The sequence below is a fragment of the Podarcis filfolensis genome, assembly GCF_964270895.1.
Source record: "Podarcis filfolensis genome assembly, chromosome: 2".
Classification (NCBI taxonomy): Eukaryota; Metazoa; Chordata; class Lepidosauria; order Squamata; family Lacertidae; genus Podarcis; species Podarcis filfolensis.
Window position 1 is genome coordinate 118,775,521 of NC_139605.1, and position 71,782 is coordinate 118,847,302.

The following is a 71,782-nucleotide window of genomic DNA, read 5'->3' on the forward strand; positions in this document are numbered from 1 at the left end:
GACCAGTGGTCAGGGATGATGGGGATTGTAGTCCAAAACATCTGGAGGGCCAAAAGTTGGGAATGCCTGCTCTATTCCAAAACCAGCCTCTTCCTGTCAGGAAACATTTAAGGGCCAGTGAGCAGCAAGCGGTTCTTTAAGCGGCTACTATTGTTTCATTTTGAAAAGGAATGCTTAATTTATTTAGATTGCTCTCCCCTAGGACATATTCACAACCAGCATTAGAAACACCTCTTAGTCTCACCTGTGACACTTGTGAACTAATGTAATGAAGCATGCTGTGAACCAGAGATTGTTTTAACTGCAATGACAGGCTAGAAGATGGATTCCTATCCTTGGGTCAATGCTTGATAGTATTGTTTCTGACACTCTGAGCTTTTAGTTGGATTGTGTTCTTAAATCATGAATTATATTGCTTAATTTTAAGAAACAAAAGTATTAATTGGCCAGACTAAATCCCTGTGTAACCCAAACATCACCCGCCTTTCTGAATGCTGGAGAAAGGAACTGACTTGAAGCTGCAATCCTATAAACGCTTGTTCGGGTTTGTCCCATGAAACTTAATGGGCCTTAATTCCTAAGTAAACATGGACAGGATTTCATTGCAAGAGTTTTTTGAAAACTAATTCAGCTTCAGAGATGCCATATGACAGCAATCTCCAGCCTTTTCTGGCCGGGAACCCATCTTATAATTTGCATTTGGAGACTCTTTTCTTAACTTCTTGCCATATATTTGTATAGTGGCAGTGCTGTTTTTTGCAACCCACTTTAGATCAGGCCATGACCACCAAGCTGTGGCCCCAATCTACTAGCTGAAAACTGGCAGTGTACAAGATCCCTCCAAAGTTGTTTTAGCCTTAAATTAAATTAAATCTACCAATAAGTAAATAATAAGAATCAAGACCACATATGACTTGACTGCAGTTTATTGAAAATGGCCACCTCCCAACAACTTGGGAAGCAAACCATGGGAAATAAAGACAGGTGCAATGTAATTCACAAAACTGACACAAGAATGTACTTTTGATAATGTGATAGCTTTTCCAATGACACCATTATAGTAAATGATTGTTTTCTCAGTGTTGTACAGGACCTTGTTGCTCTGGAGCCACAATCAGGCCGCCTGATCATTGATTAAATCATGACTTTGATTCAAGGGAGGAAATGCTCTATTTTCCTTTCTCTTTCTAGGCAGATAAGAGCAATTGTGACTTCGCATTATCAATGTTGGCTGGTCCAACATCAGCACATTGTCAAATACAGTGGGGACAAATTATGTCTTTTGGGAAGCAAGGAACTACAACAACACCTGGAGAGAACAACCAAGTGGAAGAAGCCGCAAGAAAGAGAAGGAAAGGCCACTTCAATACAGAATGCCATGAACTGGCAGCCACCATAAAAAGCCAAAAAATGTACAGCATACTCTGAAAGAAACACACTCCTCCCCTTCCCCCATCCAGCTCCTCTCTGCTAACTGATATCCTAAAATGCAACACCATCAGCATATTTCATTAGCATTCTCTACCAGCTATCTTCCACCATTGTACAACTAAGCAACAGGTGACAGAAGCAAGATGGAAGATGGTAAGGTTAATGGTGCTTTCTTGGGGAGCAAACTAGATACAACATTGTGTTTTAAAGGACACAGTTTGTTCTTTTCTGTATTACCAGGGTGGGGTTGAAGGTGTTGCGCTGATGCCACAAGAAGCTAGAAGATGTTTCTTTCCTTTTAGGAACCAGCTGGGACATTTAATGCCTTCCGCCTTTGATGGATGAGCTGCTTGTGGTGGTTCTCCTAATGATCGTGCTAGAGCCGGAACCGGAACCTTGAGAGTATCCACCACCGCCTATGCAGGAGCCTCCAGAGCCTCCTCCTCCTATGATTCCACCTCCGTAGCCCCCGCTTCCACCGCCATAACCTCCGCTTCCACCGCCATAGCCACAACTTCCACCGCCCATTCCTCCCCCTACGATGCTGCCGCCGCTAATGCCGCCGCCCATGCTACCAACACTAATGCCACCGCCGCTCATGCTGCCACCGCCGCCAATTCCGCCCATGCCGCCGCCCATGCCGCCGCCAATTCCGCCCATGCCGCCGCCCATGCCGCCGCCAATTCCGCCCATGCCGCCGCCGCCAATTCCTCCCATGCCGCCGCCATATTGGGAACTCCTCACAGCTGCAAAGGAAACACAGGTTCAGTACATACACTTTCATGTTGAAAATAATTCATGTTTGAAACAGTGAAGGTGAACATGGAAACTACTTACAGACATGGACTTGGGATCCTTGGCCACACAGCCTGTTTAGGAATAAGAAAAACTGGTCACAAAATGAAACGAAACCTTCTTTTCGCTACAAGTATGATCACTTAATCCAGGCTTCCTCAACCTTGGCCCTCTGGATATTTTGAGACTACAATTCCCATCATCCCTGACCTCTGGTCCTGCTAGCGAAGGATCATGGGAAGGATCACAGGCCAAAAACATCTGGAGGGCCAAGTTTGAGGAAGCCTGACTTAATAGGCAGAGTGGTTTCTGCAGATAATAGTAGTCCTGTCTAGTAGGCCCGACTTACAAGTGACCCAAAAAGCCATGTAGTCCTACGCCTATTTTACAAGGCTAGACCTTCCATCCTCCAACCCCCCCCAAAAAAATTCCCTCCTGCAAATCAATCCATATAATCTGGACCAATGAGAAACAAGCAGAGAAGGCAGAGTGCTACACAACGTCATCAAAATAAGTAAAGGAAAGCACACAATACACCAAGGAGGCATAACAGATTAACAAAACAAAACAAACAATAAAACCACCAAGGACATTCCTTCTGGAGCCATAACAAATTTGCTCTCCATAATTTGGATGTCCAATATGCCACTAAGCATTCTATGAATATTCAAATATTTGCAGAATCCTTCCTGAACCCACAATATTTGAAATCAAGGCAGATGCTGCTTGCAGACACTTGGTCCAGTTAATCTACAAAGGGAAAAAAAATCCCTCTGTGGAAGGTTGCAATGATCACCCACCTGCTCTCTTCTCCTTCCAGCAGTTTCCTGTACATGGCAATCTCAATGTCCAGAGCAAGCTTGATGTTCAGCAGGTCTTGGTACTCTTTCAATAGACGAGCCAACTCTTCCTTGTCCTTTGTCAGGGCACATTCCAATTCTTCAAGTTTCTGCCTAGCATCCCGGAGGGCCAACTCGCCACGCTCCTCAGCTTCAGCAATGGCTGACTGCAGCTGAGCACACTGCAAGACAAGAAGAAGGGAAAGATAAAAAACTTTTCTGTTTCCACTACGACTGAGACCTTGGGATGGACTTTTTGGAATCCCAGCCTTCCTTGTTGCTATGTTTACCTACCCAGCTGTTTAACAAGCCTCCCAGGCAGGGATTGCATCAGAAGCCCAGGTTTTTCTGACAGCTGTTCAGTCCAATCTCTGAATATCTGTCTCATTATTCCTGTCTAGCACCTGAAACCCTGAATTTAGGAACAAAGGCTGGGAACAGACTGGTCCATCCCTGATCTGAGCACCCATCAGGGATAATTGTTTCCAGGTCAAAGATGGGATTTATAGGCCAGCCTGGACCCATAGTGCCAAGGGATATGGCCACGTTCATGATCTTAGAAAAAGAAAGATGCTGAGGCTCAAAACTGCATAGCAGCCTTCGTGGTTGCCCTGAAAGATGTATTCAAGATACCATGAGCATCCTTTCCCAACCTGTTGCCCACCAGATGTTGCTGGACTGGCCATTGGCCATGCTGAATGAAACTGATGAGAGTTGGAGCCTAATGACATCTGAAGGAGAGACTTCTTGTGAGTGCTCAGCAGTGGTGGGGACCAACACTTTGCCTGAACTGAGCCATCTCTTTCAAGTCTGAATCCTGATGTTCCAAAGAGGTTCAGAGGCTGAGTCCAGGTAAGCCTGGGATCAAGTTCAGTTCTCCCAACACATGTCTTTTCTACTTATTAGTATGTTAGATGTCATTATTTAATGGAGAAAATTAAGCAATATTTGGGGTCTTTTGGTAAGTCCTGTGGCGTAGCGTGGGTTGTCAGCACCCGGGGCAAGGCAAGTAATTTGCACCCCCTAACCCATGGATTTGCGCCCCCTAACCCTAACCCCCAGATGTTGTGCCCGGTGCGGCCGGGCCCCCCTGCACCCCCCACACTACGCCACTGGGTAAGTCTACCTCCAGGTGCTTTTTCCAGTCTTCCTGTACTAAGATATCTCAGCTGACACTTGCCACCTTAGCACATTTCCACAGAAGAGTGGCAGCTTCTAGCAACAGTTGATGTGTGAGAGACTGAGAACTCTCTGTAGAATATGGAGCAACACTTCTGACATTATACTGCACATTAAGGCAGCAGCTTGAAGAGGGCACCACACAGAGGCTATTCCATGTGGCCTCCATGTGGCCAAGATGAATGTGCTGATCCCTCATTGCCAACATCCATGCATCTTGAATTAGAGTATCACGAGTCCATTGCTGAGCAACAGTTGTAAGCCAAGGTCCTCCCCGGAAAGGAGCTCTTCCTCTCCAAGGCATGTGTACGGGTGCAGTGGAACAGAGTTTCTGCCGGATTCCTTTTAGGCAGGAGACAAGACTCAGAACAGAACGACTACTGCTGCCTGCACAATCCACTAAGTGATGAGTCAGCATCCTTTCTCGCTCAGATTTTAAAAGCTGACGAACATAGGAAACTCCCTTATACAGACTAAGATCATTTGATCATCTAGGTCAGTATTGTTTAAACAAGCCTTCCCTAACATGGTTTAGACTACAGTTCCCATTATCCACAACTATTAGCTATGCTGACTGGGGTTTATGGGAATTGTAGTCCAGAATATCTCACGGGTGCCAGGCTGGTCCAAATTGACTGACTGCAGCTCCCCAAGATTTACAGATAAGACTTGGTTTAAAGCCAAAACGTTTCCACCCTAAAAGCCTCCCATGTTCAAATTGCAACATGATGTCCCTTGAACCACCCAGGCTTCTCAGGGAAATGTAACTTCAATCACTGTCACGCCTGAATTTACATACAGGCAATGCAATTTGCATTGTGTGCTTGCCTGATCTGATGCAACGGTTGAACAAAGCCACCGCCATCCTTAATAGATTGCAGAGTGTTGAGAGATTGGAAGGGCAATTCGAAAAGAGAATAATGGGCATCAGGCATCTTCCAGAGATAAATGTATGAAGTTGCTGAGTCAGAATACCATTGATTTCAAGAGAGGCATTTGATCTCTTCCAAGGTCTAAGACAACAATATAATACTTGGACCTGGAATTATCAAGGATTAGACTAGGAGCTTCCGCAAGCTATCATTGAGCTAAAGCCCATCTGATAGCTAAGATGAACTTTACACCCATGTGGTGTGATGTGGACCTCCTGAAAAAGAAGACACTTTTCAGCCTTTGCCCAAATGGAATGTTTAAGTGCCATACCTGCTTCTTGACACGGTCAATCTCCCCACGCAGTCTCTGAATGTTCCTAGTCAGCTCTTGAATCTCATGTCTGGTGTTAGTCAGGCTGTCCCCATGTCTTCCAGCTGTGTTTTGCAGAGCTTCATACTGTTGGGCAGAAACAGTGTTGTGTTTAAGAAACAAAGCAAAAGTTCCTGCAGCAATGTTCTAATCATGGATACCATCCAAAGGTCCCTCTGCCACAACACATTAGCTTCAAGCACAGGGGTCATGCAGGGGCAGATTTGGGTACTATGGTGCCCTGTGCGAGGCCAATATTTGGTGCCCCCTTCAGTCTTTGCAGTTCCTTTCCAAAGGCAGGTGAGAAGGTGCCCATCCAAAGGTCCCTCTGCCACAACACATTAGCCCCAAGCACAGGGAGGATCGTGCAGAGGCAGATTTGGGTACTATGGTGCCCTGTGCGAGGCCAGAATTTGGTGCCCCCTTCATTCCTTGAAGTGCCTTTCCAAAGGTAGGCAAGGAGGTGCCCTGCTTTGGGAAGGAAGTGTGAGGGCTCTGGCAGGATCCCAGGGTCCTCATACCTCCTTCCCAAAATCATGAAGGTGCTAACTAGATGAACTCTATGACCCTGTCAGAGCCTTGTGATTCCTTCCTAAAGCCCAGTACCCCTTTGTCTCAGCACTCAGTGCAGGCACACTGCTCACACAGCCCTAAATCCATCCCTGGTTCATGATGGAAGCAGCAAACTACAGAGAACTTCTCACTATGCTACAATCCTATGTTGATATCATTACACCAGTTTGACTATCATGGCTTCACCAAAGGACTAGGAATTGTGGCTGCCATTTTAAATGTCATGGCTTCCCCCACCTCCAAATAATATTCTAGTTTGGCTAAGGAGCTAAGAATTCTCGGTTCGACATTTGCAGTGACTTTCCTTCCTTCACAGGGGTCCCATGGAAAAAGTGATCTGCCCTCAGGTCCCTTGCAATAGAAAGAAAACCCAGGAAACCACAAGGCATGTCAGGTTTCCTCTTTGCTTGATTCCTTACCTGGCTATGGTACCAACTTTCAGCCTCAGCTCTGCTGCTCCGGGCAATCTCTTCATATTGATTTCGTACTTCATCAATGATGCCTTCCAAGTTGAAGTGGCTGCTGTTATCCATACTCACCACCACAGAGGTGTCATGACCACCCATCTGGACCTGAGACAGTTCCTGTTAAAGGACCAAAAAGCCATCAATCAGCAAGACTTGCAATCTGCCTCATTTCTGCCATTTCTCCCCTGATTCACCACTCATAAAAAAATAACTAATTAATATCAATTATGTTTGAACTAATTAATATAAATTATGTCTCCACAAGCATGATTTTGATGTGTCTGGGCTGTAATTGCTTTCGTGCTTTTTCATAGCTTTCACTTTTTAAAAAAGAATGCAAGTTTCTAGATCTCAGAGAGGAAAAGGGGGGGAAACAAACCTAAAACTTTCCATGCTGTTACACTGATTAAGCTTTTTGTTTCAGGTGCAGCGCATAGAGCAATCCAATCTAAGGTGAACACAGATATCTCCATCCCAGTTTAATTGTGGTGGCTGGGAGGAAGTTCAGCACAGTCAATGGAAGTACAGAATCACCAGGATGGAGTGAGGCTTCTGGGGCTATCCATCTTAGTCCTTTAGTCCTCTGTGACTATCACATACTTTCCTCTGGTTCCTTGCATCCCTCCCTCAAAACTATGTGGAGTGGTAAGTAACATTCCCATGTATGCCTTCATCTATTTTAAGGAGAGGGAATTCAGTTCCTTTGAATGTGGGTTCAGTGGGCGATGGTAGAGGAGAGAGTATTCTTAGCTAGCAGATGGAATGGATAGATTCCTTACCTGTTGGAAGATACGTCTAAGGAATTGGATCTGCTCAGCTAGAGCACCCACTTTGGCTTCCAAGTCAGTCTTGGTCATGTAGGCACAATCCACATCCTAGAAGAGAGATTATGGGGAATGCAAACTTTAAAGTTTCACAGAGTGTTATCACTGACTGAGGCACAACATACAAGAGGTTAGGCATGTCCACATAGATAACATTTTATTCTCCATTCCTGTTGGGATGTTTAGCTGTGATGACTCAACAGGGACTCTGCTTCCCATGTGAAGACATAATTAAAGGCAGGGTGTTCCTAGCATGCACAGATTTCTTTCCCTCTTCACCAAGAAACCCCAGGGATTCCCCACACATCTGGCTGTAGGGGGAAAGGGCTTCTGGGTCAGAGGGTGGGGCTGCCAAGCAGGCTTAATCCAACAGTTCCTCTCAATTTATTAATGAAAAAATGGATTTTTAAACAAATTACCCTGGGTGCATAGGAAGCAGCAGTTTAATCTATGCTGCCATGTTTTGCAGTGTGCCCCTGCAATTTCTATGATTGCCCTTTTGAACTGCTATAGATCCAGTATAATTTGCTACTATGAGCTCTCCAGTGAGAGCTAAAGATGAGTGATAGGTGTCTTGCGGGGTTCAGCTGTTCTCCAAAAGGCCATTAAACATGCTTGCAGGCTCAAGAGAACCAGAGGTGGTGCAGTAGTTAAAGTATCAGATCAGGACCCGGGAGAAAAGGTTTCCGATCCGCACTCAACCATGAGCTTGCTGGGTGACCTTGGACCAGTCACAGATTCTCAGTCTAACCTACCTCACAGGGATACTGTGAGAATAAAATGGGGAAGGGGGAAGCTCATTTGCCAACTTGTGCTAACATGTCAGGGAGAAGCAGTGGCGTAGTGTGGGGGTGCAGGGGGGGGCGTCCGCACCGGGTGCAACATCTGGGGGGGCGCTCGCACTCACAGCTCTCTGCCCCCTGCTAAAATCCACAGGTTAGGGGGCGCAAATTACTTGCCTTGCCCCGGGTGCTGACAACCCACGCTACGCCACTGGGGAGAAGGCCTATACAGGCACTTCGGGTTACACATTTTCAGGTTATGGACGCACTGAAACCTGGAAGTACCAGAACGGGTTACTTCCTGGTTTCAGCGCTTGCGCATGTGCAGAAACACTAGATCATGATTTGTACATGTGCAGAAACGCTGGATTACGTCACGCACGTGTGCAGATGCGGCGCTGCGGGTTGAGAATGCTGCGGGTTGCGAATGTGCCTCCCGCATGGATCACGTTCGCAACCCGAGGTTCCGCTGTACTTGTAGCCTTGACTTCCCCCTGACATATGGGAGAAAACAACATTTCTGTGCAATGGCTTGAAAACATTCTGATGCCTAATTCAATTCTATCCCACCAAGATGCCTTCTCTATTTACAGTATGCTGCCAAGCGCCACTTCTCACCTTTTTCAGCACCACAAATTCATTCTCAGCAGATGTGCGCCTGCTGATCTCTTCTTCATACCTGTTTAAATCAGAAAAAAGAGGTCACAATGAGCTCACTGAGATAGACTACTGCAAGTGTATAAGATGCCAAGGTATTAAAATAAACCACACAAGCTGAACATTGCAAATCCCCCAGAGAAACACACACACACACACACACACACACACACACACACACAGCTACTCAGATTAGTGTTTCCAACCTTCTGCTGTACTGCAGAAGATTGTAGTGCAGAGTGCAACCTGCACTCATTTGGAATGCCCTGGAGCTGAGGACAATTTCATTATTCTGAACCAAAGTCACTTAATGATTAATGGCAGATCTCCCCCTGAAGCACAAATAGTGGTGACGAAGCCCCTTTCATTTTTGGTTGTTCCTTACTTGTTCTTGTAGTCTTCTACAAGGTGCTGCATGTTCTGAAGTTCTGATGCCAGCTGTGACTTCTGCATACGGATTCGTTCAATTTGGCTTCTCAGGCCGTTGATGAATTGCTGGAACTCACTATCCAGATTCTGCTGTGGGCCTCGGCCCTGGGTTTGCTGCTGTAAGATCTGCCATTTGGTTTGCAGAACCTTGTTTTGTTGCTCTAGGAACCGGACCTGAAACCCAAGAAATGGAAGATGTATAAGACATTGAAGAGGTTCAGCATCATAGCACATTGGAGATGGGTGCTAACAGCAAAGTCCATTCTTTCACAGGTTACTGGATCCACATGAAGGCAACCTGGCTAAGCCCCAAATTACACTCTGCTTCCCCTGTTTGTTGTTACTCTGAATTAATAATTGCAGAATTGGAAACACTCGCAATTTTCAGTTTCTGGGGGCCAGTGGAACCTTACCATTTCCTTAGAACTATGCTTTGTGGTTCTCATAGCAGGGCCACAGATCAGTGCCTGCTCCCCAAGTGATGACACAACATAAGAAACTGGGATGAAAGGTCATTTTTATGGTGACCGTAAAATGTAGCTGTGCAACAATAAACCAGTGTTGGCACTGTAAACTACAGTTGCTTCTATCTGGGCAACACCACCCTGGCTTGAGGTAGCAACCCACCAGAGTGGATCAGCTCTTACCACAGCCACAATGTCCTAAAGGCAGCCTGAGGAGTCCATACTTGCTCTCTGGTCTGCATTCACCAGTAAGAGGACCACCTAGACTGAGTTCTGTGTCCTCCCACATCATCTCAAACTTTCAAGAAGTAATAGCTCAGTATAGAGCCTCTGCTTTGCATGCAAAAGATCCCTGTCATCTCCAGGTAAGACTAGGTGAGACTCCTTTCTGAATACCTAGAGAGTCTCAGCCAGTCAGTGTGGACAATACTGAGTGTGATGGATCAATGGTCTGACTCAATGCAAGGCAGTTTCCTATGTTCCTTCACCCCACATGCCTCAAGGTGCTCACCAAATATTCTACACTTATGTCCACCATACCCACCCTTAAACTGACCAGAAAGCAAATCAGCCACAAGAGAAGCACACCAAAAAAGAGATATGACAGTGATGGAAAAGATGTGCATAAAGGTGGATCTTAAGCCCACCCCAGATAAATCCTATTCTGACCACACAAATAACAGGCCACCATAGCCCTGGCTATCAGCCCCAGGATGACTAGGTAGGTGAGTAGCTGCACCAAAGGGATAGAAGAGTTCCAGGCAGTGTTGCCTTATGTAGGGTCATATGAAAGGTCATTCCTGAGTCATAGTGAAGATGTAGCATGCTGCCCTCTTCATTCAATCCAGAAGCAGCGGGGAAACTCCCCCCTGATCAATGCCGGGGAAATGACATTGCATGTAAGACAGTCAAAGGTTGCCATCTGTAATTAATGTATATCAGGTAGGAGGACTGGGGAGACCCCTACTTGAGACCCTGGAGAGCCTAAGCCAATCAAAATAGACAACACTAGGCCAGATAGACCAGTGGTCTGAGTCAGCAGCAGCTTCATATGAGATATATTAGGACTGAAGTTGATGGACTGCAACTGCCACCATCCCTCGCACTAGCCATGCTAGCTGGGGCTGATAGGAGATGAAGTCTAATATCATCAGAAGGGCACCAGGTTCCCCTGACAAATATGAAAAAGCTACTTTTTAACAGCCATGCAACTCACAGCTGAAAAGTTTTGCTAGTCATACCAAAAGATTTTTTGCTTCCTTAGAATCCTTGCTTTGGGTTATATCCAGTGCTAGTCCTACTCAGAATAGGTCCATTGAATTTAATGGACCTAAGTTAGTCATATCCATTGACTTAAATGGATCTACTCTGAGCAGGAATATCATTGGATATAATCCAATGTTTCAGCAGAGGAGGTTCCCGAAATCCCATTGAATTTTGCTTGAAGCCAAGTTTCAGGCAACGTCAATTTTAAATGGCATGTTGTCCTGTGTGTCAAGCTTCAATGCATCCCATTGGGCCAATTCTGCACACTTCCTTGGGCAGCTCTTAACACTTAGTTAAACTTTTTCCATTTCATATGTCTTGTGAAACCGTATACATCCATGTACCTGTAACACACACATTTCTCCCAATAAATCTCACTTGTGTCTTAGCCAACACCAATAAAAAAGTAGCAACATACTATTACTATCCTGGAGTCTCTTGGTGAATCTGCTGGTTAATGCAAAGACTCCAGACATCTGTGTCTGCTTAATTTTCTTAATATTGGGTGGGTGGGAGGAACAGAGCAAATGTTCTTCCCTCTGTTTCATGCCACAAACATATTCAACACCCTGATCATCTGCCATTGCAAATGGCCTTAACTGACATTAATGGCTTGTAAACAGTTAACTAGGAGTCTGTTACAGATATTGCGATATATAAGTATCACTGCCCTGAGTGATACATATGCATGTAGAAGGGTAGGATATAAATGCTGGTATAAATGAATAAAGCAAAGAACTCATAATTTCAGAATTTAAGTAAAATATTCTGTGGAAATTAAATCCCATCTAATCCATAATGTAAACCTCAAAATTCAAGCTTTCATATTTTCAGACGTTACTCAACTGTTCATAGCAAAAATTAACTGCATTTTCCCAGACAACACGCATTATGTGAAATCAGTCAGACTGCATCACTTCCTTTTCTGGCAGCTTACCTTGTCAATAAAGCTAGCAAATTGATTGTTGAGACTCTTGATTTGCTCTTTCTCCTGATTTTTCACTTGCTGGATCTGGGGGTCAATATCTACACGAACTGGTCTCAGAAGACTTGGGTCTATTTGGACACTGCCAATGCCTCCACCACTAACACCAGGGCCAATTCCCCCACCGAAAGGACCACCGCCCATTCCTCCGCCACCATAACCACCACCGAAAGGACCACCGCCCATTCCTCCGCCACCATAACCACCACCCATTCCTCCACCACCATAGCCGCCACCCATTCCTCCACCACCATAGCCGCCGCCCATTCCTCCGCCACCATAACCACCGCCTATTCCTCCACCACAGATCCCACCGCCCATTCCTCCACCACAGATCCCACCACCATAGCCGCCACCCATTCCACCGCCATAGCCATAGCCTCGTCCATAGGAAATTCTTGTTCCTCTACTGCCATAGTTATGGAGGCTCCTGCTGCCATATTGGCCTCTTATGCCTCCACCATATCCCTGGCATGATGAAGAATAGCCAATTCTACTTCCTCCTCCTCCACCACCGCCGATAACAGAAGTTGAGCTGTAGCCTCTGCGGCTCACTTTGCTGGTTTTGACAGACATCACTGTGACAGAGTTGAACGAGGAGCAGAGAAAATGATCAAGCCCAGAGGTTGCAATGCAAAAAAAGGAGATGAAGAGATGTGCAGAGCCCAAGGGAAGCAAATCCCTCTGGATCCGGAGTTGGAAAGAGCCTCCCTTATATCTGCTTTAGGGAGGAGCTGGGCTTGAGTTTGCATGGGCGGGAAGAAGGATATCATTGTATTGTGCTCATGAACTTGGTGTGGTTGACAGATCTTCATCTTCAATTTTCCAAACACTGACCCTACCCATTAGCACACCCCTTCACTGCCAAAGGAAGAGAAGACGATGATGATGACCAATGATGGCACAATGTCTTTGCAGTGACTAAGATACTTTAAGCTTGATTATTTTGTCTGGGGAGTAGGCTCTTTAATTGACACAGTGCATCACTCTTTATTCTCAATGGAGGTCCTATCTATCAGTATCTTCATCTGCATTTCTAATTGCAAAGCTCCATGGCAGGCAGCCGCTTTGCAGCATGCAAAGCATTAGCACGCCTTTCACAATCCCCAAAAGCACGCCCGCAATTACACCCTAAATCTGCCTCTATGTGGAAAATTGCCTTTGGCTCCCTAAGAGCAGTTTCTCAACTTGAAGTTCACGGAGGATCTTCATCACCTTGGTAAACAAAATGCTTTGTCAGAGCAGATCTGTCTGGGCTTTTCTCGCATGGGTATCCCTAAAACTCCTTGGGACAGCAGCAGTTCCTTTACACCAAGGAGCTAGCAGCAACACTGAATGAATCTTAAGACGGGCAACACCAGCTAAAAGAGAATGGAGATCACATGCTGATGAACAAATGATGGACATCCATGGAGGACACTTCTCTTTTTACTTTGGATGGTGGGCATAAGGAAACAAAGAGGCGACTGAGGCATGCAACCCTCTGCTTTGGTGGAGATGGTAGACTGTGGATGGCAAAGCTCAAGAAGAACGGATGGGCTAAAACAGCAGAAGGGAAAGGATCAACTTTTCTGCAGGACCTTCGAGATTGACCGATTAATTGCAGCATGAACTTCCATGCAATAAGAACAAAACTGTTTCTACTTCTTCTCTCTGTCTGTCTCTGTCTCTTTCTAGGTCACATGTAGGAATCCCATAAGATACATACTGTGCTCAGCCAATTTCTAGACTTTAGAATCTGAGTTAGCTTGTTTCATAAAATTTATATACCACTTGATTGTGGGGGGAAACCAAGCAAACAAATTTTTAAAAACGTTTTTAAAAGATACATATAAATGAATGTATATGTGTCACAGAGAGAAAAAAGAAGCAGTCAAAAGTGTGAAGGTAGATTAGAAAGATTGGATGGGTCATTGATGGAGAGATGGGCAAAGAATTGTGAAACAGATTGGATGGTAAACTTCGAGCTTAAAGAAATTGCTATTCAGGCCACATAAAAATTGGACCTAGCAGTCACCTAGTTGCTTATGAAGCAAAGGCAACATTGTGAAGAAAGTCATTGTGAAATGTACTTTTTTTATTATTATGAAATGCATTCATCACGCAGCAGCTAAGCTGTAACAAGCTGAGTTATCGTTTTTCAAAGACATGAGCCATGTCTTCATCTTCTTTTTCCTTTTTACTAACCTCCATTAAATATACAAATTAAAATTTGCTGTGACTTCACCAGACATTATTTCTTAGGTAATAATGATTGAATTCACCAAATAGCAGTTTTGCTATAACTCCCCTCCCAATAATAATAATAATAATAATAATAATAATAATGCACATTTAAGAAAATAACCATTTTTAAATATTGCCCTTTTAAAAAGAAAGAAAGAATTTCTTGGCATTATTTTCTATTGAACCAATCAGACTCTTTGAAGCCTTGTTTGTACATGAATAAACAGGTCAGTGCTTCTTCTCTGTCCTTGATGATTAATACACCCATCCATTTCTTGCAGATGCACATATAATACCTTCATTTGCATTCCCTTCTTGTGTATTTCAATATCATGGGCAATGCCTCTGGAGGTGCCCTTTCCATCTGCATAGGAGCTCTATGGAACCTGGCACATATGGGGTGCTCTGCCTGGGAAGATAAATGTCACATTTCCAAGAACAGGAGAGTATTTGGAGCACTAAAAGGAGTTGAAACACCTCTCCAATTTGTGCTAAACATGCATAATATTCTGCATCTGGGCATACAGGAGCATCTTCGTGTTAGGTAGATAAGGTGTGTACATTGTTGTTGGTTTTTTGGGGGGAGGTGTAGAAATCTGAGTGAGAAGACCCGCTGAAATGAATAGACTTAACTTGATCATGTTCACTAATTTCAGTGTGTCCACTCTGCATAAAACCTAGTCAAATACTACCCACTTTGTTCAGCAATACAGTATATTTCAAGCAAGCAATAACAAACACAGTCTACATGCAATCAATCCTATTACTAAACCGTGTAAGCAATTATATGTTGTTTGATTCATTTCAGTGCTCTAAGATAGCATCCTTGTGCAACAGAGGGCTAATAAATTGTCATTTTTTTAAAAAAGGGTTATTTTGGGGGGTTGTATACCATGTTAATCCTACTCAGAGATTTTATTACAATCAAGAAGTATATACATTTCGTAAAATGAATAAATAAAATGCCTAACTCAAGGCCATTAATTTCTATAAGTCTACTATGATTGGGTTAGCATTGAGGAGTAGGAAGGGGGGGCGACCCACCCCAGGTGTCGTCTCTGAGGGGGGCGACAAAAAGGCACATTGCAGGGGGCTCACCCCCCCCCCCGGTGCACGGCATGGCCATTGCTCCAGGCGCCCATGCAGCTAACTCCGCCAGTGCATTGAGGGAAAGTCTATATTTTTAACACTTTCCCTTTCTTTTCCTCTCTCTTTCTCCAAACTAGTGCAGAGTTTTCCTCATTTTGTTCTGCCCTCTTCTCATTGGGTCCCATGCCTTTCTTTTTAGATTGCGAGTCTGCACAGAGAAATCAGAATTCCCCCTCGATTTTTTGTACCACATCAATACTTAAGCGCTTTTGAAAATACACAATAAATTGATTGTGGAAATGATGGTGATGAATCAGAAATTACAACAGAGATAATCCCGATGTCCTGACTAAGAATGACTTTCTCCGGTTTCTGTGATGAGTGTGTGTAGGTTATCTATTTCCTTTTGGATTGTAAAAATGTCTATGGCTGAATTCTTCATTCCTCTTGTGCTTCAACGTATTGCCACAAAATTGACAAACTTTCCATTTGTCTCACTCCTCTAATCCATACAACATTAGTTAATTTGATCAGGAGACCACCCACATCCCAGGCTGTACATAACCTGTCCATAATAATGATCACATATTTGCATTTTCCAATCCCAGGGCAATGGCTGTCCTTGAAGCTCTTAATAAGTGAGAAAATCTTTCCAAGTTATCTCACATCCTCAAGTATACTGTAGTCAAAAGGAAGGAAGGAAGGAAGGAAGGAAGGAAGGAAGGAAGGAAGGAAGCACACTGGGAGTAGTCCTTTTGGTATCCTGTATCCAATGATAACTTCCAGTTCAATTTCCAACAGATTATTTGTTTGGGGTCATACCCATTCCCAAAATGTGTGTACAGTGGTACCTTGGGTTAGGAACTTAATTTATTCTCGAGGTCCATTCTTAACCTGAAACTGTTCTTAACTTGAGGTACCACTTTAGCTAATGAGGCCTCCTGCTGCCACCGCGCCACCGCTGAGCAATTTCTGTTCTCATCCTGAAGCAAAGTTCTTAACCCAAGGTACTATTTCTAGGTTAGTGGAGTCTGTAACCTGAAGCATCTGTAACCTGAGGTACCACTGTATAAGATTTGCACCAAGTTGACACATTCTCATTAGAAAGCATTCCAGACCCTCCATCTCCCAGAATCTGGCGAGCCTTAAAAGTAGGAGAACAAAGAGCTCAAAGACAGAGGGAACATAGCAGCACCCGTAGAGGAGACGATGAGAATGACGAATGAGGAAGTGGGAGAGACAGGAGGTGGAGATTCACTCTGGACCTGGGTGTTTATGGAAGAGGCTGGGTTCTATAGCCTCTCTTTGTAAAGATTTGGGGGGAAAAGGACGGTAATAAATTTTTCCTTGTCTTTATACTTTCCTGGGCAACCAGCTGGGAGCCGCTGACAGCATCCTGACATCCATTGAGCCTCTCCAAGGGGGATGTAATGGGGGCATCTTTTCCTCCGTTTCCAGTGGGTGAAGAATATATATATATTTATATTGTTTTAAAATTTGACTTCAGGAAATGGGCAAAAGTTTTCTTCTACCTTCATTTCTGCCCTGACAGTTCAAGACCAGCAGGGCACAGAATGCAATGGCTGAGCCACCTCCAAATTCCCCTCCCTGACCTTAGGACTGCAGCTATATTTAGCTACCTGAACTCAACCTGAGTCTCCTGTTTTAAAAGCCATCTTGTTTTAATTGGATTGTTTTATTGTGGGCATTAATTATGGATACTTATATTTTGATATTTTAATGAGATAGTTTTATTGTGCATTTTAATTATGGATGTTTACAGTGAGTTTTAATGTCTGTATAATGGGTTTCTAGACTGACAGCCCTACCCGCAGGCTCCAGGGAACATGTGGAGGACCCTTAGCTCATATCGGCAGCAGAAGTTTTCCATGTACTTTCTTCTTTCTTTGGCGATCCCTCGTAGCCAAGTAAGATTGTCTTCCATAAACACGGTTTTAACAATGAGTCCGTAAGTGACTGTGGAGGCCAATTCCGGATCCACACGTCCTTCCACAGTGGGGACAATTGTTTCCAGGCAGGAGTTGATCATGGTGTGAATTTGCCAAGCGTGCCTTCCTCTTAGCACGTTTCTCCCTTTCGTCCTGAGTTTGAGTTTCTTCAAAACCAATGACACCTTTGGTAAAGGTACACTTAGGGCTCAGCCACACTTCTGGAAAACCTCTCAGGCCCATGATTTTGTGGTGCAGGACAAGCAGAAATATGGTTGAGCCCTTAGTTCTGCAAATGCAGCTCTTGTGTATATGAGGAGGACTGAGGGAGCCCCTGCTCCCTTAATACACATACACTTACCATTATTTTCATAGGACACCATCCTATTTTCCCCCCTAACATGTGAATGGCATTGTCCCAGTGACAATGCTGTCACACCCAACTACAGATGCAAAAAAAAACTAACAACAACCAAGAACATGTAAGTGATTCACTAATTTAAAAAAACAAACAAACAAACAGCAACACTCATTTCCCAGGCCCTGTACCTTAGAGAACACGGAAGGTGTTAAGTCAGCAAGAACCCTATATCAAAAGAAGCCAATGAATCAACTTAGAGATAATGTGTCTCTTGCATCACTGGAGGTAACTGCAGACAACTCCAGATTTTATTATGATTATCAGCCTTAAGGCTCAACCTTGATTTGGATGTTTTGTACCAACCAGTGGAAGAATTGGTAGTATACAAATGCAGATCTACAAGGAGGACATGGAAAGTAACATGCTACTTCTACAAACGAGAGAGAGAGAGAGAGAGAGAGAGAGAGAGAGAGAGAGAGAGAGAGAACTCCTTAGTATATTCCCATTCTTGCCCCCCAGCCCCTCCTTTTCTTCCTTGTTTCCTAAGAAAACTGTAATTCAGACCTTGTGAGTTCACTTAAGGACAACTCAGCCTTCAGCCTCCCTCCCCCTTCTCAATTAGAGAGGCCTTCATTAAGAGCCTCATTAAGAGCCCTGTAAATGCTGTAAATAAATCTGTTAACCTGGTAACACCTATCCTAAAAGGTAAAGGTAAAGGACCCCTGACAGTTAAGTCCAGTTGTGGCCGATTCTGGGGTTGCAGCATTCATCTTGCTTTACTGGCCGAGGGGGCCGACGTTTGTCCACAGACGGTTTTTCCAGATCATGTGGCCAGCATGACTAAGCCGCTTCTGGAGAAATCAGAGCAGCGCACGGAAACGCCGTTTACCTTTCCCGGGAGCGGTACTTATTTATCTACTTGTACTTTGATGTGCTTTCGAACTGCTAGGTTGGCAGGAGCTGGGACCGAGCAACAGGCGCTCACCCTGTCATGGGGATTTGAACCGCCGACCTTCCGATCGGCAAGCCCAGGGCTCAGTGGTTTAACCCACAGCGCATCCCTAACACCTATCCTATGTGCAGCTAAATGCAATAGATGACCTTCAAGTTCAAAAGGCCATTTAGTTTTTAGTTTAGTTTAGTTTAGTTTAGTTTTTAGTTTAGTTTAGTTTTGTTTAGTGTTTCCATAGCTCAAAGGCACTGCAAAAAGCTACACAATGTTCTGCATCCCAGCAATTAAGCTGGCTGAGAAGCCTTTCTTCTCTCTCTCATCAAACCTAGGGCTTCAAGTTGTCCAGAGACAGATAAGGCTTCTTAGAAAATGACAAAACTTCATATTTAGTACTCAAAGATATAGAATGGATTCCACCACTCTTCCCTCCCTGTGCCCCCTCTAATGCCCCCCAAACAATTTTTGGGGTCAGGAGAATCCCCAGAACAATGTGAGGGGAGGAAAGGGGGATAATTCCATCTGTCAAACTGCAATGTTTGCGCTGACACAATGTTCAGTGCAGTATGACATTGAATTCCGCATACACTGTCTTGAAAAATTTACAGATAGGTAGCCGTGTTGGTCTGCCATAGTCAAAACAAAAAAACAAAAAAAAATTGTTGGTATCTGACGAAGTGTGCATGCACACGAAAGCTCATACCAAGAACTAACTTAGTTGGTCTTTAAGGTGCTACTGGAAAGAAATTTTTTTTTGTTTTTTTGTTTTGAAAAATTTATTCAAGATTAATTAGCCATTGATTGACCTTTCCACCTGTTTTCCAAAGCCAATGTACATGTGAAAGTTGCAAATGGAGCTGTCAATTCAATCCCACTCCTCCATTGTTGCTCACGTGGGAGAAAATGAAGAAGACCCATAATCTTATCACAACTAGTGTACACTTCATGTACATAAACATATGTGCACTTACTCATGTTTGTGTAACTTTTGCTTTGCTGTTTGGCAAGAGGACATTCCCTCTGATTTCATTTACTAGGTTTTTTCCTCTATTCCATGGATTGGCAAACTAAGGCCCAGGGGCCGAATCCAGCCCAATCGCCTTCTAAATCCAGCCTGTGGATGGTCCAGAAATCAGTGTGTTTTTACATTAGTAGAATGTGTCCTTTTATTTAAAATGCATCTCTGGCTTATTTGTGGGGCATAGGAATTTGTTCATCCCCCCCAAAAAAAATATATATAGTCCAGCCCCCCACAAGGTCTGAGGGACAGTAGACCGGCCCCCTGCTGGAAAAGTTTGCTGACCCCTGTATTCCATAGTTCTGCTAAGAGAAAATCCAGTGGTTTGTCACTGTCCCATTTTTCTTGCTTCTATCTGATTATCTAACAGAGCAAGAACATTGTGTACTTGGTGTAAAAGGAAACTGAAATCTAGGTTTGCAAAGCCAGTGGGAGGAGTTCCTTGAGGGAAGCCGTACGTCTTTCATTGCTCCTTGTGGGTGGTGGTTAAGCGCTTGGTAGCATAAAGTTACAAAACTAAGGCGAGACACTAGCCGTTCATTTGGCCGTCTCAGCAAAAGGTGAATCAGCATGAGGTTTCCCACTTAAGGGAAGGTCTCCCTTGCATACGCAATCCTGTGCACATGACTCTACTTCAGTCATGCTGCTGCAATCGCAGATGTTCTACCGGGGGTGCCAACTTGAATAAAGTATGTGGGGAGCAGGTAAGCCCCACCCCATATAACTGATCACATGACATGGCACACAAACACCACTTGAATGGAAATGCCCTTCACCTTTGGGGGCCATTTACGCTACAAAGTTTTCCACAAGTTTAACTTTCATGGCTATTCTCGAAAAATCCTGGAAAATGATATTTGAGAGGGTTCTGAAAATTAGGAAGAGAGGGGCAAATTGGATTATTATTGCAATTAAATGGAAACTACCTAATTTGCCCTTTTTTTGAACAGGGTGATTAAAGGGCATTAAGGAATCTGGAGTCACAGACAGGCCAGAGTCCAATGCTTGTGGTCTGTATATGCTCCAGATTAGAAGATCCTCCCGTTGTCAAGCTCTGTGCCATTTGTCAGTCCCTTTCAGTCTATCTTGCCCCATTCCCTCCACCATCAATTCCTTGGCTGCCCTCCCAGTTTTACATCTACCTCCAATTCCCTGCCACCTCCTCCAAAGCCTCCTATTCTGCCATCCCCCTCTAAAGTCCTTTCTCCACCTCCCTCTGCCTTGCTTGGCCTGCTACTGGAAGTTTGGGCTGTGAAGTTCACACCTGCAATGGGCATGGACCCCAACCCCATATTCTGTTCCAGCACAGAATGGAGACACACACACAGAGAGAGAAACTGGCTACTACCCTGTTTCCCCGAAAATAAAACAGTGTCTTGTATTAATTTTTGCTCCCATCGATGCGCTAGGTCTTATTTTCAGGGGATGTCTTATTTTTCCATGAAGAAGAATACGGTACACATTTATTGTCTAATTGTGAGTCAGCCAGACTCCATCAGGGCAGAGCAAGCAGCAGGTGGCAGCTTGTTCTGGTGGCTGCATGGGCTCTCTGATTTAAAGAGACCTGGCACGGCCTGAACAGCTCCAGCTGCGTTGCTGCCAATCAGTGAGCTGCACGGCGGTGCCCACCGCTACTGTCCAGAGGAGTCAGATGCCTTACAGTAGCTTCAGGGGCCTTATATTCCGGGGAGGCCTTATGTTCGGGGGAGGCCTTATTATTGGGGAGGTCTTATTTTCAGGGGATGCCTTATATTACAGCGAGAGGCAAAACTGGAAGTAGGTCTTATTTTCAGGGGATGATTTACTTTCGGGGAAAGACGGTAGAAACTTATGGGAAACCCGCAAGTGCAAGAACACTTTCCTCTCTTGTAATTTGCCACTTCCTGGTATACAGAGACATACTATCTCTCACAATGGAGGCAGAAGAAGGTCATCGTGGCTAGTAGTCATTGAAAGCCTTATCCTCCATCATAAGGCTTTCATGATTACTATCCCAGCATAAAAGCTCTTGGCAAAAACCCAGAAGACACCATTGTTCTCTTCACTTAGAGTTTAATGAGCTGCAAGTGATCACACGCGAGAGGAAAGGAATCACCACCAAAACAAAAAGATTTTCAAGGCCATTACAAAAAGAAAGACAGAATGTGGAGCACAAAGCAGCTAAAGTTAAATCTGGATAAGCCGTCTTGCTTTCAATAGGAATGACTTAAGCATATGCTTAAGCTCTCTCATTGGCGTCAATGGGACTTAAAGGAGTGTAACTGGCAAGGTCACATGCCCCTACCTTTCAGCTGCAGGTATTTTGCATATTCATTTAAGTAAGTAACCATTATGACTCAGCAAAACCACAGGCAGGTAATCACAGGAGAGTAGCTGGAAAGATATTCATTTGTATCAGGGCATTTTTTTTCAGCCAGAACTCTCCAGAACCTCTCAGGTGGGCACCATTGCCATTTAAGAGAATGAGGGAGGGGCTTATGGTGAGTTCCAGCACCTCTTTTTTTCTAGAAAAATAGCACTGATTTGCATGAATGAGCAAAACATGAAGGCTGTGTTCACATAAGCTGTTTTTGATGTAATTCACATTATTTCCTCATCAGGTTTCATTCGGAGGAGTTAGAATGTAGACAAAATAGCAGTACTCTTTAAACGTTATGAGAATCAAATAACCTGACTCCTAGAATTGTTTTCTTGTGTGAACCGTACGTATCCAGCTGTTCCAGGTGTTTCAATCCACCAAAGAGATAAAAGTGTCTCCTCAGTTGAAGCACAGCCAATGAGAATTCTGGGATATCTAGGATAGAGATATTCCTCCTTGTAGAACACAGGGCAGAGTGCTGCTCTACATAAAAGATGTGTGAATGGTACAAAGGCAAGGCACACGTTGCCTAGAATAACCTCTATAGGACTACCTAATACTGTTTGCCCTTGTTCATGCAAACACAGCCTTCACATACACGTCTGTTGACTAGACCTAATTGCGTTAGGGGCATGAAATGTGTCAACAATGAGTTAAGAACAAAGGGTGGGTTACAGACTAAGTTTGGGTTGGGTTGCTTGGGTTGGATACCGACAACATTAGATGAACTAAGGTCCCACTGACATAAAGGAGACAAGTTAGCAATGACAAGTCTCACAGAACTCAATGGTACTTAAGTTCAGCTAACTCAGTCTATATCCCACCCAAACAATGCAAGACTTAAAAAATATTCTGGGAGAGCAGCCATAAGGGCCATAAGGGGCACAGTCCATTTTTCTGAAAGGCGCCAAGATTCTGTTCAGGGTGGCTTTGCAGAGGTCTTCAGAAAAATGGTTCTTCCATCCATGCTGATGTTGTCATCACTGCACCTGTTGCTTCTTATTTCCTGCTTGAAGACTTGATGGAAGTGGAGGATGTAGTGGTCTTTTTCACAATGGTGCCTCCGGAACTATATCCTCCTCCGTATCCTCCGCCGACAGAGCAAGCTCCCCCACCTCCTATGCTGCAAACACCTCTTCCGCTTCCAGAGCTGAATCCACCAAGGCCACCAGATCCTCCTCCATAGCACATTCCACTTCCAAATCCACCTCCAAATCCGCCACCATATCCACCGCCAGAAGTAGTAGAGGAGGAGCCAACCATAGCTAAAAAGGAAGACAACCATGGTTAGCATTGTGGTGGTTTTATGGACTAATGTGGCCAATTAATGCCTGGAATGTAGTTCTCTAGCACTGAGCATGGGGGTGGCGCTATTTCATGTCTGTTCCAGGGCATTCTGTCCCAGGAATGCACCAGCGGAGCATGCAAGCCATCGCCTGAAGAGATGGCAAGTCGCGAAAGAAAGAAAGAAAGAAAGAAAGAAAGAAAGAAAGAAAGAAAGAAGGAAAACTCCCAGCTACTTTGCATCTTAAAATAAGACAAGTGAAGCCTCCAGGGCCAAGGAGTCATCCGTGTGATGAGAGTCAATTGAGAAAGTTTGTGGCATGTAAGGGCTTAAGCGCTGAACTAGAACTAAAGCAGGGAACCTGTGGCCTTCCAAATGTTGCTGAACTCCAGATCCCATCAGCCCTTGCCAGCATGGCCAATCATAGAATCATAGAATCATAGAGTTGGAAGAGACCACAAGGGCCATCGAGTCCAACCCCCTGCCAAGCAGGAAACACCATCAGAGCACTCCTGACATATGGTTGTCAAGCCTCTGCTTAAAGACCTCCAAAGAAGGAGACTCCACCACACTCCTTGGCAGCAGATTCCACTGTCGAACAGCTCTTACTGTCAGGAAGTTCTTCCTAATGTTTAGGTGGAATCTTCTTTCTTGTAGTTTGGAACCATTGCTCCGTGTCCGCTTCTCTGGAGCAGCAGAAAACAACCTTTCTCCCTCCTCTATGTGACACCCTTTTATATATTTGAACATGGCTATCATATCACCCCTTAACCTCCTCTTCTCCAGGCTAAACATGCCCAGCTCCCTTAGCCGTTCCTCATAAGGCATCGTTTCCAGGCCTTTGACCATTTTGGTCAAAGAATGGTCAAGAATGATGGGAGTTACAGTCCAGCAGCAGCTGGAGGGCCACAAGTTCCCCATCCTTGCACTAAAGGGATGCTGGGTTCAAAACGATCCCCATTCAGCCATGAAGTTCATTGGCTTGCTTTGAATGAGTTACAAATGTTATCAACCCATGAGCATGAAGCAATGCAAACCATGGCATCACATACAAAAGATGTTCCCACGTGGTATTTTTGTAACATTTAAAATTGAGGACAGAGAATCCATGGCCCTCCATGTGTTGTTGGACAGCAGCTCCCATCATCCCTGACTTTCTTGAGTTTCAACCTCTTTCTGGCATGTTACTACAGCACACTGGAGTTGCACCAACACAGTTGCATTTGTGGTGGTCAAAAAGTGTTCAGGATAGCGCAATGGGGGATCTTCCACAGCCCTGATTCCACGTTCTGCATCCACAACTTTCCTTCTGTGTCCGTGTTTATGGTGCTTAAGAGCTTGGTGCATATCTACTATGACCACTGTTGTCAAAACCACATCAAGACACAGTGGTGCCAGCGCATGCCATTTTCCAGAGCAGCTGGTTATAGGATAGTGCCACTAATTTTAAAAGTTGAGTACAGAGTCACTACTTACAGATGCTCACGGTGCTCTGACACTCTCCAGACATCCTGTGAAGGAGAGAAAAAACCTGATGTTTAGGCAAGAGATGAGATCCAATTGGGCGTTCATACACAAAATACTGAACATCAATGAACAAATCCTTTGAATCCCTTTGTTGCTTTAATCATCAGGCACTGCGAAAGCGAGTGCTGTGCAGTGCAGAGAGCAGATAGGGTTGGACACAGGAGACCTGGGAGCAGCTGCTTGCTTGGCCATCAAGATCACTAGGGAATAATGTGGGAATGATTGGATAGACAGCCTTCGTTTCAAGAGTCAGGGACACCCTTTCCAGAATTTGCAATTCAGATAGGCATGATCCTTCAGCTCACACTAGCCTGCTACAATTTCCAGTGATTGCTGCAGCTGCACAGTCCACATTGTAAACCTCTCCCAGCACTGGAAGCAGAGGCAACCCCAGAAGAATGATATGCACCTTTGTTTGTGACGTTCCCAACCTCTCTCCACCAGGAGAATTGCTACGTACTTCAAGAATTATTATTATTATTAGTATTAGTATTATTATTATTATTATTATTATTATTATTATTATTTGTAGTAGTAGTAAAAATTGCAGGCGTTCTTTATATGCTTCATATTCTTATTATGACTTATTTTCATTGGATTTTATTGTTGTAAGAGGTATGATCTTTGTTGTTTATTTAGCATTTAGCAATATAGAAAGGGGGTATACAAATTAAAAGTGAAATGAAAATGAAAACATTTGGATAGATGCCTTGGGCAAAGAAAGATGGCAGAGGGCTGGGGTCTAGCTTTGCAGTAAGTAAAGTAACAAAAAACATAACCAGTCTTTTTTAAAAAGAGGAGAGAACCAGCCCCCCCCAAAAAAAAGACCCAGGACTCCAGTAGCCTGAGCCACCCTCTAACAATGTCCCTACTTGCCCTGTTCTTGCCACAACATCCACCTAAACCCTCTCAATCAGGATTTGCACTGCCACAGCCTAACCTCAGCTCTTACCATTCCATCAAGCTTAACCATGGCTTAATCTGAGCCAGACCAGTTCACATGTGTGCACAGTATGCAGTACATCAGGGATGGGCAAACAATGGCCAACCAGATGTTGCTGGACTACAGTTCTCAGCATGGACAACCACCAGGGATGATGGGAGTTGTAGCCCAGCAATGTTTGTAGATCCTATGATTCCCCATCACTGTAGTACATGCTTTCCTCGCCAATGGGTATACATTGCCCACCCTTACATTTCTGATCTCGTGGACCAGCCTTCCCAAGTGGGCTTCAGTCTTGGCACCTCACCTTTTTAGAATTTAACTGCTGGACTCAGTCAAACATTTCATGTCCTTCCCTCCCCCCCCCCAAGAGGAAAGGGGAGCAGTTATGCAATGAAAGCTCCAGTTTGATTTCCTTTTTTTGTCTTCTCTTCAGCAAAGTCCATCTCCTTCCTGTGCATCACACTCACCTGCTCTCCTCTCCTTCCAGCAATTTCCTGTAGGTGGCAATTTCAATATCAAGCGCCAACTTGACATTCATCAGCTCCTGGTACTCCCTCAAGAGACGGGTCATTTCTTCCTTGGCCTTCTGCAGGGCAACCTCCAGTTCATTCAATTTGTCCCTGGCATCCTTGAGGGCCAGCTCACCGCGTTCCTCAGCTTCTGCAATGGAAGCCTGCAGCTTCTCACACTGAAAGGCATTCAAAAAACTGATTATTGAAATATCATTTTTATTTTTAATACCAGCAGCACCATTCCTCCTGGATGCAGCGGCCCCCTACATCCACTGGGAACCGTTTGTGAGTGCCGTATTTTTTTTTTTTGAAGTGCAAGGTCAGGAGGTAACACCCAAACAAAGAGGCCATCCTACTTCAGCCTGATACCTCTTGGCTTGCCTTTAGTTGTGTTACTAAATGAATTGCTGCAGTTAAGACAACAGCACAGGACTAAGATGACCAGAGTGTGAAATTCCAATAAAAATCTCTGCCCCCCTCCACCCTCGGGTTAATCTTGCATATATTCCTCCAGCCTTACCTGCTTCTTCACATTATCTATTTCAGATCGTATCCTCTGAATCATCCGGTTCAGTTCAGAGATCTCGGCCTTGGTGTCACGGAGACTGTCACCGTGTTTCCCAGCAGTTTGCTGCAGCTCCTCATACTGGTATTCAGAAAGAAGAAAGGGGTCAAATTGTGTTATGTCAGAGAAGATAAATCTTCTTCAAACAAAAACCCAGCTGAGCAATGGCTCAGGTTTTGCCAAACCCTCTGACACCCTTCCAAGGTTGTCCCCAAAAAAGAAAGGAGTGATTTTGCAATTCTTGGTGGACTAGCCTGATTAAAAGCTTACCTACAAGTGATTTTGAAGCAATATTGGTAGATTACTAGCCAGTTTCCAGTGGACAACATAGCACCTTGGGGAAGGGCAAGAGCTCAGTGGTAGAACATATACTTTGGATGTGGAAGGTCCTAGGATCACTCCCAGGATCTACATATAGGGCTGGGGAAGTCTATGAACCAGGCGTGGGGAAACTGTGACCATCCAAATGTTGTTGGACTACAACTCCCCGCATCGCTGATCACTGGCCCTGCTGGCTGGGTCTGGTGAAAGTTGGACTCCAATAGCACCTGGAGGGCCACAAGTTCTCCACCCCTGCTGTAAGCCCCAGAGAGTTGCTGCCACTCTGTGTAGACAATACTCAATCAGTCTTGAAGAAACCAGAGGCCTTTCTTCTGGGCATTGTCGGCCAATTGGTGCCAAAGAAGGACAGAACTTTTTTTACGTACGCTACAACAGCAGCAAGAATACTTATAGCAAAGTATTGGAAGACACAAGATTTACCCACTTTGGAAGAATGGCAGATGAAGATGATGGACTATATGGGACTGGCAGAAATGACTGGCAGAATCCGGGACCAGGGAGAAGAGGCGGTGGAAGAAGATTGGAAGAAATTTAAAGACTATTTACAGAAATATTGCAAAATGTTAGAATGATGTTGGATAGAAATTAAGTGGTTTCCAGCTGTAATGCTTTAAGAATATGGAAGAAGGGTATAATTAGGTAAAAAAAAAATAACTAAAATGGTGTTGGATTGGAAATAAGTGGTATTGGCAACAAAGTTAATAAGAATATGCAAAAATGAATTGATAATGGATGAAAATACTGAGTTATAAAATGTTAAGTTATAGAGATAAGATAAATGAAAGAGGGTAAGGATTTGCTGATTTGATTATTTAAATGGGAATACAAGAAGGGGAGGTGTGAGGAAGTCAAAGAAACAAGCAAATGAGTTTTATGTTATGAAAAATAATTGTTTTTAATTTTTCTTGTTTTTTTCTGTATGTTTTACTTATCTTTTTATTTATATTTTTTATTTTTTTTATTATGTGTTTTTGTATATTTGTCTTTGTAAAATCTTAATAAATATTTCTTAAAAAAAAAAAGACAATACTCAATCAAATGAGCCAATGGTCGGAGCAACTATAAGGCAGCTGCCTATGTTCCAACTGCTGTTTGCTGGGCTTCTTTGCAAATAATGGGGGCCTTTAGCCTGTTCCAGCAAAGCACTACATTGTATGTTCATAAGCATACTCAAGACCACTTCATTCAGGGTTGCTGTGGCTCAACTGGCAGATTTTTGAACCAGCACTCTTGCTTTGCAAATGTAAAATACATTGGAAAACCATGGTCATTCTATTTAAAATAAAGCAAAGCACACGGAGCTGAAGTCGGATCACTCCTAGTTTAATACATTGCCTTGTGTGCATTTGGCCTTTCCCATTAATGAACAACAAGAGTTTCTTTGATTGTTTGGATTTGGTTTTCACTCAAGGAGGTCATTTTAGACTGGCAAGGCTTGATAGGCCTGAGAACTCACCTTGGACTGGTACCAAGACTCTGCTTCTGCTCGGCTCTTCTGAGCAATTTCTTCGTACTGAGCTTTGACCTCTGCAATGATGCTGTCCAAGTCCAGATTCCGGTTGTTGTCCATTTGGAGGACAACTGAGGTGTCAGAAACGGTCTGCTGCATCTGGCTCAATTCCTGCCAAAGAAATCGATTTACTGATTTTTGTAAGCTGCCATGGGAGTCCATTTGGTTAAAGTGTAGAGTACATCTACCTTAAATAAATAAATATGTAGACAGCGCCATGGTCACATCATGTTTTTTCACCATAAATGTTGATTTTATCACTTACCTCTCCCCTTAGTAGAGGCATCTGTCTATTTTTTTTCTAAAGGTGACTAATGGATGTGGTAGTCCATATTGGCACACCCGCAAAAGGTCTGTCCTTCTAAAAACTATGCTTAGAACTTTCTGGCATCCCAAAAGCTGGACATGAAAATTAGCTGTTATAATACAGTGGTACCTCAGGTTAAGAACTTAATTCGTTCTCGGAGGTCCGTTCTTAACCTGAAACCGTTCTTAACCTGAGACATGCTTTTGCTAATGGGGCCTCCTGCTGCCGCTGCACCGCTGGCATGCGATTTCTGTTCTTATCCTGGGGCAAAGTTCTTAACCTGGAGCAACCACTTCCTGGTTAGTGGAGTTTGTAACCCAAAGCATCTGGAACCCAAGGTACCACTGTACACTAGTCAAATTGCTGTCATAACAGCAGACGATGTTGCGTGCAAGTGGATTTATGCATTGCAAGGATGTCTTATGGAGAGGATGCAATGCACTTTTGCACCTTCTGCAGAGCAATGAAGAACATAAAAGATTTCCCATTATAGTGAATGGGAAAACTGTGAGCTTCATTTTAGACAGAGTAGCTCAGGAGATGGATTACAGATCAAAGCGGAGACAGCACAGAGTGACTCAGAAGCAGACTGGAATTTTTACAAGCACACAGGTAGAAGGGGAAACTTAGGGCCTGTGCACACCCCTAATACTTAATTAAGCAATGTGACACCCAAAACAGGTAGTCATCAGATACAGAATAATTTCCTAATCTAACATTTTAGACTAGCCTAATTTTCATAACAGCAATCCCAACTCTTTTACATATGCTTCCATTACCTCTCTAATCTCCACCCCTCATTTCCATATCTCTTCCTCCAGTTGCCATTTCCCAAATGACTCTCTACTTGTCACTCACTCTTAACTCCACCCCAAAATTCGCATCACTCTAGTGTTCTCCCAGGAGGTCACAAAAAGACTACTTACAGCGTCGTACAAGCATCTCAAGAAGTTGATTTCATCTGTCAAGGAGTCCAGTTTCGCCTGCAATTCTACTTTGTTCATGTAAGCAGCATCCACATCCTGAAGGAAAGGACAGAGAGAAGTTCATATTTTGCACACAGTGATGGAGGCAAACACACACAAACAGTTCTTCTAAATACCAGTATGTGAATATCAACTTGCACCTCTGAATCACTGCAAAGGAGCCAGGAAAAGTGGCACACTTACCTTTTTCAAGAGCACAAAGTCATTTTCTGCTGCCGTGCGCTTGTTAATTTCTTCCTCATATCTGGTCAGTGCAAAGAAAGAACATCAGGTTTAAATACTTTTCTATTTGCACAGTTTTGTGTGTCTTTTCCAACATCTACCTACACTCCCCAATTTCTTGTTAAAAAAAGGTCCAATTTCTTTTAAGAAACTAAAATCTTGGATGCAGAAAATAATAAAATAGAAGTAATATTTGAAATATTGCTTTGTTATTCCACAGCATTGTTTAATTAAAAAATCTTGGTCCGGAATTTTTTAAAAGAAAATCTAGATCAAGAGGGGGTAGGGTTGAGCAAAGGACATCTAGCCCTGCCTTTTTGTTTCTAGATTTTCTTAACAGTCAAAGGCCTTGTGAATTTGCTTGGCCTGCAAGTGAAAGAGAATTACCAATCCCCAATTTTGTGGGTTACTTGATATCCTACGTTTATAACTCACAGAACATTCCTCATTGTTTCCATTCTTCAGACACTGTCCTCTGCCAAGAGGCATTCTACATTCTTTGGCATCAGACAAACAAAGATTCTGTTGAACACCATCCTGATTTACAACATACTTTCCTGGCTCAAGAGTTTATTAAATTACAGTACCTATTTTCAAGTGCCACCAAAGGCATACCTTAGGGCTGCCCAATGGATCAGTTTGTCAGAATTCAAGCTGTGGGTCACCATTTTTGCTAGGATTTACAGCAGACATAGCCAGTGTGGTGCCTTCCTGGTGTTTTGAGCTACAATTCCCATCAGCCTCAGCTAGCATGGCCAATGGTTAAGGAATATGGAGGTTTTAGTGTACAACATGTGTACAAGCACACGGTATTCCCTGCCCAATTATAGCGTAGTGTAATCATGTTACTGGACTTCATTGAGTCTTGAGCAATGAAAAGCAAAAACAATTTGTAAAATCATATATTTCAATGTTAGGAGTTATTGGAAATCAACCATAGTTCTTCACCTTAGCTGCAATAATTATAAAGGTGCAAAGAGCCCAAAAAAGATACAATCACATGATTTTACCAATAAAACCTTTAAAAATCCCCTGGTTACTCTGTACATCACACAGGATGTATACTATGTTCATGAGTCATCTCATATATAACAGTGAATCAGATCATTCAGTGTGATATAGTAAGTAGACCATGGAGATTCAAATTCAACTCCACATTCCGCTCAATGAATGATCTAGGGAAGGTCTCACAGATAATTTGGGAACATAAAATAGAATAATCCCTTTCTAAATCCATCAGATTTCTACCAGGGTCAAATTCAAGAGGAAGTTAGGTCCTGCCAGAAGCATGACACCATGATCAAATTGCGACTTCTCACTGGCACTGAACATTCATTGTTGAGTGCCAAAGCTAAGAGGAAAACCAAACACACACACATCTGAGGCCTTCTGTACTCTATCTAATTGTGGGTATATATGCTTTTGTTTTGGGACGCGGGTGGCGCTGTGGGTAAAACCTCAGCGCCTAGGACTTGCCGATCGCATGGTCGGCGGTTCGAATCCCTGCGGCGGGGTGCGCTCCCGTTGCTCGGTCCCAGCGCATGCCAACCTAGCAGTTCGAAAGCACCCCCGGGTGCAAGTAGATAAATAGGGACCGCTTTATAGCGGGAAGGTAAACGGCGTTCCGTGTGCTGCTCTGGTGCCAGTTCGCCAGATGCATCTTGTCACGCTGGCCACGTGACCCGGAAGTGTCTGCGGACAGCGCTGGCTCCCGGCCTCTAGAGTGAGATGAGTGCACAACCCTAGAGTCTGTCAAGACTGGCCCATACGGGCAGGGGTACCTTTACCTTTTATGCTTTTGTTTAAAAGAAATAAATAAATTGAAAGTTAATATTTCTATTTTCTGTCATCCTAGCATCAGCAAAAGGCCAGGTCTGGCTTTTCAAATAGGTAGTCTGGACCTGGCCCATCCACCTTCAATTGCACCGGCGGGAAAGATTGTTTATTGATTCCCAATTCTTTTGGTTCTATAATCCCTTACTTGTTCTTGTAATCCTCCACAAGATCTTGGAAGTTCTTCAGCTCTGATTCCAGGCCTCTCCTCTCATTCTGAAGACACTCAAGCTGCTTCCTGAGGTTGTTGATATAGACCTCAAAGAACTGATCAAGGTTCTTTTGACCAATGCCAGTCCCTTGGCCCTGCTCTTGCAAGAGTTTCCACTTGGTCTCCAGAACCTTATTCTGCTGCTCTAGGAAACGGACCTGAACCAAACAAAGAATAAGGGTGGAGAAAGAAAGGGTTATGATCATGTACTCTAATTGCCTTTAAAGGGGAGGGCAGTTCCTGGGGTGAATCACTATTCCTGTTCTGTCCCTGTTTTGGTTTTTTGAAGAGTTTGGTGTTCCTTTTTAAAAAAAAATAATAATGATGCTAATGTGAATTTCTATAGAGCAAGCTTTCTCTTCTCTGCTTCTTTGAAGCTAAATAATAGAATCATAGAATTGTAGAGCTGGAAGGAACCCTAAAGACCATCTAGTTCAACCCCCTGCAAAGCAGGAACATGCAGCTGTCCCATACGGGGACTGAACCTGCAACCTTGGCATTATCAGCACCACGCTCTAACTAACAATGTCAAAAGAGACTGCCATGTATTAACATAATACATGCATATGTAGAGAAGCCTTCACCAAGCTGATATCCTCCAGATGCTCTAATTCAATACTCCCACCCACTCCCAGCTGTGCTGGCTGGGGATGATGGGAGTTGTAGTTCAGGACATCTGGAAGGCACCAAGTTGTCCAAGGTTGGCAGTGGCATAATGCGCATCCTGCTATTTCAAAGGTTGCAGTTGGTTAAGCTTAATTTTGAAATGTAGGTAATATATTACAGGAGACAAGTCAGGCTGTTTTAGCATATCTTTAACCAGAAGAACGAGCTTACTGCTTAACTTTGGGATAATGCAGAATCAATGGACGCACATACATCAAGCAAAGAATAGTGGCGACAGCGGTGTTTTAGCAGTGCTCCTGAGCTAGCAATAGGTACGGCTGCAGGCACAAAATGAGTATCCCTCTTTTCATCTTTAAAATAGTGGAGGAAATTTATTAACCTTCAGGGCTGGAGAGAAGATGGTGTCAACAAACCTCTCCCTCCAGTGCCAGCAAATTGACAGGATAGAGAACAACACCTGCCCATTGTCTCATTACTGTTAATGGCTCTGTTCCACTCAGGCTCATGCGCAAAGCTACAGGAGCCACATTAAAGCCACTTTCAGTTATGCCACATGTGATCTGACCCAGCCTTCACAGTTTCCTTCTAAAGAATCATAGAATCATAGAATCATAGAATCATAGAGTTGGAAGAGACCACAAGGGCCATCGAGTCCAACCCCCTGCCAAGCAGGAAACACCATCAGAGCACTCCTGACATATGGTTGTCAAGCCTCTGCTTAAAGACCTCCAAAGAAGGAGACTCCACCACACTCCTTGGCAGCAAATTCCACTGTCGAACAGCTCTTACTGTCAGGAAGTTCTTCCTAATGTTTAGGTGGAATCTTTTTTCTTGTAGTTTGGATCCATTGCAAGAGCCCTGCTCCTTCTCATACAAGCCAGGCTGCCCTTGCTTTCTGGAGATGAGGATGTGGCCACTGCCAGTATAATGATGAGGGTGTGACCATCACCTTCTGGGCTTTTAAAGCATCCAGGTATTCTTCACATTGCTCAACTCCTGGATAACTGAAACCACAGCAACGGGTGCTGGATTCTGACCAGTGTCCTCTTATGGAGTACTGGACATGGCCATTAGTCCAAACTTGCCTGCTGATGTTGCTTTCTCCTAACACCACTTATGTTCTCCTAACACCACTTATGCATCTCCTTCCTCCATTCTAGGCTTTCCTTTGCATTGCCCACAAGCAGGGAGACCTTCCAGTTGCGTGTTCTGTACTGCAGCCACTACATTTTAGCCTCCCCAAGACCCTTGAGTCACAACAGGTGGCTGAGGGATGCAATGAGGAGGTGACCAGAAAAGGAAATAAGAAGGAACAAGGATTTGTTGCATCACCGATGCACGTATGATGCAGGTCAGCTGTACATTCAATGCACATCTAACGCCCTCAGTTTAGTGGGATTCAAAATAGCTTCTACCCTTTCCTATCTGTAGGGTCACTAAAGGATCAACATGGTAGTTTCTGGGTATTGGTCCAGGATTGTCCTGGGGAAGAAACATATGCCCACCTTTTCCCAGATTATCTTTCACTGCTTACTGATTAGTACTGACAACATTATGCAAATGGGCATCTCAATAGTACATATTTGCACAGGTCATACCCCCAGGGCATCCGGAGAAGTATAGTTCTGTAATGGGGAAGGATCTCTGAGAATAAGCATCTGCTTCACCAAACTGCAGTAACCAGAATCCTTTGTAGGGAGCCACGGCAGTTACATTGGTACACATTTTTAGGAGAAACTTTCGCCATATATATATTCAATTCTGTTCCTATTTACTTGAAACACTCAGGACTGGAATACCCTTGGGGACTCACATTTGACCACCCCTCCATGAAGTATACAGGTTAAATAGAAAACCTCTTGATTTGAGATTTTGTAACAAGGGAAATTAAAAAGAATCATAACAAAACTGGCAAAATAACGCTTTTGAAATGGCTTCACATTTTTCAGCCTTGAAATTCATTGTTCTTGTTGTTTTAAAAAAATACAAATCAGACCAGATCTGATAGACATAATACTAAGTACAGACACAAGACAAAAAGCCCTCATACTGAAAAACAAAAAGGAAAGAGAAATCATTTCACCTTGTCGATGAAGGAGGCAAACTTGTTGTTGAGGGTCTTGATCTGCTCCCTTTCTTCAGTCCTCACTTTTTGGATCTCGGGGTCTATCTCCAGGTTGAGGGGCTGCAGGAGGTGCTGGTTGATGGTCACCTCTTTGATGCCTCCAGGTGGGCATCCTGGGAATGGAGGGCAGATTGCAAGTCCGCCTGGACCGCCAAAGCCACCGCCAAAGCCACCGCCAAGGCCACCACCAGCTCCAAAGCCCCCAGCCCCTTGGCCACAGGCGCCACCAAAACCCCCGCCAAAGCCACCGCCACCATATCCACCATAGGAGATTCTCTTGCTGCCCCCCATGTTATGCAGGCTCCTGCTGCCAAAGCCACCACCTCCGCCTCCGCTACGGACATTACATCCACGGGACATGGAAGCAGTGTTGAAGCTGACTTTGTTTCCACCCCCAAAGCAGACAGAGCTGGAACTGAAACCCTTGTTCTGAAACCCTCCTCCAATGCTCCGGGCACAGGACTGGCGAGACATGGCTAGAGGAGAGGTTGTCTTGCTGGTAGTGTAAGGAGTGATGTTCCAAGAAAGAGTTCCCAGTAATGAATGAGACTGAGCCCCTCTGGCAGGAGGGAGGAAGAGCTACCTTTTTATCCATTCGGAGAGTTGGCTGGGTGACAGGGGAGTGGAGGAAAAAAAGTAGTCATTTTTTTATATTGTATTCTTGAGCTTAGGTGTGCTTGGCACCCTCCCTCTTGCTCTGTGCCAGAAACTGACCTTCCCTGAAACACACCCCAAAGAGCTGGAGAAGAACCGGCAGCTTGACAGTGAACTCCTGGCGACCCCAGATTACCTGCATCACCCTTCTGTCAACTAAGACTAGATTTCTCTGTGAGCCTTGCCTGAATGGCAGGGCATGGCAGGTTCCCTTGACATTCTTTTGCCCTGCAGGGAAAATAATCCCCTGGCTGAGATATCCCCATCACTCCCTTTTCTGAAACTTGATGGCAGATGGTTCCTTTCAGAGGGTTCCAAAATTAACCTTCTGACATGCAGGGTTCACTTTTTAAAAAAAACACACACCCACAATTGCACCACACATCTGGGCATTTCTTCTTGGAATAAAAGAAATAAATCCAACATCAAATCTGACTTTCAGATTTCTCAAAGGGGCGGGAGGTTGGGTAGAGAAAAAGACACTTCCTCAATCTGAAACGCCAAATAAATGACAATATTCAGCCAAGCAGGAAAGAACGTGTAGCTTGCAAGGCCTCTTGTGGGCTTTACAACATTTTTATCCAGCTCTTCCTCCAAGGAGCTCAAGGTGGCATGTTTGATTCTTTTCTCCCCTCAGTCACTTTTATTTTCAAAGCAATCATTCATTCATTCACGGTGTATATTTATTCTTTATTTTACAATGTTATATCCCATCTTTCTTTTAGCACGATTATCTATATAGCTCTAGCAGTGTGCATGTCACTTTGCAGAAATAAATAATAATAATAACAACAACAATAATAATAATAATAATAATAATAATAATAATAATAATTTATATCCCGCCCTCCCCAGCCGAAGCCAGGCTCAGAGCGGCTAACAACAGTAAAATAATACAGCATTCTAAAATCATTTCATTATAAAATCAGTTCAAATCAAATTAATGGCAACCATTGGGCTAGAGTTCTGTGAGAATTACCGAAGGAGGGGGTCAGGCTGTGCCCTGGCCAAAGGCCTGGTGGAACAGCTCTGTCTTGCAGGCCCTGCAGAAAGATGTCAGGTCCCGCAGGGCCCTAGTCTCTTGTGACAGAGCATTCCACCAGATTGGAGCCACAGCCGAAAAAGCCCTCGCTCTGGTTGAGGCCAGCCTAACCTCCAATATGTTTTTGTTTGAGGACCATAAGGTCCTCCGTGGGACATACCAGGAGAGGCGGTCCCGTAGGCTCTGCCCCAAGGAGTCTACCATTTTAAATGCAGCACAGTTCAAATTTAAATAGGACAAAGGTTTGAGCAATCCCAAATCCCATATGTTTCAATCTGCCTGGATACGGCAGGAATGCAGGAAGAACTGCCTTATTTAAGAGAATGAAAAAGCCGTGATACATTATAGGATGGGAAGGAGATTTGCTTCAGTTTGCATTCAAAGATTAATCTAACTAATCTGCATTTTTTGAAACTGTATGTGAACAGAAGCACAACCTTCCTTGGACATTTGAACTTCTCTGAATTTTGCTGTGCAGTTTACCAGCCAAATGATGCACACAAAAAATGCATACACCAGAGGAAAGTGTGCATAAATGCAAAAGTTAGTAAAAACAGCATACAAAAGCACATTCTGTTGGGGCAATAACTTGCCAAAATAGGCATATCAGTCAAAACTGCATGCAAAAAAAATGTATTAGGATTATGACAAAAAATTCAAACTGATGCAGAAATGTGGGAAACAGCACTTATGACTGGAAACTGAGAGAAACTAAAATAGAGAGATTTGCCCATCCCTAATGTTAGAGAGAGAGAAAGGTAGAACAATGGGATACTTGACTCATCACAAGTCAGGGAGCATTACAGATGGTATATGAACTGTTGAAAATTCTATTCACATTGAATCACAATGCACTTATTCAGGTAAGTGTTACAGTTCATTCACTGCGATAAGCCCAGAAAGCTGTCGAATTGGAGCTTTAGTCCTCCGATTGACAGACCTGACAAGTGGTGACAGAGCAGCAGTAGTGCTCACCTGCACCTCCCAGTGAAAACCACTCCAACATGTCATCAACCATCCACAGCCCATCCAGGCAATGGCATGACACCCTGACAAGCCTTGGGTGGTAGGCTCATCCTTACTTATAGACAGCCCATACCCTAATCTAAAACGGCTACTGCCCCAAATCAGGTCACCCAGCAGAGGCACAAAGTCCATTCCTAGGTGCCCAAGAGTGATGGCACCGGAAAGGCTAGCTTATTCATTGTGGCCGCAGAAATGCACAGGGAATAAAGGTGGTAGTCTTTGAGGTGCTATAAGATTTTTGGTTGTTTGGGACAAGGAGCGTCCCTGGTTCACTGCGAGGAATCAGACCTTGCCAGCCATTTTCTCCCATCCAGCCTGAGAAAAGGGAAAGGCACTTCAGGTGGGAGCAATTTGGAGTGAAGACAGTGAAGAAAGAGGCAGTTATTAAACCGCTTCTTAAAAAACCATCTTTAGATGCGGCCACAATGGCCAACTATCACCCAGTCTCAAATCTTCCATTCTTGGGCAAGGTGATCGAGCGAGTGGTTGCTGAACAACTCCAGGCATGCCTGGAAGAAGCAGACCACTTGGATCCCTTCCAGTCAGGATTCAGGCCTCATCATGGGACTGAAACTGCCTTGGTCGCACTGGTTGATGATCTCCAGCGGGCTAGGGACAAAGGTGAGAGCTGTTTCCTAGTTCTGCTGGATCTCTCAGCGGCATTTGATACCATCGATCATAACATCCTTCTGGACCGTCTTGAGGGGCTGGGAGCTGGGGGCACTGTCATACAGTGGTTCCGCTCCTTCCTCCTGGGCCGTGTTCAGAAAGTGGGGGGGGATGAGTGTTCAGACCCCTGGGTTCTCACTTGTGGGGTGCCTCAGGGTTCTGTCCTCTCCCCCATGCTTTTCAACATCTACATGTAGCCGCTGGGAGAGATCATCAGGGGATTTGGGCTGGGTGTTCATCAGTATGCGGATGATACCCAGCTCTGCCTCTCTTTCAAATCAGAACCAGTGAAGGCGGTGAAGGTCCTGTGTGAGTGCCTGGAGGCGGTTGGAGGTTGGATGGCGGCTAACAGATTGAGGTTGAATCCTGACAAGACAGAAGTACTGTTTTTGGGGGACAGGAGGCGGGCAGGTGTGGAGGATTCCCTGGTTCTGAATGGGGTAACTGTGCCCCTGAAGAACAAGGTGCACAGCCTGGGAGTCATTTTGGACTCACAGCTGTCCATGGAGGCACAGGTCAAATCTGTGTCCAGGGCAGCTGTTTATCAGCTCCATCTGGTACGCAGGCTGAGACCCTATCTGCCTGCGAACTGCCTTGCCAGAGTGGTGCATGCTCTGGTTATCTCCCGCTTGGACTACTGCAATGCGCTCTACGTGGGGCTACCTTTGAAGGTGACCCGGAAACTACAACTAATCCAGAACGCGGCAGGTAGACTGGTGACTGGGAGTGGCCGCAGAGACTACATAACACCGGTCTTGAAAGACCTACATTGGCTCCCAGTACGTTCCGAGCACAATTCAAAGTGTTGGTGCTGACCTTTAAAACCCTAAACGGCCTTGGTCCACTATATCTGAAGGAGCGTCTCCACCCCCATCGTTCTACCCAGACACTGAGGTCCAGCACCGAGGGCCTTCTGGTGGTTCCCTCACTGCGAGAAGCCAAGTTACAGGGAACCAGGCAGAGGGCCTTCTCGGTAGTGGCGCCTTCCCTGTGGAACGCCCTCCCACCAGATGTCAAAGACAACAACAACTACCAGACTTTCAGAAGACATCTGAAGGCAGCCCTGTTTAGGGAAGCTTTTAAAGTTTGATGTATTATAGTATTTTGGTGTTTTTTTGGAAGCCGCCCAGAGTGGCTGGGGAAGCCCAGCCAGATGGGCGGGGTATAAATAAATTATTATTATTATTATTATTATTATTATTAGAAAGGTGCAATTTTCTTGCCCCCTGCTTCTCCATTTAAAATTGCTTCCCACATGGTTTCTTTCTCTCTAACACACACACTTGGAATCCTCCCACCCAGGATAGACTGGAGAACTGTCTGAGGCTACAAGCAGAGGCTTGTATTCAACCTTAGTCCTATTCAGAGCAGACCCATTGAATTTAATGGGCATGACTAACTTTAGTGGGACTGCTCAGTCTATCATGAGTTGGTTTACTGGTGTTTAAATATCTAATTTGGCCCTGAGTGGCTAACAGGGGTGCTGCTGGCAATATTAAGGATTTCTGACCCTTCCTCTTAATGTGTGCATGTGTGTGTGTAAACCGCAGTGCCAATGAGACCTCAACTACCTGCCATTTCTTGAGCGGCTGCATATTTCTGCAGAAAGGAGAGGAAGGATAGAGAGAAAAGGCTAATTGCTTGTTTCCATTTTAATTTATACTTTAATTACTGCTTGTCAAGCTTGTCCTTGACCTTCCCAACCAGCGTCTCACAAAAAAACATACATATGCAGGCACAAACACAAACTTTCTCAAGATCTGTGCTCTGCTGGTAATTCAGCAATGGAAGGATCTCCTGTGCAGTGCTAGGGCTCAGCCATACTTCCACTGGTCCCATGCGTAGAAAGCAAGGGCTCGAGTAGTTTCTCCCTTGTCCCGCTCTTTTCCAAGAGAAAATTCACTCTTTGGCTTTAAATCAGAACAAATGGAAAACTGCAGAAAACCTGACTGCTGTTTGCTCTGATTGAGCATTAAAGAATGGTTTTCGCCGGGGCAAAGCAGTGGGATAAGGGGAAATGTGGATGAGCCCCAAGTTTTTTCATTCAAAGTGCAACATACAACAGAGTGTCTTGTGCCCTTGGAAAGATGGTTTTTCTGGGTGCTTTTTACATCGTGCAGCCAAAATCCAAAGGAGTTCAATGCTCCTGAAATCCATGGGAGGAATTCAATAAGGTGGAAGTTCCTTCCTTCCAAAACTCTTCAGACCTCTATAACTCCCATGATCCCTAGCTAGCAGGACCAGTGGTCAGGGATTATGGGAATTGTAGTCTCAAAACATCTGGAGGGCCAAGGTTGAGGAAGCCTGTTTTAAACCATCACTTTCTCCTCTCAGTTCCCCCCCCCCTTTGCTCCCCTACCCCAACCTGACTTTGTGCAAATCCAGGTCTGTGATACGGCACTACAAATACTCCAATGGGGACTGTACTATGGTAGGCTAGTGCAAGCATAATACAGAAAGATGTGTTGCATTTATAACCCACTCTTCCTCTGAATCCCTCAGAAAAAATGCTTCTCTATTTTATTCTCTCAGCAACCCTGTGGAAAGAAGGGAGAGCAGCTCCGGGTAGCCCAGGGAACTTCTCAGAGTTCTGGTTAAGCTATGATTCAGATCTTGTCCAAGTCCAACTCTCCATACACCACATCTTGTTGAACCCCAGAGAAGCTCATTTGAGCAGGTGTATTGCTAAAACAAAGATAGCCCAGATGTTGTGGACTCCAACTCCTATCATTAGTGATGGCTCAGTTGGTAGAGCATGAGACTCTTAATCTCAGGGTTGTGGGTTTGAACCCCACATAGAACAAAAGGTCCCTGCATTGCAGGAGGTTCGACTAGAAGACCATTGTAATCCCTTCCAACTTTTCAGTTCTATGAATTTATCATTCTATTTTCCAGGATGACTGGAGGTATTGGGAGTTGTAATCCAGCAACATCAAGAGTGCACCACGTTTGTTACTCCCGCAAATGCTTAACATTTATTTAGGACTTGTTTTTTGCATCTCCTTATCGATTCAGACAGGGATGCGGGTGGCTCTGTGGGTTAAACCACAGAGCCTAGGACTTGCTGATCAGAAGGTCAGTGGTTTGAATCCCCGCGACGGGGTGAGCTCCCGTTGCTCGGTCCCTGCTCCTGCCAACCTAGCAGTTCGAAAGCATGTCAAAGTGCAAGTAGATAAATAGGTACCACTCCAGCGGGAAGGTAAACAGTGTTTCCGTGCACTGCTCTGGTTCACCAGAAGCGGCTTAGTCATGCTGGCCACATGACCTGGAAGCTGTACGCTGGCTCACTTGGCCAATAAAGTGAGATGAACGCCGCAACCCCAGAGTCGGTCATGACTGGACCTAATGGTCAGGGGTCCCTTTACCTTTACCTTATCGATTCAGACATATTGAGCCAAATTCAACTAAATGTTTGCACAAGTGGGTGTGCGAGCAACAAGCCCCACTAGTGCAACAGGGTTTTCCCTCCTCCTCCCATCATGCCCCTGCCCACCAAATCAGCTCTGGGCAATCAAGAGAACCCATCACATTGACGGAGCCATCTCCTTAACGCTAATTTGGGTCCCACCCATTATCCCAAGGATGATTACAACAACCCTGCAAAGGCTGCATTTATCTTTCTTAAATGTATGCCACTTTTCTACATACTGGTGACAGCCCTGCTGAAGATCAGAAGCAGGGCTGATGATGGACAGATGAGTGAGTAGCCCCAGGCTACTTTGGAGAATCCTTGACAGCTGTAAAATTTGAACTAGGGCTGATGGTTTCACCGTGTAGCAGTGGTGGGGAACTTTTATCAACACTGGGGCCACATTCGCTCATGGGCAATATTTCAGGGGCTGCATGCTGGAGGTGGGCAGGAATCTATTGGAAACACTGAGATGTCTAAAACTAAAACCTTGCAAAGTAATTATTTTAAAAAACAAGTGCACAGCTTTTTATATTCATTTATGGATTTTAAAGCAGCATACACAAAAAGAAATGACCACAACAGTAAGGGACCCTTCAGGCGTCCTATTTATTGCACATTCATGATGATTTGTACTCATGATGTAATTTGGACAGCCGTACATACCAGACTTTTAGAAGACATCTGAAGGCAGCCCTGTTTAGGGAAGCTTTTAATGTTTGATGGATTACTGTACAGTGGTACCTCAGGTTACATACGCTTCAGGTTACATATGCTTCAGGTTACAGACTCCGCTAACCCAGAAATAGTGCTTCAGGATAAGAACAGAAATCAGGCTCCGGCGGCGCGGCAGCAGCAGGAGGCCCCATTAGCTAAAGTGGTGCTTCAGGTTAAGTACAGTTTCAGGTTAAGAACGGACCTCCAGAGCGAATTAAGTACTTAACCCGAGGTACCACTGTATTTTAATACAGTGGTACCTCAGGTTACATACGCTTCAGGTTACAGACTCCGCTAACCCAGAAATAGTGCTTCAAGTTAAGAACTTTGCTTCAGGATGAGAACAGAAATCAGGCTCTGGCGGCGCGGCAGCAGTAGGAGGCCCCATTAGCTAAAGTGGTGCTTCAGGTTAAGAACAGTTTCAGGTTAAGTATGGACCTCCGGAACGAATTAAGTACTTAACCTAAGGTAGCACTGTATTTTGTTGGAAGCCGCCCAGAGTGTCTGGAGTATAAATAAATTATTATTATTATTATTATTATTATTATTATTATTATTATTATTACTACATGATCCCACTTTTAATACCTCTTGCGCCTGCAGAGGTTTTGGGGCAGTCATACTGCTTCATTTCCAGTCAGTGTATGTCCTATAATTTCCTGCTGAAATCCTGTAACTTTTTGTACTGCAATGTTTGGTGTGTTTTTTTTCTCCCTGCTTTTGTTGCACTGTAGACAACAATAATGTGGTACCACTGAGCAATCATCGCAGAACAAACTAAAGCAGAGTAAATCCACCAGTGCGCTATTATTGTGTCAAGAACATATTGCAGAATGCACCTGCAATAAAACACAGGGATGGAGGAGTTCTGATTGCCCCCAAAAGGAAGGCATCTACAGGTGTACATCAAAGAATACATCCTTTGCAAGCAACACACCCAAACGTTCCTCTTCTACCGTTGGAAAGGCAAGGACTGCTCTACTTGGCTGTCAGCTATGCCATTTTGAGTTGAAGGGCGGAGATGCCATTGATCTCTCTTCTTGCACAACCTACCATGTGAAAATAAAATAGAATCAGCTCGTTAGATCCTGGTTGGTCAACTGAAGACATAACTGCTGGGAGTTCCCAAGGGAGTCGACACAGGAATATACTGCCATTTTTAATGGTCTGCCATATAATTTTATAGGCTGTTGCCCAATAATTTTAATTGTTAGGCATGGCACTCTCCGCCGCATAACTGTGCTAGATGCCGTTTGCATCAGTGCAATGGCAAGAGATAGGGAAGCATCCAGTGGAAGGATAGGATCTTGCGGGACATCTTAGGAGACAAATTTGAATAGGATTAAAATACACTTACTCAGCAGATCTCAAACCAGTTTCCTGATTTTCTTCATAAAGTCACTGAGTAACATTGGGCATAAAAGAAAATGTTGAAACCCAAGGGGCTGAGGTGCAAAACGTTTCCTTGGGAGTTTCTCACACTCCAGACTTTGCTCAGGACTGCAAAAGAGGAAGTGTAAGAAGTCATAACCTGGGGAGGAAATAAGATTCTATGCTGCATGGTGTTCCACCACCTTTTACTCTTTGGAATAAAAGCCAACCTATCTATTGCAAAACACTGGGGCTACGATTAAAGCAGCTAGGACTGTATCTGTTTGATGGATTTATGATCTGCTTCTTGAGACCAGACTCCACAAAGCAGATTGCAACATGCTTAAAGATCTGGATCCAAATGCAATATAAACACTTTTGAGAAGACGCATGTCATAATAATACTAAAACCTAAAAACCCACAGAGATAAACCACAAAACTCACAGAGACCCTCATGCAGGGGTGGGGAACCCCAAGACCAAGGGACCCAATGTAGCCCTCCAGTCCTATCTCGCTGGCCCTCAAAACTCTCCCAGGCCACCTTCCCAACAGCCCTGCTCCATTCCCCCTACACAGTACGCTTTTGTAAAGCTGGAATTTGCCAAGCACCAACTGTGAAAATGCCTCTCACTCGCCTGCAGAGTAGATGGAGAGGTGTGTGTGTTTGTGCAGAAACTGCTAACTTTTGTGTGGCTGGAATCAATATTTAACCTTTATAAATTCTCTGCGTCAAATACACCTAAGTTAATTATGATATCTAAGTCATTATCGTGAGCATCGCAGAATACAGCGGAGCTCCATTCCTAAATTGCTCAATGCAAAAAAAAAAAAAGGCTTCTAATTAGTGTAAAAACCTGTTACAACAAACATTTAACAGCCGTAATTAAAATGCACGATAAAACAATCCAACTAAAACAACACAGCCATTACTGAATAGTGGCAAGAGCTGCAACCGTTGCTCTGCTCACTTTTGTCTCTGGTCACTGCCCACCATGTGGCCCATTGAAAGATTGTCTACAAAGCGATGTGGCCATCAGGCTTAAAAAGGGTTCCCAGCAGCACTGCTCTAGTGGAACAGCCCCAGGAAAGGGTGCAGACCCATTTAAAGGGCCTGACTGTGCTTGCTTGAGCTCAGGAGGAATTGAGGTCCATTTTTGCAGAGCTATCACTGAGAATATGAGCACATAATGTGGTGATTTCTCAAAGGCACACTCTGGTGTAGCAGAAGCCCAGTGAAACAAAGACTGTGAACATAAATCAATCATTCTTGTTTCTTCAATGTTTGCCCAGCAGTAGCAAGGCAACAGCCAAGATGCTATTGTTCCTTTTTTCATGTTTACGGTGAATAATACAGCTAATACAGATGTTAATTGTACAGGCCCTGGCTAATTTATACCACCCACACGTACCAACATGAATGTTACAAAGGGACATCAAAAGTGGACAAGTTAATTATGATATCTAAACCATTCTTATGCACTGGTTTGAGCATCACAGAGTAAAAATTGGAGCTCCAATGGTGTAGTGATCAGAACAGTCCTCAAGTTCAACACCACCACCCACATTTCATGATTCCTTGTGTACTTTAGTTTCTTTTCACTTCCCTTTGCTTAGTGTGAATTCCTGTGCTTGGGTTCCACTGGCTGATGGGCTGTAGGGTTTAGTGGAAGCCTGCCATGGTCAGCATGGCAAGGGGAGTGCACTTGCCTGACCCCCCATCATCAGAGTTGCTGTGCCTTCCTGGGAAGGAGAGGGGCAGGAGCAGCAAATTTCCTTGGCCTGTGAAATTGCAGCACACCAACCTCCACACCACCTCACCTTTCCAGTAAAGCACAGCGATGCTGGTAACAGGAGGTCAGGTAAATGACGCTGCCTATTCACAGCAACCACTGCCAGTGGAATGCCAGGTACACAAGTGGTATGAAAGATGGGGAAGATATTCCAACAACACATAATGCTGGTGGGGCCATAATGTGCCAGCAGAGTGACTAACACGGGGCGGGATTATGGCTCCAACGTGACCAGCACAGCAGAGGAGCACACTGACACGGTCTCCCAGTGTATCCCTTTGATCCGTGCCCCCCATCAACAGTGCAACTTTACACCAGCCTGACACAAGGACTTCCCATCACCAACTACTGACTACAATGGGAGGACTAGGATTTTTTTTAAAATGAGGATGATGATGATGAGAGAGGAATAAGGATGCGGGCTGCAAAGGCATGCTGAGCTGCTACCTGACAGGGCTGTGACTATCTCTGGAATTACACCAATGGGACACAGCCTTCCACTGCCCTGAGGAAACCGCTTAATCCTGATTTGATTTGATTCTTTGGTAGATTTAGAAAAAGAAAAGCACACACTAATAAATAAATTGTAGAAAGGGGCAAGATTAGATGTGGATGCACGAGGCATTTTAAAAAATAAAATAAAGATTCCTTGTGCTCCCCTCCAATGCAGTGGTGTAGCGTGGGTTGTCAGCACCCGGGGCAAGGCAAGTAATTTGCGCCCCCTAACCCGTGGATTTGCGCCCCCTAACCCGTGGATTTGCGCCCCCTAACCCATGGATTTGCCCTAACCCCAGATGTTGCGCCCGGTGCGGCCCGCCCCCCCTGCACCCCCCACGCTACGCCACTGCTCCAATGCCCCTTTCTTCCAACCCTGGCTGGCCCTGCCCTCTGCTTGCCCCTCAGAACCAGTATGTCACACAAGACTGGGCCTCAGAGGCCACAGCCTCTCTTCCTCACCTGTTGGGATTTCATTCCTCCCGTTGCTGATGTGTGATTGTTTTCATCATATGTCTGTGTTGACATTCCACACTGATGGAATCATGACAATGGAAGTTCAGTGAGACTTTTCCGTTGTGTTATGCTTTTGCTTTTTCTGTCCTCTCTCTCACTTGGTTGATATGTCTTCAACTAGAAGATATAAGCCAATAAGTCCACACAAACATCCTTAAGCATCTTCTGCAATTTAGCCAATTTCACGCACACCTGTCTCCCAGATCCCTGAGCAAAGCATGCCCTCCCTGCCTACCCACGTTTCAGCCTGGCCCTGAATGTTGGGCTAGGATCAGTGAGACTTGGACTTAAATCCTCACTCAGCCATGAAGGTGACTTTGAGCTAGTCATCACCAGCCAGAATCTCACGGCAGCGTTTGTTACAGCGATAAGGGGAGGCTGACGTGATCCATTTACATTGCCCAGAGCCATTTGGAGGTGCAAGGAAAAGCGTAGAGTGATAAATACCATTTCAGAATTCTTCACCAGGGTAACCTTGAAACCCCCTCCAAAAAAAGTGCCTATTTGCCTAAAGCTGCTCATTATGCATAGTGTAGCAAAGCATGGCATGAATAAAAATAGAGTGGTACCTCGGGTTACATACGCTTCAGGTTACAGACTCCGCTAACCCAGAAATATTACCTCGGGTTAAGAACTTTGCTTCAGGATGAGAACAGAAATTGTGCTCCGGCGGCGCGGCAGCAGCGGGAGGCCCCATTAGCTAGAGTAGTGCCTCAGGTTAAGAACAGTTTCAGGTTAAGAACAGACCTCAAGAACGAGTTAAGTACTTAACCCGAGGTACCACTGTATGGACATTTACATATTATTTGCACATGCTGCAAAGAAAAATGGAAAAGAAAGAGCTAATTTTAAAAGTCTGGATTATATTTGTTCCTTAAAACTTGAAATCTCTGTATCTATCTTCCCATTGTGAGTGGGAAAACCTTTTTTGTGATTAAAATTCGGTGGGGCATACAGAATTGCCTCAGTGGCCAGGCTCTGGGCACAAATTAGCTTTTCCTGCCTGAATTAATACCCACATAACTTGTTAGAGGAGAGTCCAAGGACTATCCTGGTTCTCCTCCACTTCCTCTCCCCCTTTGTTTAGAAATTTGCTTGCAAGGTGACTGAACCCACTTGCCTCATTGAGACCTCAGTCGCCCACTCTCTTAATTTGCTTTCTAGTTGGGGCACAGATTCTGTTGATCTGTGGTTGCTGAATATTGTGTATGGATGGTACTGACTGGCGACAGGGGACAGCTAAGTACAGACAGATAGACAGATAGATGGAGTGAGGAAGCAGGTAGAATCATAGAGTTGGAAGGGACCCCCCAAGGCCATCTAGTCCAACCCTCTGCAATGCAGCAATCACAGCTAAAGCATCCCTGACATGCATATGGGTGGTGTTTGTGGTTGGGTGTGTGAATGAGGGAGAGAAGGGGAGAGTTCTGTTAAACACTGGGCAATACTTTAATATGTATGTAAGCAACAGACATTGCCAACAAATTGTGAATAGCACAAAAGGCCCAATGCATATATAGAATACCCAGTAAAATCTTGTTGGCACTTCATAGCTCAGAAGCAAAGGTTGTTGGAGTACAATTTCCTGGTAAGGGATGATGGGAGTTGTAGTTGTGTGACAACTGGATGGCACCCACATTGGCTAACTCTGGCACAGAGCAAGCCCTGACTGGAAGAACCAGACGAGTTTTGCCCCTCAAAATTTGTGTCAATACTTATACAGTTTTATGTAAATATATGTCAAGGCCCCAGGGCCTGTACTCCAAGAACCTAGCAACACCCCTGGCTGCTTCCTTTCTTCAAATAAATGCAATTGGCTCACTAAATAATGTCAACTTTCCAGATTCCATGTTTCCCACTCTGTGACCCAGACGACGAAAAATAAATGCCAGCTTGAACCTGTTCATTCAGGCAAAGTTCATTCATTCCTCCCTCCTGTGACTTTCCTCTATGTTTGCATAGTTATTGTTTTTATTGATCTCTTTCTTTTTTGCACCACGCCTGTGAAATTTAATAATTATTTATACACTCCCTGAAACCCTTAGCGATGGAATACTTCATTGTCTTCTTCAATACAATTATCGTGTCATCAAACTGTGGAGGTAGGAAATGTAATTACTTCCATTTAGAGATTGCAGGTTAATCCCTCCATGACTTACCAAGGGAGGCACTGGAAGTCTGCAAGAGAGCAAACCGAAACCTGCTTGCTAGAAGATATTTGCTCCGACACCTGTAGTTACAGTATTGCAACATACCCAAGTCTCAGGCTCCATAAGCCCATACAGTTGAAAGGGAGCCAGAAGACTCAGTGGGTATTGCTGTCTTGAAAAATCTAGTTCAGCATCTCTCCTCCTTCGATGACACTACAGTGCTTGGAAATCTTTGTTTAAAAGAGGTCTATCTTGGTTTTCCACTATTCTAGCTCTCAAAGAGGCTTACTGCTCCAATTAAAGATAAAATGACAAGAAAAATAAATAAGATCAATTTTTTAAAAAATCAAGCAATGCAAATAAACAGAAGTAACTAATACCGATAAAAAGCCAAGTTGCTGGGACTAACCTATTGAAACGCTAAGGCTACAATCCTATACACATGTATCTGGGAGAGTATTCCCATTAAAGTCAGCAAGGCTTACTGCAGCAGGTTGACATGTATAGTATTCTGCGGTAGCGTAAATGGCCTTAGGACCTCGCGACCCTAAAGCCCCCTTTCATTTCCCCCATATTAACCTCCTTGCTCTCTTAGATCACCGACTCAGGCCTTGCTCCCCATTCCTATGGATTCAAAGGCTTCACAAGTAGGTGAATGCAAAACAAAGTCTTCTTCACATTTACGCACAGGCAGGGCAGGGCAGCACTTCCCATTCTGCCTCAAGCAGCAAAATGGGGCACACCGCCCTTTCACCCAAGCTCTGGAATTTCCTCATTAGCGGCTTTCCGTCGGATGGGTAAACCTACCTGCTTAGGATGAATGCTTTGAGTTCCTGCATAGATTAATTGAGGGGTTGTTGCTTTTTCACTTGCTCTCCTAAACAGTATCACTGGAGGACATCTACAACTTGAGGGTTTTTGGGCTGCCTTTTATCTTTTCTTGAATTCCGCTCAACATGGTGCTTTTCTTCATTCATCCCCCACCAGATGGAGTGGAGTGACCAGTCCAATGTACTCGGAACTTTTGGACATGTTCTGTATATTCATTTTTTAGTAGTCTGTTGCAGCATAAACAAAGTGGGTGTATATGTTCCATTGTTTAAGGTGTTCTAAGACTGTTGTTTTCCCCATACAACTACTTCCTTTTCACCCTGCTGTTTGCACCTTTACTCTGAAAGTGGAATCACCTATAGATAAGCTCGGTCACATGCCATGTGTATTTCCAAGATGGCAGTTTCAACTATAAACATTCTTGCATCCATCAGTAAAGGCTTTCGTCAAATCAAGGTTTTCAGAGACTGAGATCTTAATGGGATCTCAGGCTTGGGAGGGCGGGAAGGTTAGAGACCTGCAGCCCAACCCAAGAAAATCCACCTGGAGGATGCAGTATTGTCTAATTTCTCAGGCAAAATGAGTACATCTTGGGTAACAAGCATATCAGCATCTTAGGCTGATGCTTATGATGGCAGATCTTTCTTGCTAAGGGCTCTGATATGTGTGTCATGCGATGAATATTTCACCAGGGCGTAGTGCTTATGAACCTATGGCCCAATCTATGTCCCTGTAAGCATTTCCACGAACTTCATCTCCCATCCCTAGCTCGTTGAATGGAAGAAGAACTGATTGGTGGACTCCCAGCACTTCATTGATCTTCACAGTGGGGAAACCAAGAACTACTACTGTCCATGTTAAACCCCAAAGGTGTTGTCGGGTTTCCAAGCATCAATAAACTAAATTTCTGCATTAAATAGCTTGCATGTCCACTGGTGGAGTTAGGCAAATGTTACTGTATGGATTCGAGCCCTTATCCTGGTGATTTCACAGAATTAGGCCAAGCATTGTGAGTGGTACAAATTGCCTCTTCCCAAACTGACTTCTAGCTGTTATTTTCTGTTTTGATAACATCTTCCTAATACGGTTGTTGCTTTTCTGCCTCTTCTGTTAGCAGAAGGGAATAACTGGCAGGTGGCCAGTTTTGTATGGTCAACAGAATGCTGGTTTAAAGTGTGGGAGATTTAGCATCAAGTCCCTAGTCATCTATGAAATTCAGGACCTTTTTGCAGCTCAAGTTGCTGTTTAAGGCACAGGTAGGGATGAGGGGGGATGTGGGTGGCGCTGTGCATTAAACCACAGAGCCTAGGACTTGCCGATCAGAAGGTCGGCGGTTCGAATCCCCGCAACGGGGTGAGCTCCCGTTGCTCGGTCCCTGCTCCTGCCAACCTAGCAGTTCGAAAGCACATCAAAGTGCAAGTAGATAGATAGGTACTGCTCCAGTGGGTAGGTAAACGGCGTTTCCGTGCACTGCTCTGGTTCGCCAGAAGCAGCTTAATCATGCTGGCCACATGATCTGGAAGCTGTACGCTGGCTCCCTCAGCCAACAAAGTGAGATGAGCGCCACAACCCCAGAGTCGGCCACAACTGGAACTAATGGCCAGGGGTCCCTTTACCTTTACTTTACCTTAGGGCTGAGGGAGAAATTCACTTCAGTTCACATTTAAAGGCAAACCTACCCCTAGTGGTGCAATGGGTCAGTGTGCCCGGCTGTTCACCAGAAGGCTGGTAGTTTGAGCCCACCCAGGGATGGCTGTGGGCAGAATTCCTGCATTGCAGGGGGCTGGACTAGATGACCCTTGGTACCCATTCCAACTCTACAATTCTATGATTCTAACACAATCTGTTAGCATTTCTCCAAATTTTGCAGTGCTGCTCTTTAATCAGGTAATGTGTATAAAAATGCACATATTAATGTAAAATGTGTATTAAATGCATATATTGGTGAAAATAACTTAAAATGCACTCTTTGGGGAAATTGTCTTGCAAAAGAAATGTGTGCATTGGGCAAATTTGCTTACAAAATTGCGTATATTGGAAGAAATTTACATTGAATTCCTGATGAATTTTCATGAGGACTTTTTAAAAGCAAACTGATGGGGAAATGTGGAGAACTGATTAATGTACCTGTAGGACACATGTGTCTGCAAAATAAAATGTACTGCAGATCACCTGCTGTAGCAACCATGTTAAAGGAGGCCATCTGTTGTCTCATGCCTAGTGCAATTTCTCTCTCTGGACAAGTGCTTTCTCAGGAACAAGGAAGTGATTGTGATTTCACAGGAAAAAGTTATTCCCCTCCCCCTAAGGGGGCACTGCTCTTTCAGAAAACATCACCCCTTTTGAATTGTCGGTTTTCTCTATGAAGAACAAACTGTCTGAAAAGTCATCTGAGGCCTATAAATATACTTGATTCCTAATGCTGGCTTTCCAGTTTCACTTGTTAGTCCTTAGGTCTGAATCAACGCAGTTTGCCTTATGTCATAGAAGAACTGGCCCTTTAACTGACAAATCTCATGCTTGCCTCAGAACCTAGGGTGAGGGAGATTTGTGGTGAAAATTTTGCAAATGAACTTCCATGCCAGTCCTTCAGCTGATCCACAGTTCAAGGAAGCTCGTGTGTTCCACACAGTAATCCTTAGCATCATTAGCGCTGAGTAATTATTACTAAAATGCCTGCTTTGTTGGAATGCAGGCTATGGCATTCCCCATGTAGAAAGGCTTTGTTCCTCGCCTTTTCCTGGCTTTTCCCTAATTGTATCAAAACATTCAGTATGTAGATCAGCTGATACACCCAAAAAGAGCCCTCTTCTCATTGCCTTCCAGGCTCTCCTTCTCTTATATCGGCTGGGTGTGAGATGTATGAGGCAATGCACAGCTTGGGTCCATGGAAGGCACTGTGCTTGGGGTGAAAGTCTTGGGGTGAAAGTCTTATTTTGGCTAAAAGATTGAAAAAAGTATTAGTGGAAGAGATACATAAGGACCAAGCCGGTTTTCTCCCAGGTAGACACTTGTCTGACAACACGAGGAATATAATTAACATTTTGGAGAAGTTGCAAGTGAACATCAATACTAAAGCAGTTTTAATTTTTGTAGATGCGGAGAAAGCCTTTGATAATATTTCTTGGAGTTTTATGAAGAAAAATCTTCAGGGGATGGGGGTTGGTCAAGGGTTTGAAAATGGTATAAGTGCAATTTACTCAGAACAAAAGGCTAAACTAATAGTTAACAATGTGGTGACAGAGGAACTCAAGATAGAGAAAGGGACACGACAAGGCTGCCCAATTTTCCCATTGCTCTTTATTTCGGTCCTGGAGGTTTTGCTAAATATGATCAGAAGGGACCGTCTGATTAAAGGTATACAGTTCGGAGCTAAACAGTATAAACTGAAAGCTTTTGCAGATGACTTAGTATTGACATTACATGAGCCAGAATCTAGTACTAAAAGAGTATTAGAACTGATTCAAGAATTCGGTCATGTGGCAGGATTTAAGTTGAACAAGTTAAAAACTAAAGTTCTTGAGAAAAATTTAACACTGATTGAGAAAGAGAGGTTTCAGAAGGAGACCGGTTTAACATTGGTTAAGAAAGTAAAATACCTGGGGGTTAATATGACTGCTAAGAACTTAAACTTATTTAAAGATAACTATGAGAAATGTTGGTCAGAAGTGAAAAAGGACTTAGAAATATGGTCAAATTTGAAGCTTTCCTTGTTGGGTCGAATTGCTGTTATAAAGATGAATGTATTGCCAAGAATGTTATTTTTGTTTCAATCATTGCAAATTTTGGACAAAATGGACTGTTTCAAGAAGTGGCAGAGAGACATTTCTAGATTTGTCTGGCAGGGCAAGAAGCCCAGAATAAAATTTAAAATACTAACTGATGCAAAGGAAAGAGGTGGATTTGCCCTGCCAGACCTTAAACTTTATTATGAATCAGCAGCATTCTGCTGGTTGAAAGAATGGCTGCTTCTTGAGAACACAGACATTTTGGATCTAGAAGGTTTTAATAACGTTTTTGGGTGGCATGCATATTTGTGGTATGACAAGGTTAAAGCACATAAAGCATTTAAAAACCATATTGTCAGGAAAGCATTGTTTAATGTCTGGATAAGATATAAAGACTTACTTGAAAATAAAACCCCAAGGTGGTTATCACCGATGGAAGCAAAGGCTCAGATAAAGCTCAATATGGAGGCCAAGTGGCCGAAATATTGGGAAATTTTGGAGCAAGAAGGAGACAAATTGAAATTGCAGAGTTTTGAGAAATTAAAAGACAAAGTGCGAGACTGGCTTCACTATTATCAAATAAGAGAGGCGTATAATTTGGACAAAAAAATTGGCTTCCAGGTGGAAAAATCAAAATTGGAAACAGAACTGTTAGATCCCAAAACTAAGATACTTTCAAGAATGTATAACTTGCTGTTAAAATGAAATACGCAGGATGAAACGGTTAAATCTGCTATGATTAAATGGGCACAAGATGTTGGACACAACATTATGTTTGCTGACTGGGAACAGTTGTGGACCACTGGTATGAAATTTACGGCATGTAATGCCTTAAGAGAGAATATTATGAAAATGATATAGAGGTGGTACATGACACCAGTCAAGCTTGCAAAAATATATCATCTGCCCTATAATAAATGTTGGAAATGTAAAGAAAATGAAGGTACATTCTTTCACCTTTGGTGGACGTGCCCAAAGATTAAGGCTCTCTGGGAGATGATCTATAATGAAATGAAAAAGGTATTTAAATATACCTTCCTGAAGAAACCAGAGGCCTTTCTCTTGGGCATAGTCAGCCAATTGGTGCCAAAGAAGGATAGAACTTTCTTTATGTATGCAACAACAGCAGCAAGAATACTTATTGCAAAGTACTGGAAGACACAAGATTTACCCACCCTGGAAGAGTGGCAGATGAAGGTGATGGACTATATGGAATTGGCGGAAATGACTGTCAGAATCCGAGACCAGGGAGAAGAGTTGGTGGAAGAAGATTGGAAGAAATTTAAAGACTATTTGCAGAAATATTGTAAAATTAATGAATGTTAGAATGATGCTGGATTGAAATTAAGTGGCATTAGCAACAAGGTTAATAAGAATATGCAAAAATGGATTGATAATGGATGTAAACATATAACTATAATATGTTAAGATATAGAGTTAAGATAAATGAAAGAGGGTAAGGATTTGCTGAATTGATTATGTAAATGGGAATACAAAAAGGGGAGGTGAGAGGAGGTCAAGGAAACAAGCAAATGAGCTTAAAGATATCAAAAAATGGATTTGTTTTTAAGTTTCTCCTATCTATTTGTTTTTTGTACTTTGTACTTTCTTTTTTTTCCTATGTATTTTTGTATTTTTTGTATTTTTCCTTATTTTCTCTTTTTTTGTTTTTCTTTTATTCTGTAAATCTCTGTTTTTTGTAAAACCTTAATAAATATTTTATATAAAAAAAAAGAAAGTCTCCTCACCAACAGAAATATCAATAGAGCCAAAGAAGTACCTTGGGCAAGGAGGGGAGAGAGCATGGGATTTAGTAAAACTGAGGCATAATGCCTAGTATTCTTGAGAAGTGCCGGAAATAAATTAGGAAAATAGATTTGCAACCATATCCCCCATTTCCAGCCCACCAATGCCCATCTTTGCAAACTTTTTAAAAGCAGACTTTTATTGACACATTGGTGTATGGAATACAGTGGTACCTTGGGTTAAGAATTTAATTCATTCCGGAGGTCCGTTCTTAAGCTGAAACTGTTCTTAACCTGAAGCACCACTTTAGCTAATGGGGTCTCCCGCTGCCACCACGCGATTTCTGTTCTCATCCTGAAGCAAAGTTCTTAGCCCAAGGTACTATTTCTGGGTTAGCAGAGTCTGTAACCTGAAGCGTCTGTAACCTGAAGCATCTGTAACCCGAGGTACCACTGTATTGCAGTCAGATACGCTTGTTCCAGTGTGTTATTTTGAATTTATTGGTTTTGAGCCTAGTATGATAATGGAGTGAGAGATTTTACTTTCTTGGGCTCTATGATCACTGCAGACGGTGACAGCAGCCACGAAATTAAAAGACGCCTGCTTCTTGGGAGAAAAGCAATGACAAACCTAGACAGCATCTTAAAAAGCAGAGGCATCATCTCGCCAACAAAGGTCCGTATAGTAAAAGCTATGGTTTTCCCAGTAGTGATGTATGGAAGTGAGAGCTGGACCATAAAGAAGACTGATTGCAGAAGAATTGATGCTTTTGAATTATGGTTCTGGAGGAGACTCTTGAGAGTCCCATGGACTGCAAGAAGATCAAACCTATCCATTCTGAAGGAAATCAGCCCTGAGTACTCACTGGAAGGACAGATCCAGAAGCTGAGACTCCAATACTTTGGCCACCTCATGAGAAGAGAAGACTCCCTGGAAAAGACCCTGATGTTGGGAAAGATGGAGGGCACAAGGAGAAGGGGATGACAGAGGACAAGATGGTTGGACAGTGTTCTCGAAGCTACCAGCATGAGTTTGACCAAACTGCGGGAGGCAGTGGAAGACAGGAGTGCCTGGCGTGCTCTGGTCCAGGGGGTCACGAAGAGTCGGACACGACTAAACGACTAAACAACAACAATAATAATGGAGCTAGGGAACAGTTTGAGGCCACTTCATACTGTAACACTTTTATAGCTAAACAGGCCCCAGAGGTATTTGAAGGAAGTATGGGACACTGATATAAATACAACACTTTTAATTGTTGTAAGCTGCTTAGGTTTCAAGGTCAATGTACTTTCCCCCCTGAATTCTCAAACTTTTCATTCTTCATTACAGAAACATGGGAAGCTCCTATGTAGGCAGGCCCTCTAATAGCAAACTCAACTGGTGAGTCTTTTTGGGTGCAAGTTAGATATGGTCTGAAGGCACCAAGGAGTACATGTACATTTTTAAAGAAACCAGAAGCATTTTTATTAGGCATTTCATTAGCAAACATTTCAAAAGAAAATAAAAGAGTGTTTCTCTACACGTCAACAGCAGCCAGAATACTAATAGCTAAACATTGGAAAAATAAGTCAATACCAACCAAAAACAAACGGCAAACGACACTGTGCAAATACCTTGAATTGGCTAAGATGACAGAATTAATAAGAAACCAGTCTGGAGACAAGATTAAAAAAGAATGGGACTGTTTTTAAAAAATATCTGACAAAACATTGTTCCAATAACGACACTTGGCTGTGCCTTGATAAAATTCACAGATATAAGGGAAAGTTCATTTAACTTAATAACTAAATACAGATTACGTAACAGTAAGAGAAGTACAAAAACCTCAAAGAGTTAGAGGGAAGTCAAATGAAAACAAATAAGGGTCTCAAACCAAAACAGAGGAACAGAAAAAATGCAAAAAGTAGAAAAGTATGATTACAAAGGAAAAAATTTTCCAGAAATTTTGTGTATAGATTATGTAATACATGGTTTGTAGACCTGAAATGATTTTGTGTATTGAAAAAATATTTGTTTTTTTGTGTTCCTTCTTTTTCTTTTTTCTTTTTTTTGTCTTTTTTGTCTTTTTTGTTGTGTTTATATTATTATTATTATTATTATTATTTATTTATACTTCTTTGGATTATGGATTGTTACTGTTGATTGTTTTTATTGGTAAATTAATAAAGCAGTTTTAAAAACTAAAAAAAAAAAGGAAGGCACCAAGGAGATATGTGGTCTGGTCAGTGCCTGGGTAGAAGATCACCTGGGAACCACATGACTGAGGAAATGTGGGATATGAATGTAAGAAAACTAATTAATAAGTAGACATAGGGTTGGGTGAAGCAACCCTTTTAGATGTTCCTATCAGAGGAAAGAAAGAGAGCCACAGGGACATCTTATCTTTGGGCTGTGACTAGGGTGGAGCTTGATAGATGCTACCACACCTTTGCAATCAGCAATGAGTCAAGTCAATTGTGCGGGCAAATCAAAGCCTCATTGCAAGGGAACCAAGCCCAAACAATGACCCCCATTCGACTACTTACATCATCAACACCAAATATCACCACAGTTTATTACTCATGTGGGCACAGATTAATTTCAAGCCGTTCCTGAATCCGATTTATAGATTACCCAAGCAATGTGGACTTACATAGCTCTGCAAATTTTATGAGCAGACATTTGTCATAACCAGCATCCAAAATTGGCCCTTTTTAAATAGTGCAAACCAAATTATGTGACTTCTAGCACTAGATCTAAGTAAAAACATTGTTGACCAAGGAATTTGTTTTAGAAGGGGGTCCAGTCAGTTTTGAACTTACCGTATTTTTTGCTCTATAAGACACACTTTTCCCCTCCTAAAAAGTAAGGGGGGATATGTGTGCGTCTTATGGAGCGAATGCAGGCTGCACAGCTATTGCTGAAGCCAGAAAAGCAAGAGGGGTCGGGTGCGTCTTATAGAGCGAAAAATACGGTATGTCGAGTGAGGAATGTACAACCTCAGGGATATGGCTACGACAATCCCTGTGCACAGACTCACAATCTAATAAGATGCAATGCAGAAAGGAGAAGAGAGGGCACATTTGGCCAGAGAAATCAGCCCCTTTATCTCACTGCTGGATGGGGCCAGGCTAGTATCTCCTACATAGTACATGAATGTAAGATAACAGAGTATTATGGTGAATTATTGGGCTCTCTGTGGCCGAGACCCTCTAAATATAGATTCAGTAGACTGACCTTTAGAGCATGTGCTTGGAGCCACAAATCAAGGGCTGATGACAGTAGGAAGAAATCAGGTATCAAGACCAGTATCAGGGGCCCCTCCTATGTGCAGCAGTAGCATGGGAACTCCTTATCCCACGGCTTAATCTTACTCTGGTGTCAACAACGCAACAGCACATGGCTCCTGGCCTTGATCCCAGCCAGGTGGCAATTGGGTGGGAAGGACCAGTGTTGTCTAGCCCCACCCATGTGACATTGGACCTTCAAGCAATACTAGAGCGGTGCGGCATGGCGCCATAAATAAGTGGCTTCTGCACCCCATCCATGACATTGGAAGGGTTTCCCCTTGAGAAAGGACCAGTGGGAGAGCCTTGTGAAATGTCAGAACACATTAACCCTTCAGAGGAAAAAGAAGGACAACTCCTTCACTGCAATGGTGCAAAGAGAGACTTGAGTCATTCTATCAACAGTATGTAGGGCACAGCAATGCAGCTGCTGCTTCCTCCAGAACAATTCAAAATATTGGGGGGGGGGAGGTCTCACGCTATGCTAAATGCTTGTTTTGGCTTTGCACTGGGTTGCAGGACTGCTCCGTCAGCCCTGTCACCCTAAAACAGGTGCTACTGTTAGGAGAAGATTGTGAAAATTGTTTTCTCAAGTGCTTCAGTCTTGCACATGTAAACTACAACATCAAAGCCAAGCAAAGAGCCTATCCCTTGGTGGGTGTTTTCAGAGGTTACCAAATCAAATAGTAAAGCAGGAGAAAACGAAAAGCACCCCACTTAGGCTCTGTCTTAGGTTGCAGTTCTGCACAGGTTTAGAATACATCTGATGGCCACCAAATCTGAGTGATCCTGATCCATGCATGCAATATTGACTGCTTATCTTTGCTGGCACTCTGGGAATGGCCAAGAGTTGGGCTGGCACACAGCAGTTCCAGGCTGCATCTTTGCCAGATAGAAAGAAGATCTGTTATGTTTTGTGTGTGGTATACACACCCAAATCTATGCTAATCACACAACCACAAGTAGGTGGCTACAGGGGAAAATGTTTTGAGTTTAATTCCCAGCTCAATTGCGATGTCTGTTTTCAAGGAGGCGAGAAAAGTAGGGCATGCTGTGATCTCTCTTGAGCATTGGGGAGCATCAAGAGACCACAGGCTAACTTGGTACATATGTGCTCAGCAGCACATGCACACACACCCTTTTCAGCAAGCAAAGGTGCAGAAGGCATCATAATGTGACTACCTGACGCAAGGCCTCTCAAACGCTATAGGCAACTTATTATATATATCCTCACCCTGCCCTGTGCAGCTGGAAACTTCATCAAAGTTAACACTGTACACAATTACTTACAATCTAAGAAATGGATTTGAATGCTTTCAGGGAACTAGCTAAAATAAGAATGCCCACTCGCTGACATTCACTTGCCCCTGTTTGCCCCCCTCTCCCAAAATATACCCCTCTCAACCTCTACCCAAATTCTGTTAATTGGCTCTTACACTCCTATTTTGAGGACTGTACATGGTTGGCACGTTCAAGTGATGGCCAGTGGCTTAGATGCCTTTAAAAGAGGATGAAGCAAAATTCATGGATGGATAGCTCCATCAGTCTCTCCTAGTTATGGTGGCACTGTGGATGCACACATAGACACACCCATTCAGAGGCAGTATACGCCACTGAGTAGCAGTTGTTGGGGAGCAGCAACCAGAGAGCACTTGTTGCCTTCACGCCCTGTGTCTGGGCTTCCCAGAGGCCACTGTGAAAAGCAAAGCATTCACCTCGATGGATCTTTGGTCTGATCCAGCAGGGGTTTACTATAAGTAAAACTAACAAATAAAAATACAGCTCACATCCTGAGGTTCAGCTCAGTGTTAGAGCATGTGCTTTGTATGCAGAAGGTTCAAGGTTCAATTCTCAGCATCTCCAGGTGTGCAGATGACAAAACAGAGCTCAGTGGACCAGTGGCAGCACCCTTACTTATTCCATTGGGTTCTGCAGCTTAGCAATTCTTAACAGAGCTCCCATCATCAACGTACATCATTACAGCACTGATGAGGCAGTGGTGTCAGAAGGGGGAACGGGGGTGGTGCACCCTGGGTGTCATGTCTGGGGGGGGGACAAGAAGGCACCCCACAGGGTGCTCGACCTGCCACCTCCAGGCGCAGTGGCATGAGCAGCCATTGCGCCACCGCAGCCACATGTGGAGGATCCTCCATTTGCGGTTGCAGCCATGAGCAGAGGATCCCGCCACCATCCGTACGGCGCTTGAGCAGCATGGGCGGCAAACCGCTACATTCAATGCATGTGCAGTGTTGCACGCATGTGCTGTACATAGCGATGCTGCACATGCGCTGTATATAGCAGTTTGCCGCCAGTGCCCTCGAGCACCATACGGACGGCGGTGGGATCCCTCCACTGCCACTACAGCTGCAAGTGGAGGCAATTCACTCTACATGGGGCTACCTTTGAATTGACCCGGAAACTGCAATTAATCCAGAATGCAGCAGCTAGACTGGTGACTGGGAGTGGCCACCAGGACCACATAACACCGGTCCTGAGAGATCTGCATTGGCTCCTAGTCCGTTTCCGAGCACAATTCAAAGTGCTGGTGCTGACCTTTAAAGCCCTAAACAGCCTTGGCCCAGTATACCTGAAGGAGCGTCTCCACCCCCATCGTTCAGCCCGGGTACTGAGATTTAGCGCCAAGGGCCTTCTGGCGGTTCCCTCATTGCGAGAAGTGAGGTTACAGGGAACCAGGCAGAGGGCCTTCTCGGTAGTGGCGCCCGCCCTGTGGAACGCCCTACCACCAGATGTGAAGGAAATAAGCAGCTATCCTATCTTTAAAGGACATCTGAAGGCAGCCCTGTTTAGGGAAGCTTTTAATATTTAATGCTGTATTGTTTTTAACACTCGATTGGAAGCCACCCAGAGTGGCTGGGGAAACTCAGCCAGATGGGCGGGGTATAAATTAATAAATTATTATTATTATTATTATTATTATTATTATTATTATTATTATCCCTGTGCCGCCACTGCATCCATGAGCAGATGATCCCGCCACCATCTGTACGGTGGCGCTGGCAGCAAACCGCAATGTACGGCACATGCATGTGCAGCCAGCGGTTTGCCCCACCCCAGGTGTCAGTTAGCCTTTGTTCGCCCCTGTGATGAGGGGAACCTGTAGCTCATGACCCTTTCTCTTTGGCTCTCAAAAAGAACAGAGGTCTTCTTGGGCTGCATCCACACATAATGCTTGGCTTCATAAGCCATCCTGTGCGCAAGCTGGTGCTCACAGTCTGAGCATTCCCACTTTGTTGCTCCCTTTGGATGAAACCATGAAAAGGGTGGCTTATTAATGTGGCATCTGCTCTCTGGATGCTGGTTTATTTCACCCTCACAAACCACAATTGCTAAGCTAACAATGATGGTTTAGGCTGGCTAGCAATAATATTTTCTTAGGGAGAAACAAACCATGATTGAGTTACCCTTCACGGCTTGTTTACCTACTCACCTGAAGTGGGGAGCAAAGTGAGAGTGCACCTTAGTTACAGTATGGCTTATGAAGCTAAGCTAGATGGCTTAGTACTTCGTGTGAACACAATCTCATATTTTCCCATCTACTATTCCATCACGTAAAGAGAACAGCAATAAATAGATAAGCAAGAGCATCAGCCTTGGTGGTGTGGGAATTAAAAACGCAACTGTAGATGATGAGATGCTCTACCTGGGTGGGAATCTGTTTGTGCATATACCTCTACAAACACAATGCAAAACTTTGACATCACATCAAGGGGGGGAGCCCTTTCTGTGAGCAGGGAACTGTCCGCGTCCCATCAAAGCGGCAACATATACAGGCTGCCATTTAACAGAGCTGGTAAATTGCAGGGTTGGGCCAAAACGAAGAAGCATGAAGAGGTGGGTCTAAAGAGGTGATCAAAGGAGCCCGTTCAGGAAAACAAGGCCAACACCTAGGACAACCATTTGTTAGAAATCGGATACAACAAAGTGAGCTCTGAGCCTGGAATGTGGTTTTCTTACTGCAGTAAGTCTGCGTTACTATGTGTAGCTTACAGGTAACACCTGTTCTTGCACATAAGCATTGCTTGTGGAGCTCAAGAGCTGCTATCCATTAAATATTTCATTAATCATCGTAGCAACTTGTTAAGCGTATTTGCCTAATGGTGCATTGTTGTTATTATCAGTCAGTATCTCTATTTTTCTTGCCACAGACACACGCACACACAAATCAGCTCTCTGTATTAGCCATCTCAGGATATTTGAGGTAAATTTACGAGGACAATTAGAAAGGGAAATGGAGTATCACAAGGCCTTTGCCTGAACTTAAGTAGTGTGGACACATTTTAAACGGTATGCAGAGGTTCAGAAAGCATGGTCTTTTTTTTTTTAAAGGATATTTATTAAGGTTTTACAAAAAACAGAGATTTACAGAATGAAAAGAAAACAAAAGGAAGAAAAAATAAAAAAATAAAAAATACATAGAAAAAAAGAAAATACAAAATACAAAAAGCAAATAGGTAAGAAAAAATTAAAAAGCAAATCCATTTTTTGATATCTTTAAGCTCATTTGCTTCTTTCCTTGACCTCCTCACACCTCCCCTTTTTGTATTCCCATTTACATAATCAATTCAGCAAATCCTTACCCTCTTTCATTTATCTTAACTCTATATCATAGCATATTATAACTATATTTTCATCCATTTATCAATTCATTTTTGCATATTCTTGTTAACTTTTGTTGCTGAATACCACTTATTGCCAATCCAAACATAATTTTAACATTCATTAATTTTACAATATTTCTGAAGATAGTCTTTAAATTTCTTCCAGTCTTCCTCCACCACCTCTTCTCCCAAGTCTCGGATTCTGCCAGTCATTTCCGCCAATTAGAAAGCATGGTCCATCAGTTCCAAGACATTGAGAGCTCTGCATGCCCATGGGCTTCCTTGTTCTCCCCTGCCAGGGAGGGATATTCCACGTGGTCAAAACATGTTCAGTTCTGAACATTTGGAACACTGAGATCAAACATGAGGTTTCAAGTTAGTTCTCTTTCTGGGGATTTGCATCATTATAAATCTGTTTGTTGGGACGCGGGTGGTGCTGTGGTTTAAACCACTGAGCCTAGGGCTTGCTGATCAGAAGGTCGGCGGTTCGAATCCCTGCAATGGGGTGAGCTCCCATTGCTCGGTTCCCGCTCCTGCCAACCTAGCAGTTCGAAAGCACATCAAAGTGCAAATAGATAAATAGGTACCACTCCGGCGGGAAGGTAAATGGCGTTTACCTAGTCATGCTGGCCACATGACCCGGAAGCTGTCTGCGGACAAACGGCCACTCCCTTGGCCTATAGAGCGAGATGAGTGCCGCAACCCCACAGTTGTTCGCGACTGGACTTAACTGTCCAGGGTCCTTTAACTTTTTTAAAAAAATCTGTTTGTACTTAACCAATGGCAGTTAATTAGGAATGATATCTAATCTAAAACCCCTTATCTAAGATTCCCCAAGCTTCTCCAAAAACAAGCCCTCCCACTCCTCTCTTTCAGAAGTTGCGGCCACCTCCAGTTGTCCCAGTTCCCTGCTAGATAAATCCAGTGTGCCCTATATCAAAAAAATGCAGGGGAGAAATTGCACAGAGTTCTGGCACAACTTTGTCATACGCTGAGGCCTAAAAGATTGCCAGATTAGCCAGGCGTGGTGTGTGCCTCAAATCAATGCAAGATGAAACCAGCCTTTGATGATATAGATCAGCCTCCTTCAAATTAGCATGTATACATACAACAATTAGACGTGTGCAGAATAGTCTCTCTCACACAAACACACTCATCCCAAGTTAGGCAATATTTTTATATTGGGGGGGGATGCAAACATCACAATTTTTTTCCCTGGTGGGTCCCTGCTATGGAATGCCCCCCACTTCCTGGGAAATGAAACTGAAATGGGAGCTTTTGTTATTCCAGTGCCAAGTGAAAAATTCAACCATTGGCCCTGGGCTTTCATGAGTTATATCAGTAGTGTAGTGGGGGGGGGCTCCAGGGGCGGCTGCCCCATGCGCAAAATTGTTAGGGGTGCAAAATTTCAGCACCCAGTGCTGTCTCAATACAGTTCCACCTTCCATCGCTGGGCTCTGTTGAAAATGGCTTTTCCATGCAAACCAGGAAGTGACCTCTCCAGACAACGAAACAACTTATTTTCTTATCTCTGCGGTTGCGATCTCCTGGGTGATATGGACGCTGTTAGGCAGTTGAATGCTCATGTGAACTCCATCCATTTCCCTCACTCCTACCCCCTCTTCACGCAATCCCGGGTGCGGGCAACCCACGCTATGCCACTGAATTATTTGGTTCTACTGGTGGTGCTGCAACATGAAGAGCCCATGTCATGGCTCGCTGGGGTGTATTTTAAGGAGACATTGCATTTCGTCTGCTCTTACCATTGTATTCAAATCTGCTTTTTATAATTTTAGGGCATTGCAGCTCACCCTGTTTTGTGGTTTTGCAACTCATGACCTTCATACGATGAAGAACAGACTAGAAGTCTTCTTATATAGTAAATAAATACATGTTTTAAAATTAGCAGTAATGTCATGTTCACACCAGACATTTACAGCACACACATGCATCCCAGATAATTCTGGGAATCATAGTTTACCCCTCACAGAGCTATGGTTCCCATTCCATTAATAAACTACAGTTCCCAGGGTTCTTGGGGGGAGAGGCATGATTCTTTTAGGGGGGAAGGAGTAAAAGAGCAGCTGGTTTTCTTAGTGAGGTAGTGAACAAGCCCTAGGGCAAGTTTTCAGTGGTCTGTTGGGCAGTACAGTGGTACCTCGGGTTAAGTACTTAATTCATTCTGGAGGTCCGTTCTTAACCTGAAACTGTTCTTAACCTGAAGCACCACTTTAGCTAATGGGGCCTCCCGCTGCCGCCGCACCACTTGAGCCCGATTTCTGTTCTTATCCTGAAGCAAAGTTCTTAACCTGAAGCACTATTTCTGGGTTAGCGGAGTGTGTAGCCTGAAGTGTATGTAACCTGAAGCGTATGTAACCCGAGGTACCACTGTACTATTTTTCCTAGTATTCAAAGGGCGTTGCATACATCATCTCAGGGGTAAAGTAGATGTGGCATTTAATGTAAGCATTTAACATGCCTTGTTTTGTTCTTTAAATAGTGCTATGTGTGTATGTCAGGAAATGGGTGATCAGAATCAGGACCATGCTGTATTGGGAGAGGGCTTTAACCCCTTTCTCCATGACACAACCACCGCTTGCAACTACCCAGCCCCTCACCAGAGACCAAGCTGCTATTTGTCCTAGTAGGGAAGTTTCCATAGGAACGGATTACAAGAACAGCTTTTCAGAGGCAGAGGTGGGGAGGATTTTCATTGGCACCATAACACGAGGCTTAAGACTTTAAGCTCTCTCCTCCCACGTTCCTCAGTCCCGGTCTTAGTCCTCCCCAACGTCACTCACAGCTGCTATTTAAAGAACCAAAATCAGGAACATGAAATGCTTAAAGGTAAAGGTAAAGGTACCCCTGCCCAAACGGGCCAGTCGTGACCGACTCTGGGGTTGCGCGCCCATCTCGCTTAAGAGGCCGGGGGCCAGCGCTGTCCGGAGACACTTCCGGGTCACGTGGCCAGCGTGACGGAGCTGCTCTGGCGAGCCTGACCAGCGCAGCACACGGAAACGCCGTTTACCTTCCCGCTATAAAGCGGCCCCTATTTATCTACTTGCACTTAAGAGTGCTTTCAAACTGCTAGGTGGGCAGGAGCTGGGACCGAACGACTGGAGCGCACCCCGCCGCGGGGATTCGAACCACCGACCATGCAATCGGCAAGTCCTAGGCGCTGAGGTTTTACCCACAGCGCCACCAATGAAATGCTTACCTGAAATTAAACATCACATCTAGTTTAATACGCCCTAAAAGAACTCTGGATGCCCATAGGGCAGGTTGCATCCTAAGTATTGGAATACTGAATCACCGGATAGTTGAGTTGGAAGGGACCCCAAGGGACATTTAATATGGTGGCTGCAAGTGTTTTATGTTAATATGGGTGGGGGCTGACGATTGTTCACCTAAGGTCGCCCAGGAAGCAAATGGCCAAGTTCACAGCTCATTCCCATAACCACTACACTGAGACAGCTTATGTGTTTTGAATGTATAGTTGGAAGGCAACTGTCACAGTTGTGGGCAAATTCAGCATGCCTACAGCCCAGGTGTTGTCGTTCTAGTTTTAATTGTCATTACATTGCACTATATGTCAGAGGAGTTCGAGGGGGTAAAAGGGAAAGAGAACAGGCAAATCACCTTAATGGAAATTAGGGGTTTGTGGACAGGGGTGGCTGCCCCACAACAGTGCCTGAAAGTTTGGCAGCAAACACCATGCCCTAGGAAGGCTTAAAGGTATGTGGTGTTAAGCATAGGGTTTTTTCCCATTATCAGGACGCATGGGATGGGAATATTGCAAGGGATGAAGAGTTCAGCTAACTAGTCCCACTAGCGGAAACCCACACAGAGGCATCCGCTAGTGCAATGGGGCTGTTCCCGAAAGGATGGGGAGGAAGAGGGAAAGGATCTAAAGAGTGATATTCATTAGGGAGGGAAGTATTTCAAATTATAGGGAAAGGCAGAACCTTTTTGAAAAGAGGATGAAAATATGCATGTGGTTCTAATTGCCCAATCAAAGGGGATATAAATATCAAAATAAATAAATAGAAAGAAATTGCACGCTTTAATTGGACGGGACAGCTTAATTGGTTTTAATGGACGGGACAGCTTAATTGCATTTTATTATTTTGCACAAGACACCTTCTGCATCAAAGGCCGAGGCATAAATTAAGTCAGTCAGTGAATAAATATGTATGAGATTTGGTGGAGTTGCCGTGATACGTGTAACAAAGAATGCACTGTGGCCTCTAATTGGTGACCACATGTATGAGAGAGAACGAGAGGGAGGGAGGGAAGGAAACGTGTTCATTAGCCAAGAGATACAATGTCTGACATGCACCAGCATGAAGAGAATTCTTCATTTTCCAGCAATGCCACCTGCAGGCTGCTGTTGTTTTCCTGTTGCAGAAGCCAAGAAGTGAAAGACTGCAGCTGCCTGCCTGATGCTGTCTTCAGATTGCATTATGCCCATGAGTAAACAGCTCAAATACCTTTTCAGTTTACTTCAGTAATATATCTTCTCATGAAGCATTCAGATCCAGGATGAGAAGCAGTTTCATGGCGCGCACACACACACACACACACCTGCCCCCTGTGGGCCTGCCAAACATTAACCAAGGTGTGGTAAAAATATGAATTGAGAAGTCTCACCTCAGCCGCAAAGTTATTGGATACACTTAGGGAAAACAAATCCCTGAAATGTAAGGTGGGCATTAATAATATTGGCCTACAAGACTGTTGTAATGTTTACTGTGATACAAAAGTGCTATATATACACTGGTTTCTTTATTTTATTAGGAATGTTGCCCACGGTCATGTTCTCATAAGGAAGAGAGCACTGGCTTCAAAAACTGTGTGTGGATTCAGAATCTGAATTCAAACGTCAGTGTTGACATTTTACGATCAAAACATAAAGAACGTAAGAAGAGTTGTCACAAAATGCCTGCAGGAAGCCTGTAAGCAGAGCCTGAGCACAACGGCAATCTGCCCACCTGCGATTCCCAGGCGTTGATGCCTTTGCCACACCTTTTTTCCACCCAATCCTTCTAAATCACCCATCAGAGGTTGATGGATTGATCCAACAGCCTTCTCCTCCATGAATTTGTCTGATCCTCTTTTAGAGCCATCTAAGTCGGTGGCCACCACTGCCTCCTGGTTTAGCTATACACTGTGTGAAGAAGTTTGTTCCTTTATCTGTCCTGAATCTTCCAGCCTTTGGCTTCATGGGGTCTCCACAGGTTGAAGCAAAAGAGGGAGAAAAACTCTTCTCTATCCACTTTCTCTATGCCATGCATGATTTTATATAATTCTTCCATGTCACCTCTTACCTTTTCTGTAAGCCAGTAAGTCCCAAATGCTGCAACCTTTCCTCATGGAGAACTTGTCCCATCCCCTTATTCATTTCTAGGGTAAATCTGGATTTTGTTTGTTTGCCATATGGAAATTTGCAGATACGGTGGTACCTCGGGTTAAGTACTTAATTCGTTCCGGAGGTCCGTTCTTAACCTGAAACTGTTCTTAACCTGAAGCACCACTTTAGCTAATGGGGCCTCCTGCTGCTGCCACGCCGCCGGAGCACGATTTCTGTTCTTATCCTGAAGCAAAGTTCTTAACCTGAAGCACTATTTCTGGGTTAATGGAGTCTGTAAGCTGAAGCGTATGTAACCTGAAGCATATGTAACCTGAGGTACCACTGTACTCATTTAGCTATGTTATATATTCATAGAACCGATCCCCATGAAGCAAATGATACCCTCTTCTCCCTCCCCAAGTCCGATTGAGGGTTGGTGCATATATAGCACTGAATCAGCAATTGCTTTCTTTTACATTTACTATACAAAAGGCAGACATAAACACCCCCTCTGCCAAACTTCAAACTGGCTGCCCACCTCCTTAATGTTTTAATGTCAAAACAAAAAAAAAAATTTCCTTCCAGTAGCACCTTAAAGACCAACTAAGTTAGTTCTTGGTATGAGCTTTTGTGTGCATGCACACTTCTTCAGATATCTGAAGAAGTGTGCATGCACACGAAAGCTCATACCAAGAACTAACTTAGTTGGTCTTTAAGGTGCTACTGGAAGGGGAAAAAAATTTTTGTTTTGACTATGGCAGACCAACACGGCTACCTATCTGTAAATGTTTTAATGTGTTATGCATATCAATTTACTCAATGGGTGGGACAATCCTATGGTGGTGGCGGTGAGATCTGCTGGTGGAGCAATCCCCACATCCATTGCTCTGCAATTTCGCCATAGGCAAGATGGGAAGTAGAGCTTTTCCATCCCATTGACAACACCGGTGGAGTGCTCCACATGTATACTTGGGGTCTTCCAACAGTTTTTGCTACACTGGTGTATCCCCATCTCTGCCAGCTGAGAGAAGAAGAAGAAGAGTTTGGACTTGATATCCCACCTTTCAGTCCCCTTAAGGAGTCTCAAAGCGGCTAACAATCTCCTTTCCCTTCCTCCCCCACAACAAACACTCTGTGAGGTGAGTGGGGCTGAGAGACTTCAGAGAAGTGTGACTGGCCCAAGGTCACCCAGCAGCTGCATGTGGAGGAGCGGGGAAGCAAACCCAGTTCACCAGATTACGAGTCCACAGCTCTTAAGCACTACACCACGCTGGCTCTCTTACGCTGCTCCCTATGGCCCATCAAGTGGCTTTTTCATGTGGTTTGGAGGTTCATCCATCACTTTAAAATTAAAATAAAACATAACAGGGTTCCTCCCATGAACTTCCAAATTTTCAGATGTTTGACAGGCACACCCCGTGGTGGAAAAGCCACAGCCAACTTGCCACCTGCATGGATCTGTGAGGAAGCACATTTGTTCCTTCCTTACTGGTGACCTTACATCACCCAAGCGTATGTCTTTCACAACTGTGAAGCTTTTAATGGTAGGTGGCTCTACATGTATCACAGATTAAATGGGGCGAAGATCTAACCAGGGGCTCAGGTTGCCACTTCCAGGTCCTGTCTTACTGTTCCTGGAGGACAGAGGAGCCCTAAATAATATAGAATCTGGCCACCCCAGCTGAGGAGGTACTTGATAGCATCTCAAAGGAACATTCCATGTCTTGCTACTTCTCAAAACTTTGAGAAACCCACAATCTCTCCCCTGCACCCAAGTTTCTAGCACCCACGGTTACAAAACGAGCTTGAAAATGTATTGATGCTATGGGATGACAAGCAAGGAAGCTTAGGAAGACCATTCTCCCTCTGTAGGATTTTTGGGGGTTTTAATAATAATAAAAATTAGACAGTCAAGAACAGATAAAACAAAGTTATATCAGATGTAGACATATTCTGAACTGGTTTCAACCTCCCACTGCTTTGGCGTAACACTGGTGTGCCAATACTCCTGACAATGTGCAATTTGGGCTGGATTGGGGAACATACTCTGTAGATTTCCTGTGCACCTTGGGAAAGGCCAGGGTCAGTATTTGGGAAGTACTTTGCCCCCATCTCTCTGAACCAATGAGGGATGAGAGAATAGGACATGCAAATCAACAAAGTTACAGTTACAGACACCAGCAATTCATGTTAGCAGCGCTTCGCAATAGAGACTTGCACTTCCTGAAAGCCAGTGGTGGCTGGTCCATTCAGACAAATGGGGCACTGCTCCACCAACCTCAGCCCCAGCTGCCCTCTACTTGCCTGCCTTCTTTCTTAAATCTGATCCAGGGGGCAGTCCCTGCTGTCAGCATCCTTCTCCATTGTCTCAGCACTGCCATTGTAGAGGAGGATATGGAGCACTAGGTGGCTTTGCCTGTCATTTCACCTACTAATAGGATCTCTGTTTTCTGCTCCCTGGTTCCAAGGGCACCAACCGCCGCTGTCCGAACCCCAAAGCAAAAGGGCAGGCTTGCTAGACCCTGCATTGTCTTCTTGATCCAAAGATTTTCCTGGCCCTGCCAGCCACTGATACAGTGCTATATTGCTTCTTCCTTTGCTAGTCTTTATGACATTATATTTACATCTATTTGAGACTTTGGAGCAGCAAACCTGAGCAGCAGATCTAGTAAACCTCTGAATACCAGTCACTGTCAGATTATATTTTGCAGTTAATTCACGATTAATGACATAATTACCGAGCAATTCCAGGCAACATATAATTTTAGAATTTATTTGTTATTTAACAGATTATTCTAACCCTCACAGCCTTTAAATAGTGAGACATGGGTTCTCTGTCAAGCAATCACCGTGTGTGTGTGTGTGTGTGTGTGTGTGTGTGTGTTTCCCTCTCTCTCTCTCTCTCTCTCTCTCTCTCTCATTTCACTGTTAAGGAAATACCGTCTTTTTCGCTCTATAAGACGCACCAGACCACAAGACACACCTAGTTTTTGGAGGAGGAAAACAAGAAAAAAAATATTCTGAATCTCAGAAGCCAGAACAGCAAGAGGGATCGCTGCACAGTGAAAGCAGCAATCCCTCTTGCTGTTCTGGCTTCTGGGATAGCTGCACAGCCTGCATTCGCTCCATAAGACGCACACACATTTCCCCTTACTTTTTAGGAGGGAAAAAGTGAGTCTTATAGAGCAAAAAATACTGTATTCCTTGGGCTTGAGGCTACAGCTATAAAATACCCTGCCATCTCTTCCAGTGCAGCCTCATTGTCACTCGACAGAAGTCTATGCTTAAAAACAAAGCAGCTTTGGAGTTAAGTGAGGGTAAAATGGATAGTGCACCATGAGAAATTAGGATGAGGACAAGGCCCAGGGCACAAAGCAAGTCAAGATCCAGGAAAAGGAATGAGGAAAGCACAGCAGGGATTCAACATTTAAAGGCATCCCCAGAGAGCCTGAACACTAACAACAAGAGCACATGCAGAGATCCAGTGATGGTAAAAGCGGAGCTCATTCTTATTTGA

General features: G+C 44.1%; 2 protein-coding genes and 2 long non-coding RNA genes across 4 annotated transcripts; 1 reads left to right on the plus strand and 3 right to left on the minus strand.

Annotated features, from left to right (window-relative positions):
- Positions 1 to 910: 910 nt before the first annotated feature.
- On the minus strand, positions 911 to 12,631 carry LOC310755864 (keratin, type II cytoskeletal 7-like). The gene is made up of 9 exons (XM_083599243.1): positions 11,886 to 12,631; positions 9,175 to 9,392; positions 8,751 to 8,811; positions 7,306 to 7,401; positions 6,479 to 6,643; positions 5,448 to 5,573; positions 3,027 to 3,247; positions 2,269 to 2,300; positions 911 to 2,177 (listed from the first exon to the last, which is right to left on the minus strand). Exons 1-9 carry the CDS (start codon positions 12,507 to 12,509, stop codon positions 1,750 to 1,752), a joined length of 1,971 nt encoding a protein of 656 aa, XP_083455369.1. The 5' UTR covers positions 12,510 to 12,631; the 3' UTR covers positions 911 to 1,749.
- Positions 12,632 to 21,560: 8,929 nt separating this feature from the next.
- On the minus strand, positions 21,561 to 35,453 carry LOC310755879 (keratin, type II cytoskeletal 6A-like). The gene is made up of 9 exons (XM_083599283.1): positions 34,841 to 35,453; positions 32,068 to 32,288; positions 30,048 to 30,108; positions 29,805 to 29,900; positions 28,518 to 28,682; positions 26,675 to 26,800; positions 26,110 to 26,330; positions 24,646 to 24,680; positions 21,561 to 23,149 (listed from the first exon to the last, which is right to left on the minus strand). Exons 1-9 carry the CDS (start codon positions 35,354 to 35,356, stop codon positions 22,884 to 22,886), a joined length of 1,707 nt encoding a protein of 568 aa, XP_083455409.1. The 5' UTR covers positions 35,357 to 35,453; the 3' UTR covers positions 21,561 to 22,883.
- On the plus strand, positions 26,196 to 26,999 carry LOC310756011. Its single transcript, XR_014544641.1, has 2 exons — positions 26,196 to 26,337; positions 26,701 to 26,999. It is a non-coding gene; the product is annotated as an uncharacterized lncRNA (long non-coding RNA).
- A 7,804-nt stretch (positions 35,454 to 43,257) lies between the features above and the next one.
- LOC310756031 lies at positions 43,258 to 46,655 on the minus strand. Its single transcript, XR_014544666.1, has 3 exons — positions 46,519 to 46,655; positions 43,757 to 43,899; positions 43,258 to 43,448 (listed from the first exon to the last, which is right to left on the minus strand). It is a non-coding gene; the product is annotated as an uncharacterized lncRNA (long non-coding RNA).
- Positions 46,656 to 71,782: the final 25,127 nt, after the last annotated feature.

Coding starts and splice junctions, on each gene's coding strand:
- LOC310755864 (XM_083599243.1), bottom strand. CDS start 12,509: ATGTCTGTCAAAACCAGCAAAGTGAGCCGCAGAGGCTACAGCTCAACT. Junction 8,812..9,174: donor GTAGAAGACTACAAGAACAA/GTAAGGAACAAC, acceptor TGATTTAAACAG/GTATGAAGAAGAGATCAGCA. Junction 2,178..2,268: donor AGGATCCCAAGTCCATGTCT/GTAAGTAGTTTC, acceptor TTTCCTTTGCAG/CTGTGAGGAGTTCCCAATAT.
- LOC310755879 (XM_083599283.1), bottom strand. CDS start 35,356: ATGTCTCGCCAGTCCTGTGCCCGGAGCATTGGAGGAGGGTTTCAGAAC. Junction 29,901..30,047: donor ACTTTGTGCTCTTGAAAAAG/GTAAGTGTGCCA, acceptor CCTTTCCTTCAG/GATGTGGATGCTGCTTACAT. Junction 26,331..26,674: donor TAGATAATGTGAAGAAGCAG/GTAAGGCTGGAG, acceptor AATGCCTTTCAG/TGTGAGAAGCTGCAGGCTTC.